The 67,338-nt window shown below is 57.6% G+C and overlaps 3 protein-coding genes and 1 long non-coding RNA gene across 9 annotated transcripts; 2 read left to right on the top strand and 2 right to left on the bottom strand.

Moving 5' to 3' along the window:
* Positions 1-1,882: 1,882 nt before the first annotated feature.
* ATP1A2 (ATPase Na+/K+ transporting subunit alpha 2) lies at positions 1,883-28,752 on the bottom strand. The gene is made up of 23 exons (XM_036442706.2): positions 28,604-28,752; positions 22,257-22,361; positions 21,972-22,031; positions 20,166-20,369; positions 19,579-19,692; positions 19,213-19,347; positions 18,078-18,195; positions 15,925-16,193; positions 14,869-15,067; positions 14,648-14,757; positions 14,354-14,488; positions 13,249-13,438; positions 12,925-13,100; positions 9,493-9,629; positions 8,843-8,993; positions 8,585-8,753; positions 8,263-8,417; positions 7,966-8,089; positions 7,641-7,786; positions 7,330-7,460; positions 5,467-5,568; positions 4,700-4,791; positions 1,883-3,824 (listed from the first exon to the last, which is right to left on the bottom strand). Exons 1-23 carry the CDS (start codon positions 28,613-28,615, stop codon positions 3,796-3,798), a joined length of 3,063 nt encoding a protein of 1,020 aa, XP_036298599.1. The 5' UTR covers positions 28,616-28,752; the 3' UTR covers positions 1,883-3,795.
* A 17,756-nt stretch (positions 28,753-46,508) lies between these two features.
* Positions 46,509-53,913, top strand: IGSF8 (immunoglobulin superfamily member 8). 5 transcript variants are annotated; one of them, XM_045582982.1, is made up of 8 exons: positions 46,509-46,526; positions 46,752-46,931; positions 50,223-50,600; positions 51,239-51,700; positions 52,024-52,431; positions 52,637-53,050; positions 53,356-53,496; positions 53,668-53,913. In XM_045582982.1, exons 2-7 carry the CDS (start codon positions 46,880-46,882, stop codon positions 53,469-53,471), a joined length of 1,830 nt encoding a protein of 609 aa, XP_045438938.1. In that variant the 5' UTR covers positions 46,509-46,526; positions 46,752-46,879; the 3' UTR covers positions 53,472-53,496; positions 53,668-53,913. The 5 variants fall into 5 exon arrangements, 4 of the variants coding, with proteins under 4 accessions (XP_045438938.1, XP_045438939.1, XP_045438937.1 ...); XR_006741909.1 differs by lacking the exon at positions 46,509-46,526 and having other exon boundaries at positions 46,724-46,931; positions 53,356-53,526; XM_045582983.1 differs by lacking the exon at positions 46,509-46,526 and having other exon boundaries at positions 46,724-46,931; positions 53,356-53,484.
* Positions 53,722-66,794, bottom strand: KCNJ9 (potassium inwardly rectifying channel subfamily J member 9). Of its 2 annotated transcripts, XM_036442723.2 has the most exons (4): positions 66,609-66,790; positions 62,092-63,052; positions 58,282-58,700; positions 53,722-53,807 (listed from the first exon to the last, which is right to left on the bottom strand). In XM_036442723.2, the coding sequence occupies exons 2-3, from the start codon at positions 62,939-62,941 to the stop codon at positions 58,357-58,359; spliced, it is 1,194 nt and encodes a 397-aa protein (XP_036298616.1). In that variant the 5' UTR covers positions 62,942-63,052; positions 66,609-66,790; the 3' UTR covers positions 53,722-53,807; positions 58,282-58,356. The 2 variants fall into 2 exon arrangements, with proteins under 2 accessions (XP_036298616.1, XP_036298617.1); XM_036442724.2 differs by lacking the exon at positions 53,722-53,807 and having other exon boundaries at positions 58,558-58,700; positions 62,123-63,052; positions 66,609-66,794.
* On the top strand, positions 57,435-58,073 carry LOC123652532. Its single transcript, XR_006741910.1, has 2 exons — positions 57,435-57,580; positions 57,757-58,073. It is a non-coding gene; the product is annotated as an uncharacterized LOC123652532 (long non-coding RNA).
* Positions 66,795-67,338: the final 544 nt, after the last annotated feature.

The following is a 67,338-nucleotide window of genomic DNA, read 5'->3' as shown; positions in this document are numbered from 1 at the left end:
TCTACCTGTCTCAATGTGTTTTCCTCTTTATTTCTCTACTTATAGGACCTCCATTCAGCCAGCTTTCAGGCAGCTCAGAATGATGGTTGTTCTGTGTTGGAAGCTGCCCATTGCCTTCCCTAGCAGAAAGAGCTGGACAAGGAGTCCAGAAGGCCGGTCAACCTTGAGGCTCTGGCAAGGGTCAGACCATACACCCACTGTCGAGTTGAGACAAAGGGAGCTGAAACAACTTCCACCTTTTAGTCTCAGGTAAATCGTTGCTGCTGGGCTATCATGGAGCTATTACTGGAATTGCCTGCCTAAGGGCTACGGGTGTGTCCCAAACCTGAATAAAAGGGATAGCAAGGCCAGAGCAGAGCGTGGAGTCCTTCCTTGTGCTTTCACCTGGCCCCCAATTTCTAAATTAGTATTTATTGTCTCTTTCATTTGTGTGCAGCCTCCTCCAGAGCCCGAACCCTGAACCTGAACCCTGAACCATGAGGGATGTGGGACACTCACAGTTCTGAATTTTAGTTGTAATTCGGATGTGAATCAGTTGTGGGAGATGGTATAGGCGTTTACCTACACCACCTTCTTGGTTTGGTCCTCTATCTCTATATCTACCTAAATTCTATTTGTGAATAAAAATAAAGAGAAGGGGGTAGGAGGTGAAACTCATCAGGAAGATGGGCCACACCTAGATCCCCTCCGCAGGCTGCCAGCCCCAGGCTGGGCGGGGCGAGTGTCTTTCCCAAAGGCTCACCCTCCAGCACGACTAGGAGCCTGTGGAGCCCCGAGGCCTTTGAGTGTCTGGCTTTTAACTGAGCCTCTCCCCGAAACTACTAGCCATTCTTTTTTTTTCTTTTTTCTTTTTTTCTTTTTAATATAATTTATTGATTTCTTACAGAGAGGAAGGGAGAGATATAAAGGGCTAGAAACGTCGATGAGAGAGAAACATCGATCAGCTGCCTCTTGCACACCACCTACTGGGGATGTGCCTGCAATCAAGGTACATGCCCTTGACCGGAATCGAACCTGGGACCTTTCAGTCCGCAGGCCGATGCTCTACCACTGAGCCAAACCGGTTTCAGCTACTAGCCATTCTTTTAACCCCCTGAAGCCCTCTCCCATGCATTGGACCAAATGAAACAATAAAAAATTTTTGCAGAAAAAAAAATGTTCTTACTGAAACCAAAGAGAAACATTGATGGAATCAGCTACCTCCTGCATGCCCCCTACTAGGGGATCAGGCTGCAACCTGGGCCTATGCCCTGATCCTGAATAGAACCAGTGACTTTTTGGTGCCTGGGCTGACCCTCAACCAACTGAGCCACACTGGCCAGGGTCATGAAGGTTCCTGAAGTCTGCTGCATTGTGAGCCTCAAGGATTGCATCCCCTTTTCCCTCCATCCCCCAAAGACAGCACCCAGAACAGGGCCCTGCACACAGTGTGCTGTAGCTGGTATACGATAGACTGTCAATGGGTGCTGACACTCAGGGCCCCTCAGCCTACCATCTCCTTCCCCCACCTCCTCAGACTGAGAGCGCCCTGATTTTGAGCTGAAACAAAAAGCAGAGTGGCTCTAGGTATTTGGGCCCCAGTAGACTCCGAGGCCCTTTCCTGTTCTGGACAACCCTTTGTGATTTTTTTTGGGGGGGGGCGGGGAGGGAGGGGGAGGTTCAGCAACGAGGAAGGAGGTTCTGCTAAATTTTCTTCTATATCATTTTGCAACATAACTTCTTCCCCTCTAGCTTTCTCCACTGATATCTGCTCCTTCCAATCCCTGTATCCTGCCCTCCATTTCTTTGTCTACAAGCCAAGTCCTGCTTCAGCACACTTTTCAATACCACAATTTGGGAGAGAGGAAAGTATTAAGTATTATAGAATTATTGAAGGGATTTCTTTTTTTCATAAAGAAATGCATCTTTATTATTTTCAAGTACATATGTAGTGCCTCAAACTAATGTCTTATAAAAGGTCACCAAGTAAAGGTCTTGCAGATGTTTCTTTAACAAATATATGAGAATTAATGATAATTAGCCCATACACTCACGACTTCTAAATGGCGATTCCTAGAGTGCTTGAGAAGGATTGTTTTAGGTCATCTAAATATGCCACCCTTAGCGATATTGTTTATGCTCTTCACTTACTAAACAATTGCCTTGTGTATTAATTGTACAAAGAGAAACTTTTGTCCACAGTCAATAAATCTCAAATAAGTCAGGCCCAAATGTGTGTGGTTTCCCACTTAGCTATCCAAGCCCAGGGCAATGACGCTTATTTCAAGGCACTTCCGGTGAAGTAGAACTCCGCTGAAATGACGTAACAGACCTCGGGAGGTGGCTTATGGGCTTGGCCTAGAGTCGGCTTTTGATGCTTCCGTCCTCTCTGCCTCAGGCCTTCCGTTTTCCTTAGGTGCCTGACACTTGCTGTGTCCATCTAGGTGTCTCTGCAGGACATGCCCAGCGCTTTCTAAGCCGGCCTTACAGAATGGGCAGAGCTACCTGCAGAAACGCTAGGAGGAGAGGGGGGAAGGGAAGGAACAGAATATCCATAGGAACAGGAAACCAACTGTGGGCACAAGGGGAACGTGGCACAAGGAACATCAGATGAAGGGCATTTGCTGGGGAGGAACAGCCCCTCTGACCGGGAGGCCAGAGGCAGGTCCCTCGTGCGTTCCCTCTGGCCCAGAGGGCTGACCGTGTTGGTGACCTAAGCTGATTCTGCATGTCTCTTGAAGACAGGAAGGCTCTGGGAACCCCTCCCCTCCAGCTCCAGCTGCTGGCCAGGGAGTTCATGGCTTGGCAGTGCCTAGCAATAAGACAGGTTCTTCAGCATGGGCGGGAGGGGAGAGGGGTGGAAGGGGCAGGGAATGAATGGGCAGCCACCCCACTCAGAACAGCGTGGAACTTTCGAGGCATTCAAAGGCAGGTGTCATCAGGTGTGTGTGATTGAGAGCTGGAGCATCGGTGATGTGATGCCTGGGCCTCATGGACCGAACAGACCACCAAGCAAGGTCAGTGGGCCTCTGGGTATGGGATCTCAGAGAAACTCCCGATTGCCTTCGGGTCCTGCCTCTGCTGCTACTCTGATGTTACTGAACTTGTTCTGCGGGCAGGGCTCTAAAAGGTTGGACACAGAGCTGGATCCCAGGCATTTACCTGGAGATGCCAGATGTCAAGTGCACTGATCTCTTCCCTTTCCCCTCGCCATCCGCCCCCACACCCTGACCTCGCACTGTCTGCGGCTGCCCCGTCTCCGCCAGAGGTTCTTAACTAGCCAGGACTGGGAGCCAGGCTGGCTTCCCAACCAACTTCCCTTTCTGGCCTCGACAGGGGGGACCATTTGTGATTTCTGGGTCAGACGAGGAAGCAGGGGACAGAGTTGGGCAGGAAGCAAAAGAGGGGTGAAGGGGGGACATGGGATACAGCTGGTCATCTGAGACTGTTTCCTTCCTCCTGGTTAGACGTGTTCCTGCCTTTGGAAGTTGGTCTGTTTTAGGGAGAGGTGGGGGCAGAGGGATAGGGAATGGGGAGGCTGGAGCAACCTTCAGTTTCTCATAAAAACAGACAACACGGTGGAGGGGGATGGACAAAGGTCTGGGGAGAGTGTCTAACCTGACTGTTCAGAGTTAGGTCTCTGGGGCAATCATCCCAAGCTTTTTTACCCAGCCCCTCCATTCCCCATTTAGCCTATTAAACTGCCTCATTCTTTCTCCCCAACTCTTCCCCTAAGACCACCTCTCCCCGTCACCATCCCTGCAACTCCTCCAGGGCTCCCCATCTTTTCCATCCTGATTCTTCTTTCCAGCGTGCTCAGTAGTATGTCTCCTTCTCCACCCAGCCTGTTGGAGAGATTTGGGAGTGGGGGTTGCAAGGTGAGCATACAAAGAGGAGAGGGGCCAGGTGGCTAGCAGCCTGGTGCAGGGGCTGAGGTAAGGGACTGTGGACAGGTGAAAAGGGAGGGGAGAAAACCCAGGGAGCTGGGGCCTTCAATGCTTGCACTTGGCCCAGTAGAGGGAGGGCATAGAGTAGCTGGGGATAAAAATGCAAATTTACTGCAGTGGCTGTTCAGGTAACACAGAAGTTTCCAGAGGGGCAGCCGCCCAGTGTTGCTGAGCAGAGATGGGGACATAGGGTGGGTAGCTCTTGTAATTTTTTTTTTAGAAGTTAGAAATTTTTATTTTATGTGAGGGCTCCCCAGTTTTAAATATTGGGCAGTTAAAAAAGCAGACTCCTGCGCAAGACAGGGCCGGCCAGACCCAGCATCATCCATGGACTGTATTTGGCTTTAGGCCATCCGTTTCACCCTCCAGTGAGGGAACAACATGCTTGTTGGGGGAAAACACACGTGGCTGAGGCTTGGGAGTCAGGAGATCTTGGTTCTGGTGTCAGCTGGTCAACTGTGCTTCATGACCCTGAACACGTAACTCCTCTCCCTGTGTCTGTGACATGTGGAGGGGGACAGGGCCTTTCTAATTCTGACTTTCTGTGACTCTGGGTGGAAGGTGCGAGGCCTCGGAGACCCACTGCATGTTAGGAGGGACCAGACTCTGAGGGAAAGAGGGTGCGGAGAACAGAGTCAACCATCAGGGCTCCGGGACTTGGGACTCCAGCTTCTGTGCGCTCTGCGGCTGGAATGGCGTTTGGGTGGGGATGCCTGGGGGGACAGCCAGGGTGGCATCTCCTGGGGGGGGGGGTGAGGTGCGGAGGTGCTTACCACCGGGGTATCGCCTCAGGATGAGCTTCCGGACCTCATCGTAGATGAAGATGAGGAGGCTGTAGGGGACGGCGCAGAACCACCAGGTGACCCTGCGAGTGGCAGAGGACAGGGTTAGGAACCTCGGAGGCTGGTACAGCAAGGAGGGCTGGAATGGGCTGGAACGTGGATCCTAGGAGGTGCCCTTTTAGTGTTTACTTGTTTGTTTGTTTGTGAGAGAGGAAGGGGGAGAGGGAGAGAGAGATTTGTGGTTCCACTTATTTATGCATTCACTGGCTGGCTCTTGTATGTGTCCTGACCTGGGATCGAACCTGCAACCTTGGCGCATAGGGCCAGCTGAATACCCAGCCAGGCTAGAAGCTGCCTTTTTAAAGAAATACTCAGTTGAGCCAAAACCGGTTTGGCTCAGTGGATAGAGTGTCGGCGTGCGGACTGAAGAATCCCAGGTTTGATTCCAGTCAAGGGCACACAAGCAACAGCCTCCATACTCCTCATAATAGCCGCAATCATTAATCTAATGTATACTGGCCACTGGTCCATTATAAAATTAATTAACCCCACAGCGTCAATTATAATAACCATAGCCCTAGCAATAAAACTAGGCCTATCTCCTTTCCACTTCTGAATATATCTTGGTTGTCCTTGTCAGGAGGCAGCTGGTCAATGTTTCTTTCTAATCAATGTTTCTAGTTTTTAATTCCTCTCCCTTCCTCTCTGTAAAAATAAAATAAAATATATATAAATTAAAAAAAAAAAGAAATACTCACTTGAGCGGGTACATACGGAGGGCCACACCCATGCCTGGGCAGTAGGATAGAAAGGCAGCCAGCGCTGTCTCTTCCAGGAGCCCAAAAATCAAAATCTTGTTCCTGGAAAGGCAAAGGGGGATTAGGTAGCATCTGGAGGGAGGGCAGGAAGGGAGGGAGGGAGGGACCAGGGCCCCCTGGTGGTGGAGGGGAGAGAGGCAAGAGGAAATGGGGGGGAAAGGTCATCAGTGCCTCTTCCTGTGCCCTCTGCAGGCACCCCAGGCGGTGTGTAACCCCAGAATGATCTTTCGTTGTTATGCTTAGTGATGTTACCCCTCATTGTTGTGTCTAGCGCATGTTTTCGTTTATTAGATAAATCGTTTTTATGTGTCGGGTGAGGTGTTCTGTCCTGGAGACGCTGCGGGCAACCCGAGCTTCCCCCTGGAGGCCTGGGCCCTGCCCTCAGGCAGCTTACACTCTCGTTCTTGCCCCCGGGGAGTGGTCTGTGAACGTGCCAACTCCCCAGCAAGATGCCAGGCAAGCTGCTTCTGCTCAGGGCCCCCTAAGTCTCCTGCACCCACAGGGTCCCTGCAGCCCCTGGGAGCTGTGGGTTGTAGATATTCAACCAAGAAGGGAACATTCTCAGGGGGGAGGCTCGCTGGAGAGATGGTGCTTAAGGCAGGTTTACTGTGTCCGAGCTGCAAAGCAACGTGAGAAGAGGCTGAGGGCAGTTGCTGGAGCCAGTCAGGTGGCATCTAGTCTATGGCTGCCGCTCACCGGCTCTTGGTGGTAAGCGACGCTTCCTGACTTCTCTGAGCCTCGTGCTCCTTCTGTGTAAGATGGAGATGCTGCCTTTTATCTTAGGGCTGCTGGCAAAGGCATGGAAAGCTCTCGAACATGGACGGTGCTCAGTCCTCTGTTTGCCCTGCCTGCCCTCACTGTGTGCACGTCCTCTCTTTCTGGCTTAAGCCAGTGGTTCCCTCACTAAGGACCCCTCATTTCCTTATTTTTCTTCCAGAAAGGCCACATTTTATAAATTGATTGTTGTCTCGCAAGCTGCATTTGTTAATAATTAGTGATTGTATTTTCCCTGTTTAAAATTCATTAGATGTCCCAGCTTCCACCACACAGAACCACGCTAATGCGACGGCTATATTCAGGCCTAGGCCTCTGCCGAGCCTGGACCTTCTCACAGGCAGTGCTGGATTTCCGTGGAGCTTTGGGACAATGGAAATCGGACCTCTGAGGGCCCGGGGGCGGGGGCAAGAGGGGCCGAGGGCTGAGGCTGCCTGTGCCAGGGGGCCTGTTGGTATAGTACGCCCAGCACCCAGCCTGGCTTTTGTCTCATTTCCATTTGCCCCTCGGTTGGTCTGGGTTTAGCCAGTGGCCTTCACCTTCCCCGTCCCCCACACACTCACTGCTCAGTAAGTCCCAGCCCAGAGCTGCCGTGTCATGGACTCCCTGCTCCTGTCTCCTCACGGCATGGTCGCCACATACCCCGATTCCTGAGTCCCTAGGTCCCTAATCATGTGCCTTACACGAAACCACCAATCAGCATGTGCTGAGTGTCCTAAGCCCCGTCCCTTCTCTTTCCTCCCCTTAAAGCTGCCTGCACCCCCACCCTTCTCTTTCCCCTCTGGAGGCAGCTGGCAGCGGTCCTCTCCTCCAATAAAGTCCACGTCCTGGTCCTGGTCTCCGCACCCTCTGTCTCATCTTTCAGTCATATCGCTCCTCTCGTCTCCTCGGTTAAAAACGTGAGCGTGGCTATGCAGCTGGGTGACTCAAGCCTTTGTCCCCAGCTGAGAGGGACCTCACGGAGGTGGTGCCCATGGGCCAGGGGTGGGGGAGAGGGACGCCGGGGGGGGGGGTACAGGGGGCGCTCACTTCATGCCCTGCTGGAAGACGGAGTTCCTGCGGGTCTTGCAGATGATAAGGTCGGCCCACTGCACCACCACGATGCTGGCGAAGAAGGCCGTGTGGCAGGTGAACTCCACCACCTTCCGCTGCTCGTAGGTCTGGGAGGGGCGGGCAGGGAGCCGCAGCGTGAGAAGGACTGGCAGGACCGGGGGCAGCATCCTTCGGGGCCAGTTAGACCCTGGGCACCCAGTCCCCACCGAGCCCTCCGCCCCCCGTCAGCCGCACCGGCCACCTCTGCCAGCTTCAGACCCTCCTCTCGTGCACACGGCCCCGCTCACCCACTCCTGCCCGTAGCTGTCCTCCAGGTCGTTTGTGGACCGGTCGTCCCAGTCCAGGCGGATCCCCAGCAGCCGGGTCGGCAGGAAGCCGTTCTCAGCCAGGATCACGAAGTAGGTGAAGAAGCCGCCCAGGGCCTGGATCATCCCTGTGGGTCACAGGCAGGGCCAGGGTCAGGGCAGGAAGCCGGAGGGGGCCAGCAGGTGTCTGTCCCTGACCCTGGGGAAAGCACCGTCCCCCCCCTCGCCCCCTCCCCCCCGTCCTGGCCTCCCAAAGCTGGGGCGGGCAGTCTCGGGGGTCCCTCCTGATCCCCGGGCCCCAGCGCACCGATCTGCCCGTAGGCCATGCTGATGAGCCTCTCGTTCACCAGCTTGTCCGTCTGCGGGTTCCGCGGCTGCCGCTTCATGATGTCACTCTCGGCGGCCTCGTAGGCCAGGGAGATGGCGGGGACCTGTGTGGGACGGAGGGTCGGGGGGACAGAGGGCGTCGGAGGGAGCCTGAGGGCTTGCCTCCTCTTCGGCCAGCAGGGCCTGGCCAGCCGCCCCTGGTCCTCCTCCTCCCATCTGCCGCCCCCGGTGCCCATGCGGCCGCCTGGCCCGCCCCCGCCTCCGGCCCTGGCCTCACCATGTCCGTGCCCAGGTCGATGCAGAGGATGGTGACGGTGCCCAGCGGCAGGGGGATGTTGACGATAATGAAGAACAGGAAGGGTGTGATCTCGGGGATGTTGCTGGTCAGGGTGTAGGCAATGGACTTCTTCAGGTTGTCGAAGATGAGGCGGCCTGAGGGGGTGGCGAGAGCAAGGGGACGCTCAGAGGGGCCCTCCCCGCCCCTCGCCCCTCGCCCCTCGCCCCTCGCCCCGCAGTGTGGCCGCCCTGGAAGCCGGAGCTGGCTCCGCGGTCGCCTAAAAGGCCCGGGAAGCAGGGGCGCAGGCGGCCGTGGTGCTCACCCTCCTCCACGCCCGTGACGATGGAGGCGAAGTTGTCGTCCAGCAGGATCATGTCGGCCGCCTGCTTGGACACGTCGGAGCCCGAGATGCCCATGGCGATGCCAATGTCCGCCTTCTTCAGCGCCGGGGAGTCGTTCACGCCGTCGCCCGTCACCGCCACGATAGCACCCTGGGGGAGGGGGGCACAGCCACGCTGGAGGGGCTGCGCCCACCCGCCCGCCGCGCCCGCCCGCCCTCCGGGGCGCCCCGGGCGCTCACCTGCCGCTGGCAGCCCTCCACGATGATGAGCTTCTGCTGCGGCGACGTGCGCGCGAACACGATCTCCGTGTGGTTCCTGAGGATCTCGTCCAGCTGCTCCGACGTCATGTCCTTCAGGTCCCCGCCGTGCACCACGCACGCCTTGGCCTCTCTGGAGGGAGGACAGAGTGCGGGCCCCCGTCACCCAGTCGCCTCTCCCCGCTGCCTGCCCGGGCTCCGGTCTCTCCCAGGCCCGCATCCCTGCTGGTGGCCTCTCTCTTCTCCCTCTCTCTCTCTCTCTCTCTCTCTCTCTCTCTCTCTCTCTCTCTCTCTCTCAGAGGAAGTGATGCGAGATCCTCGCCATGCACATAATCACAGTCCAGTTTCTTGGGCTTGCACTCACTCCCACAAGACGTATTTCCTTGCCAGAGCCACCCTGCGGTGTAGACAGCATCTTACTTTTGTAGTCGGGAAAATGGAGGCTCCGGAAGGTGAGGGGACATGTCCAAGGTCACACACATAAACCGTGACACAGCTCGGACACTCTCAGGACTGAGGAGCCGGAGGACAGGCGGCAAGGTCCCAGAGGTGCGATCCCGAGTCCCTGGCAGGGCTCCGGCACCCGTGCGAGGAGTGGGGTGCTGGGGCAGGGCGCCCTGCAGAGGCCTCACCTGGGGTTGACCTGGCTGACGGGGATGTTGAGCCGGGCGGCGATGTCCTCCACCGTTTCGTTGCCCTCCGAGATGATGCCCACACCTTTGGCAATGGCCTTGGCTGTGATGGGGTGGTCCCCGGTCACCATGATCACCTGGCGGGGAGGAGAGAGGAGAAGAGAGAAAGAAGAACGGCACAGCAGCATTAAGCCTGGGCCCACCACCCTGCCAGCTTATTCCTTTCCCAAAGACAGGAAAAGGCAGATGGGGGCTCATAGATCCCAGCTAAAACAATGGGCGTGGAAGCGTGTGTGTATATGTGTGATTGTGTGTGATTGTGTGTGCGAGTGTGTGTATGTGTGAGTGTGTGTATGTGTGTGTGTATGTATGAGTGTGTGTATGTGTGTGTAAGTGTGTGTGTGTATGTGTGTGTGTGTGTGAGTGTGTGTGTGAGTGAGTGTGTGTGTATGTGTGTATGTGTGTGTGAGAGAGAGAGTGAGTGTGTGTGTCTGTGTGTGAGTGTGTTTGTGTGAGTGTGTGTGTGAGAGAGAAAGTGTGTGTGAGTGTCTGTGTGTGAGAGAGAGAGAGTGAGTCTGTGTAGGTGTCTGTGTGTGAGTGTGTGTGTGTGTGTGAGTGTGTGTATGTCAGAAGGCTACCTGAGTGGAAGTGCTAGCTTGCCCCACTATGGGACCTTAGACAAGGGCCTTCACTGAGTCTCAGCACACGGAGAAGATGAGTTCTGCCTTTCATGTAGGTCATGCAGAGTATGTGACACTGGTGGATGTCCAGCACATGTTAGCTGTGTCTTAGCGCCCTCTCCCTCTGTCACTGGTTCCTATTCCTGTACGTGCCCCTAAATGTGGGTGTGGCCCAGGGCTTCCTTCTTCTCTTCTTTCTTGACCCGTGCTCTTTTCCTGGGCAATGGGAAGCGGTCCAATTTGTAATTACCCAGAGTTTCATTGTATCAACTTTCTGGTCCTGGCCCTCTTTCTTGAGCTCTAAAAAACATTCCAACTTTCTCTGGACCATCTCTCCCTGGGTGTTTTATAGATTCTTTGAATGGAAGGTCAAATTGAGGTCACTATCTCTATTTCCACCACCACCACCACCACCACCAGCACTACCACCACCACCAGCACTACCAGCACCACCACGACCACCACCGTGCCTGCTGCTCCACTCCCGGCTTTAGACACTATCCCTCTTCCATGCAGGCCCTATCTCCCATATCTTCCTCTCCTCCCATATCCAGTTTCGTCACCAAGTTCTCACAAGGTTCCTTGAATGTAACGACTCCCTTTGTCTCTGGCCTTGTTTGGATCACCATCCCTTGCCTGAAATATTGCAGTTTCTTCTTGCCTGTCTCCCTGACTTCAGATCTTCTCCAAATCGAGGCCTTCCTCCATCTAGAAGCTAGAGTGTCCTGTGACACATGTGGCCCCCAGATAAAAGCCCAAGTCTGGCATAAAGTCCTCCCAACTGGCCCTGGCCCGTCTCAGTCTCAATTCCCAGTGCTCCTCTGCCACCTCTCCCTGCAACCCACGCAAACGCCCGGTACAGTCTCACCGCAGAGTACACGCTGTTCCCTGCTCTTGACCTGCCTTCCTCTCCGTCGAGGCCTTACAAAATATTTGTCAACCTTCAAGGCCCAGATCAGATATCATGCCCTCTATAAAACATTGTCCAATTTCCCAAGGCGGAATTAACTGCTCCCTGCCGTGGCTGCCCGCGGAGGGACTTCCCCAGGCCTCTGTGATGGCTCTGATCATGGCAAGAGGGAGACGAAGGAGCAGGGCAGCGGAGAAGCAGGCCATGCTTGATATAGCCAACCCCCTTCTTACCTGCAGATTTATTTGGGGAAAGCTGCGTCCCCATGCTAAGTCTCAGCTGGATTTATTTTGAAATGGGGAAAGTGAAGCCTACCTCAGAGACAGAGTGAGTGGTAGAGGATTCAGAAGCCATGCACAGACAGATATATACAGACTAGTCCTCTGGTGTGATGGCTGAGAAGCAGCAGACTGCCTCGGTTCAAATCCTGGCCCTACCACTTGTGGACTGTGTGTTCCTGGGCATGCTACGTGTGCCATGGGCCCTCTGTGTGAAAAAGGGAAAACATTAGTGTCTACTCATAGGGTTGTTATGAAGATCAAATGAGATGTTACAGGTTTAGTGCCTGGTTCATACAAGTCTTACAAAAACAATTGGCTGCTTTTGTTAGAGTATCTGACCGATAGTCAGTGCTCAACTACCCTAACTATTGTGATTGTCCTGTGATTAACCAATTGTAAAGGCATTCGTTCTCCCGGAGAGACCATGACCTCTGGCACTCAGGCTGAGTCTTATTCATTTCAGAATCTCGTGCCTAGCGCAGCACTTGACCCTCGGGAGACAGGACAAGTAGAACTTACGTGGTGATAGGGGAGATGCTGAGAAAAAGAGGAGGAAGCAGTGGCACCTTCCCTGGCGAGTCACTAGGTTAAGGGGGGGTTAAAGTGTGCATCTGTCTTTCTGTGTGTTTGCTTGTTGTTAATCCTCACCAGAGGATATTTTTTCCATTGCTTTCCAGAGAGTGGAAAGGAGGGAGGGAAGTAAGCGGGGAGGGGGGGGGGAGAGAAACATTGATATGGGAGAGTTACATTGACTGGTTGCCTCTCACTTGCGCCCTGACTGGGGGCAGGGAGGGAACCTGCAGGCCAGGTATGTGCCCTTGACCGGGAATCAAACTTGTAGACCCTTCGTTGCACGGGCCGACACGCCAACTGAACCACACCAGCCGGGGCTAAATGCTGTCTTTGTGAGTTTGTGTTTTTTGTTTTGTTTTGTTTTTTAAAGTGAGGTATCTTTGAAACCGGAAAGTAAGCTCCAAGATGGAAGGGATTTATGTTGGGTTATTTGTTGATCACTTGAACAGTGCCCGGTACATAGTTGGTAAATGAAAAATATTTGTTAAATACAGCACCACGGAAGGAATGGCCATTGAGAAGCCATTACAACTGGACCAGGAAACATGGGAGAGGGTGGTAAGGGGAATGGGTGCTGGAGCCTGTCTGCAGGGTTGTGGGGGGGGGGCGGTCAGGGAGTGGATGCAGACTGGAGCCTGCCAACCCCATCCCAAATGGCTAGGGACAGTGGGCAGTAGTTGGGAGGGGCACCACACCATGTGCCCAAGATAGGGGTGCCTATCAGCTTGCCATCAGAACAGAATGAGCCATGCCAGGGAGGGAGAGGTTCGGCGTGGGAGGCTGGGCACTCAGAGCTCAGGGGACAGGAAGGTGAGCTCTCCGAGGCAGGGGCCGGCCTTTCCTTGCAGGTGACAGCTGCTCCTCTCAATCAGTGAGGACAAGCTCGTCAGGGGTTTGGGTGTCCCCAGGCCAATAGCCCCTGCTGTCTCTTGACCTTCGGAGTGGGGAGGAGGAGGAAGGGGGGAAAAGGAAGAAGTGGGGCCTGTACCTTGATGCCTGCACTCCGGCACTTGCCCACAGCGTCGGGCACAGCAGCCCGGGGAGGGTCGATCATGGACATGAGCCCCACGAAGCAGAGCTTCTCCGTGGGAAAGTTCAGTTCCTCGGTGTCGAATTTGAAGCCACGGGGATACTTTCCGGAGGGCAGATTCAGTTGACAGAACCCTGAAGGGGAAAGCGGGGGGCAGAAGGGAGGATTGAGAGCAGCCAGGTGGCTGCCTGAACACCCCAAAGCTCCTCATCCCAGGAAAGCCACTGAGGCGTGGGCATCCTGCTCAGCCCTGCTCCCTGCTCTCTGCTCCGGGCCCCTCACCCAGCACACGCTCGCCGAGCCCTCCCAGCTCCATGTAGGCGTTCTGGAAGGCGTCCTGCATCTCCTTGTCCAGTGGGATCTCCTTGCCCTGCACCAGGATGGAGGAGCACCGGTCCAGGATGCGCTCCGGGGCCCCCTTCATCACCAGCACGTGGCTCTGGGGGCTGTCTTCTCGCTCGTGGATGGACAGCTGGAGAGAGGATGGGCAGGGACAGAGGGGGCCATGATTGTCTTATTAGCCCCAATGCCCAGGGCAGAGGCTGGTAAGAAGCCCTCCGTTAATAAAACCACCTCTGACTCATCCACCCTTGTGGGCACAGGGACACACCTTTTGTGTGTGGAGAGATGTTTGAAGCAAAAGTCCCAACCCTGTAACCTGAGAGTCCTCTTCCTAGGACACCCATTGACTCAGCAAATGTCTATTAAGATCACTTAAGACAGGCCTTGTGCCTGGGCTAGATCTGTGGTCCGCAAACTGGGGCTCTGGAGCCACATGAGGCTCTTTGGCCCCTTGAGTATGGCTCTTCCACAAAATATCATGGCCTGGGCGAGTCTATTTTGAAGAAGTGGCATTAGCAGAAGTTTAAGTTTAAATAATTTGGCTCTCAAGAAAAATTTCAATCGTTGTACTGTTGATATTTGGCTCAGTTGACTGATGAGTTTGCCGACCACTGGGCTAGATGGCTGTGTTGTCAGCATTCCCCACCACTACACTGGCCTCGGGGGGGCTTCACCCACACGGGACGCAGCTGAGACTGTGTCAGGGGCATTTCCCAGGGGCCTGCAGGGGGAGGGATGTGCTAAGGGAACTTCAGAAGTACGTTTCCACCGAGCGTGATGGAAGGGTTGAGAGCCTGGGGCCAGAGGATGGGGAGCACTTGGGAGAAGAGTTGAGAGGGTGGGGGGAATGAAGGAACGAAGGTCAGGAGCTGAGGGGTGATGGTGACCAGACAGGAGGTCACCCGAGTCGCCCTGGGGAATCGGGCAGGGGTGAGAGGACCTGACACCCGGATGCCTCCCCTTCTCACGTTGATGACTCCCCCTTGGCTTTGTGCGCCCCTCACCCTGTCCCTCCCGTTCCCCTGTCCCCGTTCCCTGACCAGACCTGGTACTTGTTGGTGGAGTTGAAAGGAATCTCCGCCACCTTGGGGTTCCTGTCCCTCATCTTCCTCACGGAGCCGCAGGACAGCTCGATGCACTTGAGCAGAGCGGACTCAGAGGCGTCTCCAGCTGTGTCCCGCTGCCAGGAGAGAAGTCAGTGTCCCAGTGGGGCCAGAGGAGGATGGAGGACCGGGAGGAGAGGCCACGAAGCCTTGGAGGCCACCACAGGGCATGGGGGAAGCTGGGCATCAACACAGAGCACAGGGCACAGGCTGTGGAGACGGCCCTGACCCTCTACCTTAGACACAGAGATGTTCTCCTGCCCGCCCTTGAAGACGGCACGGTTGCAGAGGCCAGCAATCCGAGACAGGGCCGTCCACGTGGCCGATCGCTTGTCAAACGTGGCCCCTGGGAGAACGTGAGGGAGAACCAGGAGCTCTTACCCCTCTCCACCCACTCCCCCACCCCGTGTCCTGGACGCCTGCCAGACCCCTACCCCCCTCTGGCCTGCCCAATCACCAGACTGGTCTTCGGTGGTGTCGGCCTCATGAATCTGGTTGTCGAACCACATGTGGGCGACTGTCATGCGGTTCTGGGTGAGGGTGCCCGTCTTGTCAGAGCAGATGGTGGAGGTGGAGCCCAGCGTCTCCACCGCCTCCAGGTTCTTCACCAGGCAGTTCTTCCTCGCCATGCGCTTGGCTGTCAGCGTCAGGCACACCTGATAGAAGGAGAGGAGGATACAAAGACGGCCACGCCTGAGCCCGCAATGTCTATGGTTCCCCCCAGAGCATGGGCTCGAGCCCTCACTCCTTGATCCCACTCCACAGACATGAGGGGGACCGAGATGTGAGCAGCTGAACCAAGACCATGGGTGTGTAATTAAGGGAAATGTCTTGTACGGATTGAAGACATTTGTCTACAGCTCCAGAGAGGGCCAGAGCAGAGCTGGGCGAAGGGGTGAGAGTCACCCACACAGAACGGGCAGTGGAAACTGGGATCACGGAAGCGTGTAAGGAGAAGAGCACAGAGCTGAGGCCGGAGACTCAGTTTGGGGGAGAAGGAGAGGACCCTGCTGGGGACAGAGGAGAGGAGAACCAGGGTAGTGACACGTCACAGTCCTCAGTGAAGGAGAGGATCCCGGCAGGTGGACAGAAGGGTTCCTCTCGGCAGCAGAGCTGAGCATGGAGCTGAGGAAAGGCCTCTGGCTTCGCCAGGTGGTCGCTGGTGACCTTTGAGGGAACGTTTACAGTGGGATGCTGGCCAGGACAAGGTCTGGACCATGGGGGCAGATGAGCAGCATGTGGGTGGTGAGAAGAGGTGACGATGACAAGCTGTGGGAGAGAGACTGCTTGCCAAAGCATAGCCACTCAGAGATTTTTCAGACCCAACCTCTGAGCCGGACATTCCATGACCTTTTTCAGACTCACCCCCTGAGCCAGGTATGAAATGAGAATCTGATACGTGATTTGAAGGGCTGGCAGTGAAAACATTGCTGAGGAGCCATAAGCCTCCATCACAGTTGAGGAAAAGGGTAGCAAGACCCACCCCCGGCGGCACCTCCGCCCGGCCACTCACCGTGACGGTGGCCAGCAGCCCCTCAGGCACGTTGGCCACGATGATGCCAATGAGGAAGATGACGGCCTCCAGCCAGCTGTAGCCCAGGATGAGGGACAGCACAAAGAAGGAGATGCCCAGAAACACAGCCACCCCCGTGATCAGCTGGATGAAGTGTTCAATCTCCATGGCAATAGGGGTCCGCCCAACCTCCAGGCCGGAGGCCAGGGTGGCTATGCGGCCCATCACCGTCCGGTCACCGGTGGCAATCACGATGCCTCTGGCAGTGCCTGCAACACAGGAAGAGACGCCAGGCTGGGTGCCTTGGGTCCCAGGATCTGTGTCCTGTCCTGCTTCTTGAGGAAGGAAATCCATCCCCGGGGAAATGGACCTAAGACTCTGCTCCCGGAGTGTCAGTAGATTGTACCTCCCGGGGCTTGCTCTTCTTTTTTTTTTTTTTTTTTTTTTAAATATATATATTTATTGATTTCAGAGAGGAAGGGAGGAGAGAGAGATAGAAACATCAATGATGAGAGAGACTCATTGCTTGGCTGCCTCTTGCATACCCCCTACTGGGGATCTAGCCCACAACCCAGGCAGGTGCCCTTGGCTGGAATCAAACCTGGGACCTTTCAGTCCGCAGGCTGACGCTCTATCCACTGAGCCAAGCAGGCTAGGGCAATGGGCTCTCTCTTCTTGGCCACATTGCCAACCCCCAGCTCTCTTACACTTGGGCCTATGGAAAGACTTGCAAATAAACTCAAAGTTCAAACGAAGGAGATTCAATAAGTGAAACAAAAATACTGCCTGCAGTACTTCAATAAAATCAATAAAATCAATCTCCTATATATTACCCACAAAGTACAGCACTTAAGATGAATTTTCCATGGAGTCTTAAGATTTTCTTTCTCAACGTTAGACATAAATCCCATAAAGAAGCTAGGCCATTACTGACCCTCAGGTAGACATTTAAGAGGTCTACAGGGGAGGAGAGGTGGGGTGTGGTAGTGGGAAGAGCATGCATGTTGGAGTCAGCCAAATCTGAGCTTGCATCCTTGTTTAAGTTCCTAGCTAGGGATTATTTTATCAATTAAATCAGCTTGTGCTGTAATACCCAGACCAGGGCCTAGCACATAGTAGGCTCTTATCAAATGTTAGTTCCATTCATTTCCTATAATTTCTTCAAGGCCAAGTTTGGAGGAAGCGATGGAAATATTTTACTAAGGATGTTTGACATTTGTGGAAAATGTAGAGCAAACTTCAGAATCTCAATACATGAAAAAGTTAGGAAACTTAATGAGTGGTGACTTTTGTTATAATACCAAGTTGCTGAAAGAGGGGAGTAGCCCAGAAAATGCATCCACTGAAGAGAAATGACAGATACAAAGAGAGGCGAGGAAGCTCTCCTGTGGCTCACGTTCTGAAGCCTGTGGCATAGTCGGGCCTCTTCCTCCCACCAGCTCTTGCCCTCTCCGCCCTCTCCGAGTCAGCCCTGACTTGTTGGCCTTTGGTCATCTCTAGAACCCAGAACAGGGATGGGGCAGCCTGGGCATGACAATGTTTCTTGGTGAAGCGCAGCCCTAGCTACAGCCTGAGGGAGAGCCCAAGCATCCACTTGGCTTGGAAGCCTTCCTGCCCCTCCCCCAGCCTGGGGCTCTGGTCAAAGCAAGAGCCAGGATGGAGGCAGCAAGTCCCCAACCCAGGAGCAACAGAAGCCTTCAGTCAAGTCAATGACAGTCAGGAGTCAAGGCTGGCCTGGGACGTGTGTGCATGTGAGTGTGTCATGTGTGTGCATGTGTGTATGATGTGTGAATGTCAGAGTGTGTAAATGAATGTGAGTGTGTGTGGTAGGGGTGGGGGGACTTGGCCAAGGCCTAAAGGTTTTGGGATCCACTCAGTGATAGGGGGACAGAGCAGAGCTCTTTCTGCGGGAGGTAACTTTTCCATGGAGTTGTGCCATCGCAGCCAATACCCTGCTCTCTGCGGGGGGGAGGGAGAATTATTTCTGTAATCTTCAGGGATCCCCATCCCCAAGTCCTCAGGTCCCTCCTCTATAGCAGGGTTTTTGATGAATAAGTGCAACCACAGCCCCCAATCCTGCTGGGGGTTCAGGATTCAGACTCCTCCCTCCGTGGGGGCTGGGATAGCCCCCCCCCCCCGGGCTGGCCTCTCACCTTCCACACAGTTGGTGGAGAAGAAACAGATATTGCGGGTCTCCAGGGGGTTCTCATGGGTGAACTCGGGGGAGCGGGTCTGGGGCTCTGACTCCCCGGTGAGGGATGAGTTGTCCACCTGCGGAGGAAGCGGGGAGGGTGCAGTCGTCAGCTTGGCAGCCGCACCTGTGCGCACACAGCTGTCTTCCGGCTCCAACTGCATGCTATCTCCGTGACGCGGGGAACAAAACTACACTTGTCCTCATCACATATTTATAGCGCCGCTCAGCTATTGTCCCTGCGCTGCTTTGGAATCCTAGCTCTTGCGGAATTCGAATGTGACCTTGGTCTTAAGTCACCATCCATTGGTCTGTAAAATGGGGGGGTGTAATCAGAATCTATGCCATGCACAACTACAGGGGGTGCCATCGGCACTGTAGTCTGTGAAAATGGCACTGCCTAGTGTGGCCACATGCAACAGCCCTGCACGATTAGGCCAGTCTCACAGAGCTGAATTCCATGGCATATGTGAATGTATATAAAACATCTGACATTTCTTGGATCACATGATCTCACACATCTAGAGGAAATAATGAACAACATAAACTGATGAACAAAAACAGACCTGAAGACAGGGAAGCAGCAATCAGACTCTCAAACCTCAGAGGGAAGGTAGGGGAGGTTGGAGGTAAGGGGGAGAGATTAACCAAATGACTTGTGTGCATGCATATAAGCCTAACCAGTGGCCATGGACAACAGTGGGTGGGGGTATACTTGGGGAGGGGTTTGGGATGGGAACGGGGGGGGGGGGGGTGAGGACAATTATGTGATACCATAATCAGGTGAGGACAATTATGTGATACCATAATCAATAAATAAAAATTAAAAACAAAACAAAAAAATTATCTGACAATAATGGGGGCTCAATACAAGGTGGCTGTAAAGTTGATATCAAAGACATACCTAGGCACAGAGCAGTCATCACACACAGCTACGCGGAGACAGGCCTAAGCACTACCGGGTGCAGCTGGGAGGTGTGGGGTAGGTGCTGGCCTTTGGATCCGGCTCTTCCCGTCTTCCAACCTCTACCTGGGCCCCTCTCAGCTCTCTACAGCCTTCTCCTCAGACCCAGCCATGCTCTGGCATGCCTCCTCACCTTACAGCCATGGGAAGAGATGATCCGGAGGTCAGCAGGGACACGGTCTCCACCCTTCACCTCCACCAGGTCGCCCACCACCACTTCCTCCGCGTTGATCTGCATCTTCTCACCCTCCCGCACGACGAGGGCTTGCTGTGGGGAGGCCAAGGTCACTACTTCTCTCTCCTGCTGCTTTCCCCCCTCTCCTTCAACCCCACTGAGGAGGGGGAGGAGCCCTTAGCAGCAAAACTAGGTCCTGGGGGAGAGACCTAGAGAGACTCTGTCCAAGCCTCCATCTCAGAACACAAGGTTGAGAAGGGATGGGCTGGACCCGCCCAGAAACCTCCTGTCCCAGCCCAGAGCCCAGGCTGGCCATCCATCTACCTGCGGAACCATGTTCTTGAAGGAGTCCATGATCTTGGAGCTCTTGGCCTCTTGGTAGTAGGAGAAGCAGCCGGTGACGATGACCACAGCGGCCAGCACCACGCCCAGATACAGCTGGCAGGGAGACAGGGTTTGAGAGACCTGCCCGTCTCTCAACTCTGAGGCGGCAACTGCCACATGGGACAAGCCACCTCTGTCTGACTGGAAGTGAAAATGGTGGAGGAGAAGCCCTTCTCTCTGACTCCCCCCCCTCAGTCTTCCAGTCCCCAGCCCCTGAGGCTGGAAGGCGTGGTGAGAGCCTTAGGGCGTGCCCAGGGCTGGGTCTTCTCTAGGGTGTGAAGACTGAGGGATGGCAGAGAGGCCCCCTTAAGTGTAAAGGAACAGCGAGGGGCCTTCTTGTTCTTGAGTGGTTGTGTGTCTGTGGATGTTGGGATGAGTACAGGGGTGTATATAGAAGCCTCACCCATTTCCAGCCTACAGAGCACTGTGATGTGAGGGCCTTGTCCCCTGCTCCCCAGCTAGACTGGAGACTCGGGGTTGGAGGGCAGAGTCAGGGGCTGGCCTGGGGGTCAGGCACTGCAGCTCACATTGTCGTTGGATGGCTCATCTTCCATGGCAGCCTGGATGCCGTAGGCCAGGAAGCAGAGGATGGCCCCGATCCACAGCAGGATGGAGAAGCCCCCGAAAAGCTGGCGGCAGAACTTGACCCACTCGGGGGTGGTCGGGGGCGGGGTGAGGGCGTTGGGCCCATCCCGGGCCAGAATGTCCTGGGCCCGCTGGTTGGTGAGGCCCTGAGGGAGGCAAGGAAAAGGGCGGGAATTTGCCTCCAGAGCCAATCTGGCCCCTCACCACTTCCCTCCAGCTCATTGGCAGGGAGTAACGCCCCAGGAGGAGGAAATCCCACCTGGTTGGAAGGGCGGAGGAGCCAGGAGAGGCCCCGGGAAGGAGGTGGGGTTTGCAGTGGGTGTCAGAGGCCCTGAGGGTGAGGAGGAGTTTAGTGCAGCCCCTTCTCTGGTCATCACTGGATCTAGACACATTCAGGGCCACAGTAACCTCCTCTGGAGGCAGTCTGGCGAGGCCCACTGGAAAGTCTTCTTTATCGGTTCCTACCCTCCCACCCCCATCTCTCTTCCTCCAGACTCCCCACATCACCAAGGAACATTTGTGTTTATTGCTCCGAGGATTTAAGAAGAGTCCTACACCTTGACCATCACCGTCGCTCAGCTTCAGCAATCACCCATCACTTTCCCCAGACAGCCCGGCCTGGCCTGCTCCCCTCGGACGCCCTTCTCTGCGCCCATGATTCCAGAGCTGCGCCACCACGTGGAAATCTAGGCATTTCTCTTGGCCACTAGACTTTGAGAACCTTGAAGGCAGAGGACACTTTTTACTTATCTTTCTATCTATCCCCATTTACTTAATAAATGTGTATGAATGCCGGGCTCTATTATCAGCTCTGCCCAGGAGACCCACAGAGTCCTTGTTTTGCGGATCTTATGATCTAGGAAGGTGACACGCGATAGATTTTACTGCCCGAGAGTGGAAGTGTGACTAAGGGAAATAAGGTACAGCAATGGGGGCCATAGACTTTCCAGAAGGGCAATCCTGGAGGGCCTGCAGGAGGAGGCCACACGACCATATTTTTCATTAGTAATGTTTTTCTTTTTCAAAGCCATGGGCGTGGCAATCTGACTGGGCTGCTTGCTATGGAGGAGACCTTGGGAAGCTGTGCTCCTCCTCTGAGTCTCCTCACTCTAAGAAAGAGGTCCACAGCACCTGTCTCTCCAGGTTGCAAGGATTAGAAACATGTATGTAAAACGTGCGTGCATAGCAGGGTCCCAACATGCCACGGTGAATAGTAATAGGTCACTCCACAATTTCATGTATGCCAGTGCCCTGAGAGATTGCGCATCACGGAAGCTGCTGGAGGGAGAGAGAGCCCCGCCCGGAGGCCTTCGGGGCCTGGGTCCCCAGGATCCTGGCGTTAAAGGGTGAGTAGTACATAGGAAAAGGGCTCAAGACTAGGAAGCAGCCGAAACTGGTTTGGCTCAGTGGATAGAGCATCGGCCTGTAGACTGAAGGGTTCCAGGTTCAATTCTGGTCAAGGGCATGTACCTTGATTGCGGGCACATCCCCAGTAGGGAGTGTGCAGGAGGCAGCTGATGGATGTTTCTCTCTCATCGATGTTTCTAACTCTCTATCCCAGTCTCTTCCTCTCTGTAAAAAAAAAAAAAATCAATAAAATATATTAAAAAAAAAAAAAAAGACTAGGAAGCAGGGCAGCTGGGTTCTTGTTAGTCACCGGGCCTCAGTTTCTCCATCTATGAAACGGGCTGGATGACAGGTGGACGGTCCCTGGCACTTGATGGTGTCCTCCCAGCTTCTGCACACACCTTGGACAGGTCCACTTGGTACTTGCGGCCCAGCTCATCCAGGGACAGCTTGTGGTCATCCTGGGGGTGGAAGCAGAATTGCTGTGAGGAGGGAGGCTGAGTGTGGCGTTTAGAACGTTCGTGAGGTCAATGAGAGGAGCACGGGGTGGGGGTGGGGAGGAGGGAGGATGGGGGCAGAGGAAAGATGGGGGTGAAGGAAGATGGGGGGCATGAGCTTCTCTGAGTGCAGCGGGCTGCAGGGCCGCTCTCCTAACATGGGTCCCCACGCCGGGCGGTGGGGCTCACCATGGCCACCTCCTTCTTCAGCTCGTCCAGCTCCCTCTCCTTCTGCTTCTTCTTGCCGCCTCCATTCTCTGCGGCGGTGGCTGCGGGCGAGGACTCGCGTCCGGCCTGCGGGAGGAGGGAGAGCCCAGAGCATCAGGAGGACAGGCGGAGCCTCTATTCCCCCCTGGCAGCAGGGAGCCAGGCCTGAGGAGCAGGGGCGGTGGGTGCAAAGCAGGATGCCCAAGTGGTGGAAACTGGGTGAGGGCGGGGGGGAAACCCTTCGTTTGCAAACTATTGACAGAGACCCGGGGCTCTGTGTTTGAGTTTCAGGGGAGACTGGGGGACTCCTCCGGAGCGCACTCTTAGCTGACGGTGGTTGGACTTCGGAGGAAAAGTCTAAAACTGGACTTCGCTGCCGAAACCGGTGTGGCTCAGCGGATAGAGCGTCGGCCTGCGGACTGAAAGGTCCCAGGTTCGATTCCGGTCAAGGGCATGTACCTTGGTGGCGGGCACATCCCCAGTAGGGGAGTGTGCAGGAGGCAGCTGATGGATGTTTCTCTCTCATCGATGTTTCTAACTCTCTATCCCTCTCTCTTCCTCTTTGTAAAAACTCAATGAAATATATATTAAAATAATAAATAAATAAATAAATAAATAAATAAATAAATAAATAAATAAAACTGAACTTCTCGTGGCTCCTAGGCCCAGGCATTCCCGGGTGAAGTCGAAGAAACGTTTTACAGGCGCCTCATGAGGCCACCGCGTTCCCTTTCCTCTCGGGCACCTGAGTCTCCACCAGGCGCGTCTGTCTCCGGAGGATGGGGAGGGAGGGACTACGCGAGGGGGGGCAGCACCCCTCTCGGGGGAGCCGTGGTGCTCCCTGCCTCTGTGCGAGCTGAGGTGTCTGGGACACTTTTCTAAGCTGGGGTATGGTTAGTTTTTTCCCGTAGGAAACGGTGCCTGGCTGGCACTTATGGCCAAGGTGGTTGCCTTTTTAGGAAGTGCGGTGCGTTTTTAAAGTCACCTTTCCTTTTAGAGAAGTTTTAGGTTCACAGCAAAACTGAGCAGATAGTACAGAGCGTTTCCCATATATCCCTGTCTCCCCCCATCCCTGTCCCCACTGTGGTCTCCCCCATCCCTGTCTCCCCCCATCCCTGTCCCCACTGTGGTCTCCCCCATCCCTGTCTCCCCCCATCCCTGTCCCCACTGTGGTCTCCCCCATCCCTGTCTCCCCCCATCCCTGTCCCCACTGTGGTCTCCCCCATCCCTGTCTCCCCCCATCCCTGTCCCCTCTGTGGTCTCCCCCATCCCTGTCTCCCCCCATCCCTGTCCCCACTGTGGTCTCCCCCATCCCTGTCTCCCCCCATCCCTGTCCCCACTGTGGTCTCCCCCATCCCTGTCTCCCCCCCATCCCTGTCCCCACTGTGGTCCCCCCCATCCCTGTCTCCCCCCATCCCTGTCCCCACTGTGGTCTCCCCCATCCCTGTCTCCCCCCATCCCTGTCCCCACTGTGGTCTCCCCCATCCCTGTCTCCCCCCATCCCTGTCCCCACTGTGGTCTCCCCCATCCCTGTCTCCCCCCTCCCTGTCCCCACTGCGGTCCCCCCCCATCCCTGTCTCCCCCCATCCCTGTCCCCACTGTGGTCCCCCCCATCCCTGTCTCCCCCCATTCCTGTCCCCACTGTGGTCTCCCCCATCCCTGTCTCCCCCCATCCCTGTCCCCACTGTGGTCTCCCCCATCCCTGTCTCCCCCCATCCCTGTCCCCACTGTGGTCTCCCCCATCCCTGTCTCCCCCCATCCCTGTCCCCACTGCGGTCCCCCCCCCATCCCTGTCTCCCCCCATCCCTGTCCCCACTGTGGTCCCCCCCATCCCTGTCTCCCCCCATCCCTGTCCCCACTGTGGTCCCCCCCATCCCTGTCTCCCCCCATCCCTGTCCTCAGTGTGGTCTCCCCATCCCTGTCTCCAGTATGGCCTCCCCCATCCCTGTCCCCAGTGTGGTCCCCCATCCCTGTCTCCAGTATGGCCTCCCCCATCCCTGTCCCCAGTGTGGTCTCCCCATCCCTGTCTCCAGTATGGCCTCCCCCATCCCTGTCCCCACTGTGGTCTCCCCCCATCCCTGTCTCCCCCCATCCCTGTCCCCACTGCGGTCTCCCCCATCCTGTCCCCACTGTGGTCCCCCCATCCTGTCCCCCCATCCCTGTCCCCACTGCGGTCTCCCCATCCCTGTCCCCAGTGTGGTCTCCCCATCCTGTCCCCAGTGTGGTCTCCCCCACCCCTGTCCCCCGATCCCTGTCCCCCCTTCCCTGTCCCCCCATCCCTGTCCCCAGTGTGGTCCCCCCATCCCTGTCCCCAGTGTGGTCCCCCCATCCTGTCCCCAGTGTGGTCCCCCCATCCCTGTCCCCAGTGTGGTCCCCCCATCCCTGTCCCCACCAGAGTGGCTCACTGTCAGTCTGTGGGTCCCTGAGGGCTCACGTCGCCGGTGCACATTCTAGAAAAGTGTAACGGTCTGGACAAACATGCAGTGACGTGTGTCCACCTCATGGCACCACACAGAGTGGTTTCTCGGCCTCAGAATCCTTTGGTGGCCGGGAGAGAGCCGTGGTGTCCGTCAGTCAGGACAGTGCCAGGAATGCCAGTTGCCCTGATCGGGGACTGGGAATCTGCCCTGGACAGGGAGGCGTCTGACCAGGAGCAGCAGGGTGAGAGGATGTAGGCAGCGAGAGTGGACAGCCTGGTCCCATAGGCGCTAGAGTTTGCATCATCTCCATGTGAAATGTCAATGAGATGGAAGGGGGGGGGGGGGAGAGGGGGAAGGTGGGGGGGAGGGCGCTGCCTGGAGGGCTGCCTCCCTCCCCCAGGTGACTCAGGGGAGTCCATTGGATGAAATGAGATGCTTTGGATTCACAGACTCTGTCCTTGGTGGGAAGGGCTGCGAAGTGGATGGGAGGGAATGGCCAGGCTGGATGGACTCCCTTTGGCTCAGGGAGGCCCCTGGAGCTCCAGGGGCAGGAGGGAGGAGGGAGGAGGGAGCAGGGTGTGTGTGCACAGAGCGGGGTGCCCCTGGGGCTGAGGAGCAGAGCCTGGGTTCCTGCACATTCAGATGTAAACTAAAGTCCAGAAGCTCTGAGTCCGATGGATGGTTTTTAAATAATTGCCAGCCCACGGGCCAGCTGCGTCGTCGAGCATGCCGGGCGGTGGCGGGAGCGGGCCCACGCAGCACCCCTTCCCTCAGCGCTGCCCCGTCCTCCTGGCTCAGAGCTCGGGACACCAGCCCTTCCCCCTCCCCCTGCCCTGGCAAGGATCTCAGCCTCGGTTGCCAGGAGCCTGTGGAGATTTGGGGCCAGCGGGCTGCCTGGGCAAGAAAGAGAGAGAGGAAGCAAGGACCCCCCTCTCTTCCCCGCCCCCCCCCCCCACCTCTCCAGCCTGTTCTTCCCTCCCCCACCCACAGCCCCAGTCTGGGCCTTGAATGCTCACGGAGAACAGAGAGTTCTTTCTGAGGAAGCCAGAGGCTGGGCGGGCGGAGGGGGAAGCTGGACGTCAGCCACTGCTCCCCCCGCCCCAGCAGCTGGAGGGGTGGGCTCCCTCCCACCACACTGTCCCTTCCTCCGGCTCCCACGCTGCCCTTCCCGGCCATGGGTTCTGGGTGGCAGGCCTTGCTCTGGAGGGAGGTGCAGGGCAAAGGGACAGGGACGAGGGGGACCCCGGTGCGAGGGTGTGGGCAAGGGGTGCTTTTTCTCCTTTTTTGTCCTCAGGAGTCTACTGGCGGTGGAACTCCAAGCTCCAGCCCCAAGTCCCCCCACTTCACCCATCCCCAGTCCGAGCAGAACTGGATCGGCTCCCTGACTTGCCACTCAGGGTAGCAGGGGAGGGACCATCCATGCTGGTGCGGGGCGGGCAGGGGGTGGGGGGCGTGGAGGGGAGGGGAGCACAGTCCCCAAGCAGCTAGGGTCCCTGAAAAAGTCAAGGTCAAATGACTTTGCAAGCAGGGCCTCTTGTGCTGGGTCCCCCCTGTTTTAAGGCGAAGCCACGGAGAGGCCCTGGGTGGGGAGTGGGGGGTGGGGGGGTCGCCTGCCTCTCCTCAGAGGTCCTGCACCCCAGCTGGGACCCCCTTTCCCTTGGGGACCAGGAGATGCCAAGATGCAGCTAAGATCCCAAGGCAGCCTGTCTTCCCTCGGTTGTCACCGCATTCTCCATGGAGCCCCTGCAGAGACAGCTCCTCACAGACCCCCCCCCCCCCAACACACACACACATGCCCTGGCATCGGTGCCCACGCAGGCTGGGAGGTCTGCATGCTCTCAGATTTGCCGCTGAGACCCAAACACAGGTGCTCATCCGTGAATGTGTTTCAACGCCACCCACAGAGAGCAGGCACGCGTGCGCATGTGCGCTCAAACACACACACACACACACACACACACACACACACACACACACAGGCACGTTCTATTTATGGTTCCCACCCTAGCTCGGGAACCCTGGTGTCCAAGCTTAGACTTTTTCCAGCTGCTAAGCTCAGTGCAATAACAAGTCCTTGCCTGACCCCTCCGGGGCCCAGAGACAGCCCCGGTCCCACAGGCCCCTCTGCCCACAGCACCCCCTCGGTGCCCTGTGCCCTTTCCCTCCGAGCCCGGCATTGCACAAAAGGGAAGCCGGTGCCTGCGAAAGGATTTCATTTCCAAGGAGCCCAGGCCCGGTGCCTGGCCCCGCCCCCCAGCCGTGGCTGTTAACCTTCCCCTTGGCATGCCCAGGGCGGACGGGCAGGAGACCGGGCAGGAGACGGGGCAGGCAGCTCTCACCAGCCTGGGAAAGTCCTCCAAGCCCGGGCCCAGCCAGTGCTGCCAGGAGCTGGGGAGGGTGCTGGCCCGGGGCCTGGGGCCATCACCTCCCTCCCCTCCCCCTTCCCCTCCCAGCTGTCCGGAGCTCAGGCGCCTGAGCCGCCTGGTGACTCAGGAGCAGATGCCCCTCTTCAACCTCGAATGGGACCTGCAGGCTCCCAGGGAAATGAAGGTTTGCAGCCGGGAGCCGGGAGCCGGGAGGCGGGAGGACCGACAGTGCCAGATACCCCTTTGCCTTTGCAGGGAGGCCGGGAATGTGGTGAGAGGGGGGAAGGGGGCTGTGCCAAAAATGGGCAGAGATGCCATGTGGACGTCCTAGAGGGAGAGCTGGGGCGCTGGGGCTCCTCACGGGTGGGGTGCAGAAGAGCCACGCTCCTGGGCATGTGAGCAATGTCTGTGCGTGTGAGCAGTGTCTCTGTGTGAGCAGTGTCTGTGTGTGTGAGCAGTGTGTGTGTGTGAGCAATGTGTGTGTGTGAGCAGTGTCTGTGTGTGTGAGCAGTGTCTCTGTGTGAGCAGTGTCTGTGTGTGTGAGCAGTGTGTGTGTATGAGCAATGTGTGTGTGTGAGCAGTGTCTGTGTGTGTGAGCAGTGTGTGTGTGTGTGTGTGTGAGCAGTGTCTGTGTGTGTGTGAGCAGTGTCTGTGTGTGTGTGAGCAGTGTCTGTGCGGGTGAACAGTGTCTGTGCAGGTGAGCAGTGTCTGTGCGGGTGAGTAGTGTATGTGTGTGTGAGCAGGAGTCTGTGTGTGTGAGCAGGAGTCTGTGTGTGTGAGCAGGAGTCTGTGCGTGTGAGCAGTGTCTGTGTGTGTGAGCAGGAGTCTGTGCGTATGAGCAGTGTCTGTGTGTGTGAGCAGGGGTCTGTGAGTGTGAGCAGTGTGTGTGTGTGTGTGTGTGTGAGCAGTGTGAGCAGTGGTCTGTGTGTGTGAGCAGTGTCTGTGCGTGTGAGCAGTGTCAGTGTGTGTCTGTGAGCAGTGTCTGTGCGTGTGAGCAGTGTTCTGTGTATGTATGAGCAGTGGTCTCTCTGTGTGTGAGCAGTGGTCTCTGTGTGTGTGTGAGCAGTGTCTGTGTGTGTGAGCAGTGGTCTGTGTGTATGAGCAATTGTCTGTCTGTGCGTATGAGCAATTGTCTGTCTGTGCATGTGAGCAATGGTCTGTGTGTGTGTGAGCAGTGTCTGTGTGTGTGTGAGCAGTGTCTGTGTGTGTGTGAGCAGTGTCTGTGTGTGTGAGCTGTGTCTGTATGTGTGTGAGCAGTGTCTGTGTGTGTGAGCAGTGTCTGTGTGTGTGAGCAGTGTCTGTGCGTGTGAGTGGTGGTCTGTGTGTGTGAGTGGTGGTCTGTGTGTGTGAGCAGTGTCTGTGTGTGTGTGAGCAGTGGCCTGTGCCTGCCTTTTCACTGTGAGTCCCAAGTTCAAGCCACCCACCGGCCAGCTCCTCTCTGCCCCTCCCTCCACGTCCCTTCCCGCCTCACTTTCCCTCTGGTCTCAGCGTCCAGAGAGCCCGTCTCTCCCCCAGAGCCACCGGGCTCTCCGGGAACACTCACCCCACGGCCCATCTTGGGGCAGAGCGGCGGGGAGCGGCCGGAGAGGGTAGCAGGACACTTCACAGGCTACTCCGCAGGCGGGGGACGGCCAGGGACCCAGCAGCCAGACCGATGACCAGCACCGGGGTAGCTTTAAATAGTCCCTCTCCCCCTCGGCCCCGCCCGCCCTCCTCTGGAAAGAAACATTTGTTGAAACTGGATCCCGGAGGACTCCTCCCCTCCCGCCCCTAAAGCAACTGGCAGTGGCTGTCAGGAGGTCCTACTGCGCGCTCCCCTCCGAGGAGCCCGGGTGGAGGTGGGAGTGGGGGGTGGAGGGGGGAGTGGGGGTGTGAATGCACCCCTGGGCCTGGCAGAGGGGAGCAGTCCCCCAGCATCCTCGAACCCCAAGGCACAGGGCGCACCTTCCTTGCGATAAGGAAACTCAGGCACCAGGAGATTAAACACTGTAAACGGACAGAACCAGAAGCCAGGGCCCCTGAGCCTCCCTCCAGCTTCCCAGAGAAGCCCGGGGGACCCTGCAGTCAGAGGAAGTAAATGGCCTCGAACCCAAGCCGGGCCCTGCCCTTGTAAGCGAAGCGCCTGGGAAGGACCCGTGAGAACCAAAGGGGGCTCCGGTCCGAAGTCCGGAGAAGGCGGGAAGGGGTGGGAAGGGGTGTCTGTAACCAGCTAGCATGGCGGAGAGGAGGCGACCCAGGTGGGACCGGTTGATCGCAGGGTCTTGCTGCTGCTTATTCGGTCGGGGAGACGAAGAATGAGGGACAAAGGGAGGCGGGGAGAACAGAAGGGCAGAAGGAAGACCCGACCCCTGCCTCCTCCTTAAGTCGTCAGGGGAAGGATTGTCCCCAGGGCCCTGATTTCTGTGGCTACACAGAGCGGGTGAAGGGAGGCCCGCGGGCTGGGGGCAAGTCTGAGCATCCTGAGCCCCTTGGAGGCCGGGAGGCCAGGAGGGCAGGGCTGGGGCCTCTGGTCTGGAGGCCTCAGGTGCCACTGGCGGGGCTGGTCTGTCCGTCCCTGGCCCCTGGGAAGCTCCGTGCGGAGTGATTACCACCTGTCCTCCCGCAGGTCCATCGGAGGGCACAGGGCTCAGGGCTGAATTCCCCCCAGAACGGCCCCTCTCACTAGGGTGGGAAGGTCACACCCGCTTTCACCTCCTCAGTCACTTCCCGGCTGACAAGTGGGCAGCCATCTTGGCTCTCTGGGCCCCTCAGCCGATCTTGAACGTGGACCTGGGAGGGATGGGGCGGAAACAGGAACCCGGCCCAGGTCAGGGCCCCTGTGCGGGAGGAGCGGATGGAGCTGCAGGTGCAGCGAGGAGCTTGTGGTTAGAACCAGGGAGGCTGCCTCCATGTCCCTGGGGGCCACTGGGCAGCCCCGTCCCCGCTCAGGGTGGACAGAGGGTGACTTGGGAGTTAGAAGCGCCTGTTCTTTAGCGCCTGGGCTGGGGTTCTGGGCTGCCTTCTGCCTCTGCAAGCACCAGGGGTGAGAGGTGAGAAATCGGCCCCAGAGCCTGAAGGTGTGTGTGCAGGCGTCAGCGCTGGGCTCTCTTGGTCTCGGCTCCCCCTCCCTCAGCCTGCCGGTTCCTCCCTGAGCTGCCAGCCCTTCCAGCCCTGGCTCCGGGCCCCGTGGTGAGGCCCAGCGCCGGAAGGGACTGTGCCCTTCCTGTGCCCATACAGCCTGGCAGGCTCCCTGCCTGTCTGCACCGGGGCCAGCCACAGCCCCAAGGGCACCGCGGCCCCCACATTGGGGCCGGACGACAGATGGCGGGACCCGGGGCCGCTTCCTCCCCCACGGGCCCCGGAGCACCCTCCCTGCCCAGGTGAGGGGGGCAGCCCGGGGGGACCGCCTGGGCCCTGGCCGTGGACCAGACTCCAGGGCACGAATGGGTGCTGATGCCCGGTCCTCTGGTCTGGGAGCCTGGGCTGGGCTCCTGCTCCTTGGAACACGGTCACCGGTGCCAGTGTGGACGAGGCCCTTGCAGTGAGGAATGAAGACTTGGAAGTAGGAGGAGGTGGGGGAGTCAGGGGCCCGGTCTGGGGCGTGGGTTTGAAAGGCACAGGGCAGAGAGGGGGTCGGCAAAGGGCGGGATGGGGTTCCTAAACCCAGTGGGATGTTGGCTTGGGGAAATCTGGGAGGGAGGGGTGTGTGTGTGTGTGTGTGTGTGTGTGTGTGTGTGTGTGAGGGGGAGGGTGTTTGAAAGAGAGGCAGAGTAGTATGGGCACAGGTCTGTATGTGTACCCAGGTGTGTGCTAGCTAATGATGGAGCGGGCATCGCTGTATGGGATGGGCGTGGGGGAGAGACCTGGGAACGCACCACATGGTAATCCCACTGAGCCTTCTTTATTCTTTAAATCCTCATCCAAGGATATTTTTCCAGTGCTTTTTAGGGAGAGTGGAAGTGAGAGGGAAAGACAGGGAGAAACATCCACGCGAGAGAAACACAGCCCTTGGTTGCCTCCGGCACGAGCCCAGACCGGTGTGGCCGGGGAGGAGCCTGCAACCGAGGGGCATGCCCTTGTCCGGAATCAAACCCAGGGCGCTTCGGTCCGCAGGCCGGCGCTCTGTCCACTGAGCCACACCGGCCAGGGCGCAAAATGGCCATTGCAGAGGAGCCGCTCCTGGGACAGGAGAGGCCACAGTCCTGTGAACACCAGCGGTGTGTGTAGCGGGTGCGTGCCCGCGGCCGGCCAGGGGCGGTGGAGGACAGGGCCCCCGTGGGTGTACGTGAGAGGCCATGGGAGAATGCGCCTGAGACGAGGGGGGGCGCGGCCCAGCTGCAGATGGCTCTCAAGGTCTCCAAGAAACAGCCGCGTTTCCTAAGAGACTGGCCTCCTGGGGCCTCGGGCCCAGACTTGAAGGTTGTTTCAAGATCATAAAAGGGAGAGGGGGAGGGAGGGAGGGAGGGCAGGAGCCCTGGGAGCCTCTATCACCCCCACTGTCCCTCCTCCGCCCCTCACCCCACTTCTTTGCTTCCGTCCTGATTTGGGCCAAGCTCCCCAGCCCTGCTCGCTCCCTCCCTCCTCCCTGTCGCCAGCCCTCCCTGGCAGCCTCCCCTGCCCTCCCCTGCCCTCCCCTCCCCTCCCCATCCCTCCCTTTCCCTCTCCTCCCCTCCCCTCCCCTCTCCTCCCCTCCCCTCCCCTCCCCATCCCTCCCCTCCTTTCCCTTCCTATCCCTCCCCTCCTTTCCCTTCCCATCTCTCCACCTCCCCTTTCTCTCCTTCTTCAGGGCCCCTGGTCTTGTCACAGTGGCCAGGCTCCTGGGCCCTCTGGGGGTGTGTTGGACATTTTTTCTTCCGGGGGGAGGCTGTCTTGGGGTGATAGCACAAGGGTGCTGGGCAGGCCTGGGTGGCCATGACAAGTGTCCAACAGGGTGCCTCTGACACCCCCTGCTCTCCGGCCCTCTCTGCCCACATCGGGAGATTGCAGTGGCCTTGTGGTAGGAAGGCTGGGCTCAGGGCCGCAGGGCGGCTGTTCAAATTCCGTGGCTTCCTCAGTTTCCCCACTGGACCCCAGGGACGGCGAGAGGGGCGGGGGAGTTCTCCCCCTGGACTCGGCTCCTCTGCTTTCTTTCTGGTCCTCCTTTCCAAGCCACTCAAAATGGATTCTAGAACCCTCTGCCTCTGCCTCTTCTCGCTTCTGTCTGCTTCACTCTTCCCCCCAGATTGTCCTCATAATTTCTTATTGTTCACGCTACTTCAGAAAGGATTAGAAAACGGAGAAAAGAGAAGAATTTCCCTCAGCTGCTCTGCTCTGCTCCAATCCTACTTCTTATTGAAAACATTTTTAAAGGTGAATTTTTAAAATTGATGAGAGAGAGAGAGAGAGAGAGAAACATTGATGTGAGAGAGATCAGTTGCCTCCTGCACATGCCCTGACTAGGGATCAAACCCGCAACCTGAGTGTGTGCCCAGACAGGAAATCAAAAGGCCACCTTCTGGTGTGTGGGATGGGATGATGCTTCAAGTAACTGAGCCCCACTGATCGGGGCTTTTTAAATTTTTTAGGTGTTGATTTTGAGAGAGAGAGAGAGAGAAAGAGAGAGAGAGAGAGAGAGAAATTATCCTACTTACGTATGCGTTCATTGGTTGATTTTTGTATGTGGTCTGACGGGGGATTGAACCCACAACCTTGGTGTCTCAGGATGACACTCCAACCAACTGAGCTACTCGGCCAGGCCCAGTCCTACTTCTGTCCCCCTGTGGCTCTCCGGGCGGGTGAGCTCCATGTTCACGTCCCACCTGGACATGCAGGGGGAAGTCTCAGGGGGAAGAAAAAGATGTGCGGGGCCCATCTTAACCCTCCCCCTGACATGAGGGCCCGGGGCTATTCTGGCCTCTGCCTTCCCACCCACACCCCCTGTGGCCCCCGCCGGGCCCTGACATGAAGGCCACATGCCTGTACGTGGGCCCTGGTGGGCCATTCACCAGCTCTGCGGCCCGGGAGGCACCCTCATGCTGGCCTTCGGTCTCTACATGAATCATGAGAGCAGAGTTAGAAAATCTCGGGGGCCCCTTGGCAACTCTGATGATCTCCAAGTCCCAGCTACGTCCTCGCCAGCGCAGGTCTCAGCCAAAGCCACAGTCGTCTTTATTCAAGAACCGCCTGTTGCCAAAACCAGTTTGACTCAGTGGATAGAGCGTTGGCCTGCGGACTGAGGGGTCCCAGGTTCGATTCCAGTCAAGGGCATGTACGTTGGTTGCGGGCACATTCCTAGTGAGGGGTGTGCAGGAGGCAGCTGATCAATGTTTCTAACTACCGTATTTTCTGGCATATAAGACGACCCCCCTAATTTTAACATTAAAACATAGGTTTAGGCCTATATTCGCTGTATAAGACTACCCCCCCACTTCCGAGGCAACACCAGTTCTTATTTTATAGACTGCCTCTCTGACTCTGGCCAATCTGAGCAGGCTTTTTTCCGTTTTCAAAAGTTGTTTTATATGCCAGAAAATACGGTATCTCTCCCCCTTTCTCTCTGTAAAAAAATCAATAAAATATATATTTGAAGAAGGAGAAGGAGAAGAAGGAGAAGAAGAAGGAGAAGGAGGAGAAGGAGAAGGAGAAGGAGAAGGAGAAGGAGAAGGAGAAGGAGAAGGAGAAGGAGAAGGAGAAGGAGAAGGAGAAGGAGAAGGAGAAGGAGAACCACTTGGTGGAGACCTGGGCTCAGAGGCCGCCCAAGCAGGCAGGCCCTCCTATTGTATGTATGGGTATAACCACAGAAACGAGTCCGACCCCTGTACCTCTCGGTACAGAAGCCAGGAGGGGCTCAGATCCAGGCAGAGGCCACCTGCTTTCTCCCCGAAGCCCTGCGATGGAGGCCGGGGCTGGGCCGGGGCTGAGGAACCTGCGGTTTTGTGGCTGCGTTTGATCAGCAAATCCCAGATGGGTCTGTTGGCAGAGATCCTTTGGGCCGGAAAAGAATGTCGGGGTAATGGGGAGGCGTGTTCCTGGGCCCTGCTGAGTGGGGGCAGGGGTCATAGCTGGGCCCTCCAGGGCTCCAATTTGCCTTTGATCCCATCTGGGCAGGGAGGCAGCACTGCAGCCCCCTGAGGCGGGTTTGCTTTGGCCGGAGATCTGACCCAGCCTCTGGCCCAGAGCACCCGCCTCCCCGCTCCCCTGTCAAGAGATGGCCTGGCGTAGCCCCCAAGCTGCCTCCTCCTTCCTCTCCTTGTTTCCCTTACCGGCCCCCTGCACTTGACCCCGCACATTGCTCTGCTTGCCTGTTCCCTGTGGTGTGCCAGGTGCCGCAGCCTGGCTCCCACAGACCCAGCTCTCTCTGGGGCTCCAGAGAGCTCAGTCCCCTCTGTGCCTCAGTTTCTCTGTAAGCCTAGGATCTCTTGCCTCTCGTGCTGCCTTTGGGGTGCTCTCAGCACTGCCCCTTGGAAACGCGCGGGCACTGGCAGGCCCAGGCAGCAGCACACGCTCACGGCCAGGCCGAGGCAGCATTCAGGCCTCCTCCCAGCTTTTGTTGAACACCTACTGTGTGCCAGTGCGAGGTCCTAGGGACACAATCAAGGCAGGCACGTTTCTTCCGTCAGAATCTCATGGCGTTTGGTATCCAATCCCTCTACCCCACCCGCTGACCTGGTCTCCTCAAGGCTTCTCCAGCCTGCAGGGACTCTCTCTTTCCTCAGTCACCTCCCCTCCACCCCCAGCCACTGCTTTTTAAAAATAGGTTTTTATTTATTTATTTTTAAAATATAGTTTATTGATTTTTTTACAGAGAGGAAGGGAGAGGGACAGAGAGCTAGAAACATTGACGAGAGAGAAACATCGACCAGCTGCCTCCTGTACACCCCCACCGGGGATGTGCCCGCAACCAATGTACATGCCTCCAACTGAAATCGAACCCGGGACCCTTCAGTCCACAGACCGACGCTCTATCCACTGAGCCAAGCCAGTTTCGGTAAAAATAGGTTTTAAAAAAGAAGAGTTTATTGATTCTTAGAGAGAGGGGAAGGTAAGGGAGAGGGAGAGAAAGAGAGCAACATTGATGTGAGAGGATCACCTCAGTCGGCTGCCTCCTGCACGCCGCCGGCTGAGATCCGGCCTGCAGCCCGGGCCTGGGCAGCTGACCAGGAATCAAACTGGCAACCTGTTGGAGCACAGGAGGACACCCAACCAACTGAGCCATCTGGGCAGGGATCCCCACTTCTTTATCTCCATTCCCGCTGAGTGACGCGGTGGGCCTGGCTCTGCCTCCGTCTGGGCGATTCTCCCACCCGAAAGACAAGGGAGCAAGAGGCGGGCGGTGAGGTACTGGAAATAGCCAGGGGCTGGACGGCAGAGGGCGGAGGCCTGCCATATAGGACCTGCCGTGGCACTAACGAGCCGCGTGAGCTTGAATGGGTCACTTACCTCTCATCAGTGAAGTGAAGGAATTGGGTGGGTAGGGTTCTCAATGCCAGCTTTATATTAATGCTCATGCTTGAGGTCACCCACAGGGATCACATTTTAATTGTTCTGAGGTGGGATCTAGACATCAGTATCTTTTCAAAGCTCCCTGCAGCCCGGCTGGTGTGGCTCAGTGGTTGAGCATCAACCTTTGAACCAGGAGGTCATGGTTTGAATCCCGGTCAGGGCACACGCCTGGTTTGGGGCTCAATCTCCAGGAGGGAGTATGCAGGAAGCAGCCGGTTAATGATTCTCTCTCATCATCGATTTCTCTCTCTCTCTCCCTCTCTCTCTCTCTCTCTGAAATCAATAAAATAAATATATAAAAATAAAAAAATAAAAGCTCCCCTGATGATTCGACGTGGAGGCAAGGTTGAGAACCCTGCGTGGACTGTCTGTCTAATCTCTAGCCCCTCAGAGCTCCCAGGTGCTGGGCGTCATGCTGAGGACGTCAGCTCTCTCCACACGTTTCCTAGTTTGGTCCTCAAAACAGGTCTATGTCACAGACAGGGAAACGGAGACACAGGGGTCCCGCGCTGCTTCCCCAAGGAGGGGCTGCAGGCTACACAGCTGGGAACCAGGACCAGTTTTCTACTGGTCCGTGCAAAGCTGTGCTGCCTGGTCCTGGATCCCAGCCCCGAAGTGTCAGATGCGGCTGGGAACACAGAAGCTTCCTTTCATGCTCGTGAGTCCTCATTGGTCACCTGCCTCACACCCTCAGTTCTAGGTTTGTTCTGTCCAGTCCTTTTCCCCAGGGACATCAGCTCAGGAGCTGGCTCCCACAGCGCCGATGCCCGACCCGGAGCGGGCAGTCTGCTCACCTGGATGCCTCTCTTTCCAGCTGTTGGGCCAGCACCTCACCCCGTCGCTCCCCCAGGTCTCTCTCAGGAGGATGGCTGGTCCTTCCGAGGCAGGTGGCCATGAAGTCAGGGTAGGAAATCTAGCCTACCACTCACTGGACAGAGTTTTGCTCTAAGCTTTGATTTTCTTTTCTTTTTTTTATCCTCACCTGAGGATATTTTCCTGTTGATCTTTAGAGGGAGTGGAAGAGAGAGGGAAAGACAGAGAGAAATACTGACATGAGAGAAACAAATCGATTGCTTGCCTCCTGCAGGAGCCCTGACCAGGGCCCGGGCTGGGGAGGAGCCTGCAACCAAGCTATGTGCCCTTGGACAGGAACCGAACCCGGGACCCTTTGGTCTGAAGGCTGACGCTCTATCCACTGAGCCAAACCGGCTGGGGCAGAGCTTTGCTTTTCTTAACGGCTCTGACTCGTAGGGTTGTTTTGAGAACGCCAGGCATGTTAGCTATTTTTCCTGCCCTTGGTTTTCAGTGGACTGGCCTTGGGGCAGCTGTCTTTCAGCTGACTCTGACCTCCAGCGCCCTGCCCCCCCCTATCCTCACACCCCCCTCCCTCCAGCCTAGCACAGGTGGTTTCCGGGGGTGGGAAGGTACGAGCTCTGACACAGGAGAAGCTGTTAGCCGGGGATGGAAGTGAGCAGTGCGGGACACACTCCAGAGGGGGAAACAGTGTCGCCATGGAGGCCACCGGGAGAGAGTCCCGCCTCCCTCCTCCCTCGCTCTCTTGCTCACTTGCCTGCTCAAGTGCTTGGCAAATGTCTGTGGAGCTTCTACTGGGCCAGGCCCTGTGCTGGGCGTGAGGGCCGAGCCCTACAGAGCTGCAAGTGGCCTTGAGCCGCTGGCCCAACGCGGGAGGCACAGATGGGATAAACAAGGCCGGGGGGAGGACTGCACAGGTGGGAGCGCCATCAAAGGGCCGAGGACGGAGGCTGGGCCCTTGGCTCCCAGCTGCAGCGGACGAGGCCCACTCTCTCCCACGGCGAGTTCCCTCACCCCCGGCGTCCCATCTGCGTCTTTGTTGTTGTAGTCTTTATTTCTGGCTTTGTTTTCCCTTCCCTTTCCCATCAGAGGGCCTCTGGAAAAATTCCACCCTTGTTTCAGTTGGACCAGGAAAAGGGGGGGATTGTCCACTCCTTCAGCCAGGACGGCCACGGGGGGCCCAGGGCCTGGAGCGCCCAGGTGTGGGGCTGTGGGGCTGGCCGGAGGGGGGCCTGGGGTGACCCCGGGCCGGCAAGGGGGACCAGCAGGACCTGCGCGGGCTGAAAGGGCTGTGTGCCCCTCTACTCTCTCCCCAGGTTCTCCCCAAGCTTCCTTGTCCTCTGATCTGACTGAAGGGCAGAGTGAAGACCCCCTTCCACCTCAGGAAACCCCGTAGCCAGTTTCTCTTTCCCTGCCCAGGGGCACTGCCAGGCTGGGACCCCGGAGTTGGAAGTGAGCGTGTGTGAAGTCCCCCCTGGTCCCTGTCTGCCCCATTGCACCAGACACACAACTCTCACTGCTCCGCCTTTCCCTGGGCCTCCAGCACTGTCCTCATCCACCCCACAGATCTGTGTGGACTCCCGCCGTGTGCTAGGAGGTGGAGATACACGGGCGGGAAAAGACAGTAATTTCAAGAGGTTGCATATGCACTGGGATTTGTGTGTGAGTGTGTGTGTGTGTGTGTGTGTGTGTGTGAGAGAGAGAGAGAGAGAGAGAGAGAGAGATCACTTATTTGCATATATGAGTAAGCGTATGCAGGCCAGGGAAGCTGGAGGAAGAAGAACGTTAGGAGCTTACGTCAGGGAGTTAAACAGCTGGTACTTGCACGTGCGAGCTGCCACCTCCTCGTCAGGTGACCTGGTAAGTGAAGTCATTTCTCTGGGCCTCCCTCTCCCAGCTGCAAAGTGGGTGACAACCCAGCTCCCCGGGGGCTGTGGGGGGCCGTGCGTGGGGGCTCGGAGATCTCAGGGCAGAGCAGGGTTCAGTGTGAGTGCGTGTGCCGCTTCCTCCGCACCGCGCTGGGAGCTGGGTGTGGTTAGAATTGTAAATGGCCTGCTCTCTGCACCTGTCTCTTGCTCAATCTCTGACTGGGAGGCAGCCACCTGGTGCTAACCGCCTCCAGCCCGCAAACCTCTGTCTAGCCAGACCCCGGCCATCTCTGTCCTCGGTGCGTGCCTGCCCCACCCCAGGCTCCCTAGCGGTGGAAAACACGGTTTCACACGGTGGGAGTTGCCTCGGCCCAGACCACCCCCAGCACCTCTGCGCCATCAGCTCCCTGTCAGCCGCTGGAGCTGGAGGAGGGGGATGGGGTGGGGCCCAGAGGCCCAGGCCTGAGACTGAGGAACAGGGGCCTTGTCAGTGGAGTGGCTCCAGTTCACAGGGACCCTCCACGGCATTCCGGGGGGAGCGGAAGCTGCCACTGAACCTGGACATAGAAACGGCAGGGCCTCCTGGGAGTCAGGGCCAGGTTGTGCCAAGGCCAGCAATGGCATGGCGACTCCTCTGTTCTTCCATGTGCCACACCCTGGGCATGGGGTCTGAGACCTTGGGAAGGAGTGTGGGCTTGGCCAGGGCTAAGGGAGCGTGCACGCACACACACACACACACACACACACACACACACACAGTCCACCATGAGGGCATGGATGCCTAGCGAGGCCCAGTGTGCATGTATGTGGGGGAGATGGCTCTGTAGTCCTCGGAGTGTCTGTGTGTCTTGGTGTGCAGCTGTCTGGCTGCTTCGCTGTGTGAGGTGGTTGTCAGGGCAAAGGCGGGTTTTTGTTCTAGCTCTGTCTCGGCTTGAGCCTCACAACAAGTCAGCAGAGAGAATGCCTCCCTTTGGGAGGGTGGGAAAGATAGCTCATCGTGGCAGCATGGGGCCAGGCTTTCTACACACAAACAAATCACGGGACATTCTGTGTGGGATCCTTAGCTCCCACCGCGCTGGCTTTAAGAGAGAGAGAGCTGAGTACTGTGTGTGTGTTCGTGGCATTTCTATTTGTCTGATGTCGGTGTGTGTGCGTGTATGTGTGCGTGTGCCTGTTTCTTTGATGTGCTTGCCACTCTGTAAGGCGTGTTCTGTCAACAGTGGGGCGTGTGCCTGTGTGTGCGGGGCCAGGTCAGCCCTTAGGGAGCCGTGTAACATGGCTGGGGCACAGGCTCCTCCACACCCTGGCCACGCCAGGCCCACATTCCAGAACTTCTGTGCACCGCAGCTTTCTCCCGCGAATAAGAATAGCACTGACCTCAGCAGGCTCTGGTGAGGATTAAATGAGATCATGTTATGTGCCTGGCACGGGTCAGACTACCTTAACGGGCCTTCTCTGAATGTGCCTCTCGGAGGGCCATGTCTCCCAGTGGTGACATCTCAGCCAGACAATAAACTCCCTTAGAGCAGGGCGTGGGGCTTTTTAAAAGGAATATTTTGTTTGTTTGTTTGTTTGTTTGTTTGTTGTCATTAATCTTCACCCGAGGACATTTTTCCATTCATTTTTAGAAAAAGTGGAAGGGACTGGGAGAGACACAGAGAGAGAAGCATTGATTTGAGAGAGACACATTGGTTGGTTGCCTCCCACACATGCCCAGACCAGGAGCCTGCAACCAAGGTACATACCTTTGACCGGAATTGAACCTGGGACCCTTTAGTCTGAGGGCCAATGCTCTATCCACTGAGCCAAACCAGCTAGGGCAGGGCAAGGGTCTTAATTATCCTATATAATCCTATATAATAAAGAGGTAATATGCAAATTGACCCTCACACCCTCACATCACAAGATGGCCGCCCCCACATTGTCACAAGATGTCCACCCCTGTGTTGTCATAAGATGGCTGGCAAGGGAGAACAGTTGGGGGTGATTAGAGCAGTTAGGTATCAATCATGCTGGCAGGGGAGTGGTTAGGTGTCAATCAGGCTGGCAGGCAGAGTGGTTAGGGGCAATCAGGCAGCCAGGCAGGCAAGTGGTTAGGAGCCAGCAGTCCCAGATTGTGAGAGGGATATCTGAGGGGTCCCAGATTGGAGAGAGTGCAGGCTGGGCTGAGGGACACACCCCTCACCCCCCGCCCAGTGCATTAATTTTGTGCACCGGGCCTCTAGTCTTTAATAATACCCAGGACACTTTAGTGCCACCTGGGTGTCCTCTACATATGCCATCTTATGGGGAAATGATTACATGTTCATGGGAACACAGGCTGAGCCTGTGCCTCAGGGCAAGTCTGCCGTCCTGTTTTGTCTGCTCACCTCTCCGCCTCTTCCTCCCCCCCCCCCCCCCGCCCCAGCACACACACACACACACACACACACACAGGCATCAGCAAGATGCTGGGTGAGCCTGTGTGGGTTTTTTATGGGCCAGACGGGCAGGGTACAGGAGGGCTCTGCAGTCTACACTACACACTCCTCCCTGGCTGGTGTGGGTGTCCCGTGTGGGTGTGTTTGTGCCTTGCTCGGTGTAGGCGACATCTTTCTGTTACGAAACTCGTTCGTGTTATCCCGAGGGCTTGTGTCTGTCAGTGTGTGTGACAAGCCTCCTGCCTGAGGCTTGCTCTCCTCCCCCAGTTTTCCAAGTTACATAAGCAGCCAAGGGGCCAGCCAGGCCTGGGCCACGGGCTCCCCCTGCTGGCGGCCTCTGGAACTCACCGTCTGGGAGGAGCAACTGGAAAAAGCTGCGTTCCCCCCTGGGTTTCACCCGGACTGAAGACACCAGTCTTGCCCTCCATACCTACTCTCCCTCTCTCCTTGAGTGTCCCCTCCTTGAGGGTTGGTTATTGCTTAGTGTGGGATTTCTCCTGGTGGTACGATTGTGCAGGGGCCATGCTGAACGTGTTTACCACGCATCTCCCAGCTGTAGTTGGTAAATGAGGGAGCTTATAGGGTAGAGAAAATGCAGTGTGGAGATGTGGGTCTTTGGTGGCATATCCATCCGAGCTCCTCATACTGTAGCAGTAGGGAATTGTAACCTGCCCTGCCGTTTTTGTTTTTTTAAATACATTTTATTGATTTTATTTTATTCTTTTACAGAGAGGAAGAGAGAGGGAGAGTTAGAAACATCGATGAGAGAGAATCATTGATCAGCTGCCCCTTGCACACTCCCTACTGGGGATGTGCCTGCAACCAAGGTACATGCCCTTGACCAGAATCGAATCTGGGACCTTTTAGTCCACAGGCTGACGCTCTATCTATTGAGCCAAACTGGTTTCGGCCCCACCTTTCTTTTGACATTGTTTCTGTAAATGCTGACTTGGACTAATATGTCGCTTGTAGATAGATAAACAGCATCCTGGATAATAAAAGGCTAATAAAGCTAAATTGTCCCCTCGACTGGGAGTTGGCCCGTGGCCCCTCCCCATGGCCAGCCCCGCCCCCAATCGGCCAACCCACCTGATCAGGCCGGGCCATCTGGATCCCACCCTTGCAAGAATTTGTGCATCGGGCCTCTAGTGTTTGTATTAGAATCTAGGAACTAACTCCAGCAGATACAGACTCTGGCCTCCAGTCACCCCACTTCCGGGAGAGTTGCTGACCTTCACATGTAGAACCAGGTTGAGGAAGAACCAGGATGACACACACACCCATGACCAGTTTCAAGATCTTTATCAGGATGGACTGTGCTGAGAACTCTTCAAGATCTTTATCGGGATGGACTCTCCTTGAGCTCATTGTTACTTTGCCTCTTCCTCCTTACCAGCACCCCTGCCTTCACTGAGGGGGGGAGATGGGCTTTGTGACAAGTGGCCCCCGTTTCCTCAGGTGACCAGCACTTGGATGAAACCACGTTCCCTTTCACCGGTATTTGTCTCACGAGTTCGTTTTTGCGTGGTGGCAGGCAGCAGAACTTGGGCGTCGGTTACAATACCTTGGTCACTTTAAAAGCTGTGCGGCCTTTGCTTCTGATCTGTTAAATGATATAAACTGGTGAATATGCTATAAAGACCAGAAGGAATATCTGTGATGAAAAAAAGAGCCATGTGCTAAACCTGACAAGCTCAGGGGAGGCCAGCATGGCAGGCCCTACGAACTCAGGGACCAAGAGTGACCACATAAGGTCAAGGACAATAGGGGTTGGGGGCATGAGTGGGGAGGGGTGGAGGATTGGAATGGGGGGGTTGAGGACAAATATGTGATACCTTAATCAATAAAGAAATTAAAAAAAAAAAAGAGTGACCACATAGGATGGTCTGGGCATAACAATCCCTAGCTAAACTCGGGTCAAGGTGGGTAGTGCCTTCCTAGGCCTGTAGCTTCCTTGACAAAGACCAACTTTGAACCTAACTGAGGCTATTGTCTTCTTGCATCTATGATAACATACCTTTGGAATGTCTGGGTAACGTGTATCAGGACACAACCAATGCACCAGGGCGCAAAGCCACAGAGTCCTCATTGTTGTTATCGTGCTAATTGCTGACTGTTAACTATCCTGTCCCCACCTATGTACAATAAGTATGTGTCTATCATTTTACTTCTTTATCCAATCCCTGAGTTTTCCCCACTTTACTTTCTCCCACCTCTCTAATCTATCACCAACGGATTTTGTGTAACTCACTCGAGTCTCCTTTAATGGTAATTTATAAAACTAGGTAAAAACCCGCCATCCTCCGGGGCATTAGCTCAAAACATAGAGATTCTGCTTCCCAGCAATAGTCCACAGTTTGGCTCAAATAAACTCATAAAAATTCTCTACAATTTCTTCAAAAAACATTGGCGACATTTCTTACATTGACATATCCAAAAGGGCCTATGGTGAATGGCCTCCGGTGAATGGAATCTATGATGAGTGTTATGGAACAGAGTCCATCTACCTGGTGCTAGCAAGGCCAAACACAGAACACCGAGAACGGCAGTGGGCAAATATTGGCTAAGTGTTTTTACTGTGAATGGTGCTGAGAGAGCAGGGCAGGGCTAACTCCTGATCCTCCATTTTGTATGTCATTGTATAACTGGACCCTAGCCCTCACCCAACCAATCGGGGTCAGCCAAAGCAGTGACATCACCACCCCTCCCCCAGATCCCTATAAAACCCTTTGATCTGTTGAAGCTTGCTCTCTTCTGCCACACCTCTGTCTGTGTAAGTGGGACAGAGCTCGGGCTAGCCCTGAATAAATGGCTCTTTTGCTTTTGCATCAGACTCGGCTCCTTGGTGGTTTTTGGGGATCACAAAATCTGGGCATAACAATGCCACCCAGGAGAACTGGAGGCTAACACTCACAAGCCCAAACTGCCTGGTGGTGTGTAGGTTACAGATGCTATAGGGCCAGTGGTCGGCAAACTCATTAGTCACCAGAGCCAAATATCAACAGGACAACGACTGACATTTCTTTTGAGAGCCGAAAACCGACTTCTGCGCATGGGCCACGATGTTTCGATCACACTGTACGTGCATACCCGCACGTGGTATCTTGTGGAAGAGCCACACTCAAGGGGCCAAAGAGCCGCATGTGGCTCTCGAGCCGCAGTTTGCCGACCACTGACATAGGGCAAAATCACAAGACACCATGGGTTAGGGGTTCAGTGTAGTGCTGGGAGCTTGATCAGAGGCTAGATAAGGATAATAAATAATTTGGGGGGGGGGGGTTTCAGAACAGTCCTGAGGGCGGAAGTCCCTTTGTCTGGTTTCGTGGGAAAGTAGCCGAGGAGTCATCCCTTTAGGGCTCAGAGGCCAAAACTCACCTTCTAGTCCAGATGGTATCTTCAGCCTGCGGAGGCCCAGACCTTGTGATCATCTGTCAGTTCTGGGATACTATCTCCCGCTGCCTGGGGGTGGGGTGGGTGGGGTTGCTGATTATTGGGGCGGGGTGAGGGCCGCCTAGCTCTCTCCCAGGGATCTGAGAGAGCCAGGCGAATAGAGATTATAGATGAATAGATGTGTGATGAATAGATAGATGAATTCTAGAGCTAGGATTTTAAGTAAGGTGACCAGACCTTAGATAGATACCGTGTTTCCCCGAAAATAAGACATCCTCCGAATATAAGACCTACTTACAGGTTTCCTTCTGAGTGAAACATAAGGCATCCCCCTGAAAATAAGGCCCCCCCCTAGGCTAAACATGAGAGATTTGGTCCACTGATTCTGAAAGAAATGGAGTCACAAGAAATTCACCAGGAAATTCAGGAATTGGATTGTTAGGATGATGTTCCAGAAGATGATGACATGATTGTCATTGAATAAATGAGTAAATTCTTGATACTGTAGGATTCACAGTTTGTCTGGTTTGTGTTGACAACTACCATACTACCACACCGTATACAGGTAATAAATTTCCTTTATTTTCATTTAACAATAAATGTGTACCATATTCTTCTTCATGGAAAAATAAGACATCCCCTGAAAATAAGACCTAGCGCATCTTTGGGAGCAAAAATTAATATAAGACACTGTCTTATTTTTGAGGAAACAGGGTAGATGAATTCTAGAGCTAGGATTTAAAGTAAAGTGACCAGACGTCCCGCTTTTGAAGGGACAGTCCCGATTTTTAACAATTTGTCCCGCGTCCCGTGGTGTTTTAAGAAGCTAAATTTAATCAAAGTCATAAGGACCCTGGGTTTCAGGAGGAGGAGGAGGGCTGGCAACATCTCTCAAGCATGAGCAAGGCATTCAAGCCACTTCACTCCGGAATAAAGGAAGTGGTTTGCCTCCCAGCACTTCCTGTATCTTTTCGTTTTCACAGAGCTCAGCTGGGCCTGTGCCTGGATTTCTGTGAAATGGTTCTGGGGAGACCAGGCTGTGCATGTGTCCGAGTGGGAGAAAATGGGGACCCTGCACCCTGCTCCTGTCCAGGAAGCATTGGGAGAGGAGGGCTGGACCTCTGAGACACCTCCCCCCCCCCCCCGGGGGTTTCCAGCATCCTGCCTCAGTTTCTCTGATTTGTCTCTGAATGTGGCATCAGCTGGGCACCTCCTGAGCCAGGCACTGTACTAGGCTTGGGACTAGGAAGTCCAGGAAGGTCTGGTCTGGCCAATGACACTTCCCCTCTTGGGGTTTGTTTCCTCCTTCACAGGGGGTGGGGGAGTGTGGGGCAGCTAGGGGGTTAGAGTGAAGATGCTAGATGAGCTGGGGTCACCTCCCACAGCCTTGACTTTGCAGGTCTGGCTTTTCTTCTCCCATTCTGTCCCCACCCTCCCTGCCCCTCCCCACCTTTCCTAGGAAAGGGTCTTCTTCCATTCTCCCACCGACAGGGCAGGCCCGGCCCTTCCCAGCGCAGAGTGAAACCCATCTCCTCATTGGAAACCAAGACTCCTTCACCCAAACCCCAGGCTCACCCTTCCCTTAAGTCTAGATTAAACCTCTTAGCAAGCAGTTTTTTAAAAAATTATTTTATTGATTTTTTACAGAGGAAGGGAGATAATTAGAAACATCGATGAGAGAGAAACATCGATCAGCTGCCTCCTGCACACCCCCTACTGGGTAACATGCCCTTGACCCCATGGAACCTGGGACCTTTCAGTCTGCAGGCGAATGCTCTATCCAGCGAGCCAAGGCTTCGCAAGCAATTTAAATCATAATTCAAAAACACCTTGTTATGGGCCAAGCACCTTATATAGGTTATTCCAATTAATAGTCACAAACACACTTTGGAGGGGAGGGGAATGCCAATTTGCCAACAAGAAAAACTGGGATAAAAGGAGGCTAAGCAACTAGACCAGGGTCACCAGGAAGTGAAGGCGCCCGCCCTTCCCCCCTCCCCATGCCATCCCGGGGCTGGCAAACTGGTCTACAGCGCCCTTCGGCCCGGATCCCTTTGCTTCCGGATCCCCCCCACTCTCCCAGTTCCGCCCTGTCCGCTCAGCCGGGTTTACGGCCAGGCCTGGCCTAGCGGCCCAGAGCAAACAACCGGATCCGAGCGCGTGGCCAGTCACCCCACCCACCCCGGGGCGCCTGCACCCCGCTCGCCAGGCAAGGCTGGCAGGTGCGGGCCGGAGGCCTCTGGGTTTGTTGCAGGGACGATGGGGTTCGGCGGAGCTCGGGTCGCCAGCGCGCGCCCGCACGGCTGGGGCTGGGGGCGGGGGCGGGGCTGGGCCCGGTGGCCGAGGGGGCTGGGGGCGGGACAAAGGCCGCGGTGGGCGTGGCCTGGGCTCAGACCGGAGTGGGCGGGGCCAGAGCCGGGGTCAAGGCGGCGCTGAGGTCGGGGTTCAGGACCCTGTCCCTCGCGGAGCCCCGAACGGAGCCCAGGTCCCAGATCTGGGGTCCGGGCGCAGCCAGGTCCGGAGGGGACGAAGCGGGGCCTGCGGGTGGGGGTGGAGGGGCGGGAGAGGAGAGCGAGGCCGGGAGGCGGGAGCCTGGGGCCGGGCCGGGGGCGGGCCGGGGCCGGGCTGGGCGGGAACGGCTTCCCGAGCCTCCGAGGAGGAGGAGGGGCCGGCGGGGAGAGGGGTGCGGGGGGAGGAGGAAGGAGGGAGGAGGGGACTTAGCGGCGCCCTCTCCGCGCAGTCTGCTCCGAGCACCTCGCTCCGCGGCTCCGCTCTGCGCCCCCAGCCCGGCGGGCATGCGCCCCCTGAGCTCCTGGCCGCCCAGAGCTCACGCCGCCCCCCGGAACCCCCGAGAGCCGGCCGCGCAGGATGGGCGCCCCGGGCTCCACGCCGCTGCCCCCGCTGCTGCTGCTGATGCTGGGTAAGCCCGGCCCCTGCCCCGGCCCCAGCCCCGCTCGCTCGGCAGGTGCCTGCCCCTGGCGCCCTGCCCCGCAGCCTCCCCAGTATTTTGGAGCCCCTTGCATCCCGCTTCTTCGTCAGGGGCGCCCCCAGACCGCCCGGGATACTCAGATCCTAAATGCTGGGCCGCCTCCTCCTCCTCTCCGCCCCCCATTCCGCTCGGGCCCAGCCCGGGTGCCCGCTGTGCGTGGGCAGTGCCTGCCGGTCTGTCTTCGTAATTGCCCCTGCGTGGCTGCAGGCCCAAGGCCGCCCTGCCCTGATCTTTGAAGTGAGTCTTCCCTAATTGCCCTCGGAGGTTGGGCGGAGCTCCCTCCCCTCCAGCCTGGGCAGGGCCCCTCTTCGCCCCCCTGCCCCTCCCGGAGGACAGGCTCTGTGGCCTCCCGCTGTGGTCACACGCAGGGAGCCCCAGCTTCCTGCCCCAGGAGGAGCCAGGCTCCATGGAGACCGGTGCAGGGACCTACAGGCACCCTGTGTCTGTCTGGGGGGTGTCTGTGGCGGGGTGCCGGGGTGTTTTGGACATGAACTGAGGGCTCCCTGTAGGGCAGTGGTTCCCCACCTTCCTGATGCCGCGACCCTTGAATACAACTCCTCATGGTGTGGTGACCCCCAGCCATAAGATTATTTTCGTTGCTATGTCATAACTGTGATTTTGCTACTGTTAATGAATCGTAACGTAAATATCTGTGTTTTCCGATGGTCTCAGGCGACCCCTGGGAAAGGGTCGGTCGACCCCCACAGGTTGAGAACCGCTGCCGTAGATGATCCCTGGAGGAGTATGGCATCAGGACAGGGAGACTGTCTGTCTGTGTGGAGACTTCAGGGGACTGAAGCCCCTGAAATAAGAGAGCAGTGTGGGGGATGACGGTGAGGGTGGAGGTGAGGGTGAGGGTGAGGGTGGGGGTGAGGGTGAGAGTGAGGGTGAAGGTGGCGGTGGCGAGAGTCTTGCCGCCAGGATTCGGAGCTGCCACGGTCCAGGCGCAGGCTGATGGCACCGCTGGTCCACAGAGGCACCGCGCAGCCTCGCTCTCCTGCCTGGCTCCTGGGCCCGCGGGAATAGGACGAGCCCTGGGTGGGAGGCAGGAGCTGTCACCGGGCCCGTTGCCTAGCGCTTGGCCCATTTTCCCCAGTGGGCAGAGTGGAGCGGGAGGCGCTGGGGAGGTGCGTTGGGATGCACAGAGAGGAAGGAGCCTGCCAGGCTCTTGCAGGCTCTGGAAGACGAGGGAAATGGAGTGGCTTGCCCAGAGAACACATCTAGTGAGTGCTGGGTCTGAGATTGGAACCTGGGTCTGTCTGACTGCCAAACAAGTCTCTACTCTCTCCCCTCTCTGCTAGCACAGAGAAGGAACCCTGGCTGGGGAGAGACCTGCCTGGGGGCTGGCTCCCTAGGGCTGGGGGTGTTTCCCACGGGGATCTCCAGCATCAGCGGTGTGGAGCCAGGAAGGTGGGAGGGGCCCTTCTGAGCAGAGTCTGCCTGGAGGCCATGGGGGGTGGAGGCTGGGACTGGTGGACGCCAGGGAAGGTGTCAGCCCCCTCCTCTTTGCCTGTACCCCGATGTGAAGCACCCCAGGCCGGGCCCTCCTGAGTCGCACTGTCAGAGCCGAAACTGCTAGCTCTCCCTCGTGTGGAAACTGAGGCCTGGGAGATGAGGGGACAAGCCCAGGCCATAGAGCTGGGGCCAGGAATGGGCTGAGTTCCAGTCTGCTCCCCAGGCTTAGCGCGACCACAGCTCTCCTGGTGGCCGGGCCGCGGGAGGGGAAGTGCCTGTGCTGTGCGGGTGGGGGGAGTGCTTTGGGAGGAGCCTGAGGACGGAGTTTGACGGGGACTCAGCCCCTGCCCTGCAGACAGGCCAGCGGCCGTGGGGATGCCCCTGGGAGGGGCCGTCTGGCTGGTGAGGTCTGGTGAGGCCGCCCCTTTGGCCTCGCCTGCCTGGAGCTCCCCATCCTCCTCTCTGGCTTCGTTCCTCTGCGGGGACAGGTGGACCCCATCCAGGGACCGTGGGTCTCCGCCAAGACTCCTGCCCTGCCTTTCTCCTGGGTCTGCCCCAGCCTCCTTACCTGCTGGCGTCCCGCGATCTTACCTTTGGGGCTGGGACGGAAGGAAAGGAGGAGCAAGCTGAGCCCTCCAACCCCAGGAGTATCTGCTGGGGCCGGGGGGTAGGGGTAGGGTGGCTCAGTTGGTTCGAGTGTGGTCCCGATAAGCCAAGGGTATGGGTTCTGTCCCTGCTCAGGGCACAGACAGGAATCAACCAAACGAGTGCAGTAATAGGCCGGAAAGCAGATCGCTGTTTCTCTCTCTGTGTGTGTCTCTACCTCTCCCCCTTCCTTTCTCTCTAAAATCAATGAATAAAAATAAAAAGAACGTTTTGGCCTCTCCCAGGAGAGAAAAGTGGGAAGGGGCAGCTGGGATTTCCTGTCTCTCTGTGGAAAGGGAGCCATATATATGATAAATGAATGCATATCGTATGCAAATGCAAGCTTTTGTTGGGGAGATGGGGTGGCGGAGGCACTGTGCATCAGCTGGACCAGCCTCTGAGATTGGCAGGCGCTGGGGTGGGGGCGGGGAACTCCTGTCCCCAGAGGCAGGGCAGAAGCTGGCCCTTGCCCCATCACTCTCAGCTGCAGCCCTGGTGGGGGAGGTGGGGGAGCAGTGAGCTCATGGCACAGCTGGGGGGGGAGGGCGGGGAGCGGGCATTGTGTGGTGAGAGACGGCTGGGTCTGTGCCCTGACGGGCTTGGGCCACTGGCTCCATTGTCCGGCGCCCCCTGGCCCAGGTGACAGAGCTGAGCCAACCAGCTTCTCTCAGACTAAGCGGGGGCATGTGGTCTCAGCACCTCTTGGCTAGGGGCTCTGCTGACCGGGCCGAAGCAGGAGCCCCAGACGGGAGAGTGAGGGGGGGGTGGGGGGTCCAGGTGGGGCTGGAATCAGGAAGTGTTAAGACGGTGTGGGAGGTGGGGGGCAGATGTTCTCCATTCTGCCTCCCAGAAACGGGCATTCCTGGGTTCTGAGACAGGCCTGGCCGTGTCATCAGTTCCTTGCGACCCAGGTGTCTTCTTTCCCCGTCCTCAGCATTCTTTCCCCGTCCTCAGCATTCTTTCCCTGTCCTCGCACACGGCCCACACGGCTTACCCCTTTCCCCACGTGCCCCTTCCTTCCGGGGGCCGGGCAGGGAATGGTGCTGGCAGTGGGGGCAGGAGGGAGGGGAGGAGGTGCCTGGGGATCCAGGCATTCCCAACTTCCCTCCTTCTTCCCCGCAGGAGTCGGGTGCTGCGCCCGGCAGGTGCTGGTCCCCCAGGGGCCGCTGTACCGCGTGGCTGGCACGGCCGTCTCCATCTCCTGCAACGTCACCGACTACGAGGGCCCCTCCCAGCAGGACTTTGAGTGGTTCCTGTACAGGCCCGAGAACCCCGATGCTTCCGTGGGCATCGTCAGCACCCGGGACCCCGGCTTCTCCTACGCGGTCTTCAGGCCCCGGGTGGCGGCCGGCGAGGTGCGGGTGCAGCGGGTGCGGGGCGACGCCGCGGTGCTCACCATCGCGCGCCTGCAGGCCCAGGACGCCGGCGTGTACGAGTGCTACACCCCGTCCACCGACGCCCGCTTCCTGGGCAGCTACAGCGGCAAGGTGGAGCTGAGAGGTACTGGGCCCTGGGGAGGTGGGGGGCGGGGAGGGGCATAAAGTCAGGGCCCGGGAGGAGCTTATCGAATCTTCCCTTAGGCTGTGCAGCCGAGGAGCCTGAGGGCCAAAGAGGTCAGGTGACTCGCACAGAATCACCCAACCTGCCGGGTGGGCGGGCCGGCGGCCGCCCTCCCAGCCCACTGCTCTCCCGCCATTGCGCTGCCTCCTGGGTCTGGGGAAGCATCTGGAGTGTCTGACACCCTCCCCGTTCCCTGTCCGTCTGAATCTGCTCCGGTCCAGGGGCCTCTAGATCCCCGATCTGGAGGAGGTGGGGTAGGAGGAGTGAGGCCACGTGACAGTCCCGCGCTATAAGACTCTTTGTCTTGGGAGAGGGAAGACAGAGCCACTTTTCTGAGTGTTTCAAGCAGGGGTCAGCCCCACACAGAAGGGTGAGCTGGTTCTGACCCTCAGCGGGTGTTTATTGAGCGCCTGCTGTGTGCCCGGCACTGTACTTGGCACCGCTGAGCTACAGAGGAAACGTGACACCGGGAAACGGATCCCCGCCCTCCGGGGGCTCGCGGTCCAGACGGGCTGCAGGTGGGAACAGTGCCGCGGGCTGCCGGCCCGGCCCTCCCTCACACCAGCTGTGCTCTCCAGTTCTTCCAGATGTGCTGCAGGTGTCCGCCGCCTCCCTCGGGCCCCGGGGCCGGCAGATGCCCCCCTCCCCCTCCCGCCTGACGGTGCACGAGGGCCAGGAGCTGGCCCTGGGCTGCCTGGCGCGGACCAGCACGCAGCAGCACACGCACCTGGCCGTGTCCTTTGGCCGCGCGCTGCCCGAGGCCCCCGTGGGGCGGGCGACGCTGCAGGAGGTGGTGGGGCTCCGGCCGGACCTGGCTGTGGAGGCCGGCGCCCCCTACGCCCAGCGGCTGGCGGCCGGGGAGCTGCGGCTGGCCAAGGAGGGCGCCGAGCGGTACCGCATGGTGCTGGGGGGAGCCCAGGCCGAGGACGCCGGCACCTACCACTGCACCGCCGCCGAGTGGATCCAGGACCCCGACGGCAGCTGGGCCCAGATCGCGGAGAAGAGGGCCGTGCTGGCCCACGTGGACGTGCAGACGCTGTGTGAGTGAGGGGCCGGCTCCACGGGCCCTGGGACCCTCGCCGGCCCTCGCCTGGCCAGGGAGCCCACCTTCCCCGGAGTGAGCAGTGCTGCGGGCATCGCCGCCTCCGTGCCCGGGATGGCTCTCCCATGCTCGGCGCTGGGGCGGAGCCGGGAGGGCTGTGGCTGAGGGGCGGGCCAGGCCCCGGGGCGGGGAGACGGCACACTCCGGGAGGGTCAGATGGGCGGCCTCCGAGTGGCTGCCGTCCCGGGAACGGCAGTTGGGGCGTCCGGTGCCCCGCGCCCCCTCCTGCCCCCGTGACGCCTCTCCCCCGCGCTGTTTCAGCCAGCCAGCTGGCGGTGGCCGTGGGGCCCGGGGAGCGCCGCATCGGCCCCGGGGAGCCCTTGGAACTGCTGTGCAACGTGTCCGGGGCGCTGCCCACACCGGGCCACCACGCCACCTACTCCGTGGGCTGGGAGATGGCCCCCGCAGGGGCGCCCGGGCCTGGCCGCCTGGTAGCCCAGTTGGACACGGAGGGTGTGGGCAGTCTGGGCTCCGGCTACGAGGGCCGGCACATCGCCATGGAGAAGGTGGCGTCCAGAACCTACCGGCTACGCATGGAGGCCGCCCAGCCCGGCGACTCGGGCACCTACCGCTGCCTCGCCAAGGCCTACGTGCGAGGGTCCGGGGTCCGGCTGCGCGAAGCGGCCAGCGCCCGCTCCCGGCCCCTCCCCGTGCACGTGCGGGAGGAAGGTGAGGGGCGAGCCGGGCGTGCAGATCCCTTTCCCTCCCGTTCCCATCCATGCCTCTCCCTTCCTCACTGCCTCCCTGCCTTCGTCTCACACTCCTCTTCTGAGGTCGGGGTGGAGGGGGGGGCGGGGCCCTTGAATTTCCCGGGGTGTTGCTTGGACAGCAGTCCTGCCCCCTGACCCTCTGATGCCGTGGTCCCTGTGTGCAGGCGTGGTGCTGGAGGCGGTGGCGTGGCTGGCGGGAGGCGCCGTGTACCGCGGGGAGACGGCCTCGCTGCTCTGCAACATCTCGGTGCGGGGCGGCCCCGCGGGGCTGCGGCTGGCCACCAGCTGGTGGGTGGAGCGGCCCGAGGGCCCCGGGCTGAGCTCCGCGCCCGCCCAGCTGGTGGGCGGCACGGGGCAGGACGGCGTGGCGAAGCTGGGGGTCAGGCCCGGGGGAGGCCCCGTCAGCGTGGAGCTGGTGGGGCCCCGGAGCCACCGGCTGAGGCTGCACAGCCTGGGGCCCGAGGACGAAGGCATATACCACTGCACGCCCAGCGCCTGGGTGCAGCACGCCGACTACAGCTGGTACCAGGTGGGCAGCGCCCGGTCGGGGCCTGTCACAGTCTACCCCTACCTGCATGGTGAGTGCCCCCCACCCCACCCTCCCGCCTCACCACCTTCCTCCAGCCCCAGGCGCTTCTTCCCTGCTTCCCGCCTGACCCTCCTACTGCTCTCCCGCCTCCTCCCCGCACCAATTCCCCCAGCGCCCATCTGCCCAGGCCCCGTGGTGGAGGTGGATGAGTGCATAGAGGGCAGGGAGTGGGCTGGGGGCGCTGTCTGTCTGGGGAGGAGGTGCAGACAGCTTGGTGAAGAAGGTGCTGGGACTTCAGGGAGACAGAGCGTGGGGGCAGCGGCCCCCCAGGCTGAGCCGTTCTCTCTCCCCCAGCCCGGGACACCCTGCTCATGCCCCTGCTGGTGGGGGCAGCCGTGGCCCTCGTCACCGGCGCCGCCATCCTGAGCACCATCACCTGCTGCTTCATGAAGAGGCTGCGGAAACGATGAGCCCTGCCCCCCGGCCCAGGTGAGGGAAAGCACCCGCCTTGCCTTCTCATGCCCTATAAGCTGCTTGCTCCTCGCCTCCCCTCCCTCCTCCCCAAGGAGCCAGCTCACAGTTCTCCGCAGGACTCTGTACTCCGGGGGTGAGGATGGAGGGAGTCCCCCAGCGCCCCCCTTAGCTCACTCCACCCTGTCTCTGCAGGTGTCACAGGTGTTGAGTGTCTTCCAGCCCAGCTCCAAGCCCACCTCTGGTCACCCGGACACCCTCTCTCTCTGGCTGCTCTTCCTTTAATTTATTTGACCTGCCCCCACTCTCAGGGGGGGCCTGGCCTCCATTTCCTCCTGATCCCTCCCGCTGGCTCCGTGTTCCATCTCTCACACCATCCTCCAGGGAGGCCTTCCCATCCCGCTCGTTTTTCTAAGATGTGAATAAACTCGTTTTATAAAATCCAGGTGTGGCGAGTCTTCCCTGCATCGCGCCCTTAGAGGCTGGGGTGGCAGGGGGCTGCTGGGGGCCGACAACCTGTTCTGGGTGACCCAGGCCTCTTCCCACCACAGACACCATCTGGCCTCCGTGGGCTGTGTTGCCCACCCAGGAAAGTCACCTGGGTCCCATCTGCTGCCAATTCCTATTGGGGCTCCTGCTCAGGATGCAAGATGAAAAAGTCCCCTCTCCCAGCTTCTCCTGGGTTGTAGGGCACAGGCTTCCAGGGGCCAGTGCCCGGCTGGGCTCCCGGCAGCGCCTGCACTTTCCTCCTGCCGCTCCCGCTGGTCCCGCTGGACCCGCTGCTCCTGGACCTGACTCCTCCCTCCCACGGGCCCTGGGGCCTCAGCGGATTTCCTGGGATCTCCATCATTCTGTCTGCCAGCAGCAGAACCGAAGCCCCAGACCCAGCTGGCGCCGCTCAGGGGTTGAGCATCAACCTATGAACCAGGAGGTTGGTTGATCCCCGGTCAGGGCACATGCCCTGGTTTCGGGCTCCATCCCCAGTGTGGGGTGTGCAGGAGGCAGCCGGTCAATGATTCTCTCATCACTGTTTCTATCTCTCCCTCTCCCTCTCAGAAGCCATAAAGAAGCCCCAGAACACAGCACTGCTCGGGCGGCGGGTACACAGCAGCCAGGGGAGGCCTGTGCATCCATAGCCCCTGCATGTACCCCCCCACCCCCCACCCCCAGAGCCTCAGGCACCCCCAGGCCTTGCCTCACCCTCTGCCTAAGGGCTCTTCAATCTTAGCATCCTTACTACACTGCACCGCAAGAGGCAGTCTACAATTTTTTTTTTATCATTACATATGTATATAACTTTTTCTCAGTCTCTCACTTCAGTTATTTAAGCATTTATTGAGCATGACTGGTTTGCTAAGTGCTGCTTTTACAGATGGGGAAACTGAGGCTCAGAGAGTGAGGTGACTTCCCCAGAGTCCTAGAGCTAATCAGTGCCAGTGTCAGGTGGTGGTACCAGGTCTCCTGACTCCTTGCACTGTACCCAGTGGTGCCAAGGGGCGAGGGCAGGTATGGCGGGGTCTCAGTGTCATCCACCCACCCCAGTGTCTGCCCATTCAATCGCAATGGATTAACTACTGTGTGTGTGTGTGTGTGTGTGTGTGTACACAGCCCACCCACCCCCTCCTGTACAGACTCCAGCTTTTTCATCTTGCATCCCAACATTTGTTCAGTTGGCGCTAGGGTTCCAGGATCTCACTTTGATGGACGCTGACTCCAGTGGCCCTGTGACCTGCAACATCCTTTCTGAGTAAGACCTGAACTGGTGTGGACACCCGGGACCCACATTTCTGCTTCCAGGAGGCACAGGACCTCGGCTTCCCAGCCTGGACTGGAGCAGACTGGTGTTTCCCCCAGACTTTCCTTCAAGGACAGGAGAGGGGTGTGGCCAGTGTCGGAGAGCATGCCTGCTGGGCACACACTGTTCTCTCAGGAGGCCAGCCTCGGTCCTGGGAGCTCCTTCTCCACTTGCCATTGCTCTCCCCTCGCTATCCTGGGGGGCTGCCCTTGGAGATGGGATGATGCAGGAAGGGGGTGGATGTGGCATGGGAATGGCCCTGCAGGGCTCCCTTCCCAGCTGGGCAGAGGCAGGCCACAGACACAGCCAGACATTGGATGCCTCACTTCTCTGACATTTTCTCCTTTACATGATATAGAAGGATGTATCTGGTGTGTTCGTTGTAGCATCGTTGCTGCAAGCATTTTTGCCCAAAACATTTTCAATGCGTAACTAAGTGGCCAGTTTTGCTGTGAGAAGGACAAAATAACTGTTTGACAGTTTGGGGTATTTTTGTATTTGTTGGTTTGTTTTCATTTTTCCATTGACAAACCAATCACCATCAGCAGACGTAATATATTTAAGGTAGTAGTTATTCTGGTTTCATTTCTCCATTCATAAAGTTCTTGCAGTACTCCCATTTTCAAATTACATATAAACCTTAGCTAGTTTTCATTGTGATCTACTCGGATGAGTAGATGAATGCTGGTCTTATAATAGTTAGCATTTCAACCCTAGCTGGTTTGGCTCAGTGGAGAGAGCGTTGGCCTACAAGACTGAAAGGTCTCCTGTTAATTCTAGTCAAGGGCACATGCCTGAGTTGTGAGTTCAATCCCCAGTAGGGGCCATGCAGGAGGCAGTTGATCAATGATTCTCTCTCATCATTGATGTTTCTCTCTCTCCTTCCCTCTTTCTCTCTGAAATCCATGAAAGTATATTTTTTTAAAAAAATAGTTAGCATTTCTTCCAGATGACGACAATTGCCCCCAAAGTTGGTTTCTTACTTTGAAAGACACCACCTTGTGGGGAGAAAGAGAAGCCAAGGTCCCTCTTTGAAGGCGCAGAGTGGGACCCACAATTCCCACAGAACTAAGACGAGTCGTTACACACAACCTCAACGTGAGATCGAGAAATCGGTGACCTGTGCAGCACTGTCATGGGCTGCACTTTTAAAATGCACTCAGATGCCTTGTATGTTGCAATCAAGTCTTTTATTTTTCCATCACCACATTTCCTCTATGCCCTTTCATCTCCTTTTTAATGGCATAAGTGCCTTACAGCCAATCAGTTAGGTGGCGAAAATGTTTGCAGCCAAAGTGCTTGCAGCAAAGATGCTACTGCCAAAGTAAGGACACCGCCTGGGGGTTCCCTCCTTGGCCACTTCCTGCTGCAGCTCCCACCTCCTCCCCAGGAATCCCCTCAGGGCTGATACGGCCTCCTCCTTTCTGAACTGCCTACTCATCTTCCCAAACATCGCTCTACTTGTCACTCCCTATTTCCACTGACGGGGGCCTCCTGGGCCCAGTTAAACTCATCAGCCTGGGTTTCAGGGTCCCCCTTCCCCACACACTTATAGCTCAGTCTCCACTCCCAGCTTCCCCTCAGCTTGTCTGCCCCATCTCCAGGTCTTCACCAGCCCTCACACTGGTCCCCATTCCAGCCGTGTCAGCGGGACCTGGGACCTTGCTAGGCAGGAACATGTGTGGTCTCCACCTCAGACGGACTGAGTCAGAAGCTCCTGGAATGGGGCCACAGTTGGTGTCCATAAGCCCTCAGGTGACTCTGATGCACACTAAGTGTTACAGCTGATGCTTAGACATCCTCCGGGGCTTGCTCAACCTTAGCTTCCAGTTTACCAAACCCTTCCGCCCCTGCCCAGAGAGACTGCCCAGGATCTCAGTTTGACACAGCTGCCATGGGAACAGTTCTCTGTGTTTCCCAGGTGCGCCATATTCCGCGATAGGAAATGGGTCTCTGACTGTCCATCGCCATGTGCCCAGTTCAGGGTTCAATACCCAAAGGACACCCAACAAATGGTATGAATGACTCCTTCTCGCTAATTCTGCTTTCCCGAGGGCCCCCGTGTCCCAGCTCTAGTGAACTCCCCTCAATCTCTCCCTGGCCCTCTTCCTCCTCAGAACCCCTCTTTGCTCTCCTACTTCAATACATCCCCTGAGGTGTATATGGAATTTCACCCCTTTCCCAGGGCCCCAGCTCTGGTAGCTCCCTGCTTGCTTCCCCGTGCAACAGACAGTCATTCTCACCTGCTGAGTCCCTCCTACAGCCCCGCATCCCCCCAGGCAGCCTGCCACAGGGGGAGGGGGGAGACAGCTTGTTTGCCCATCTCCAGGTCTTCACCAGCCCTCACACTGGTCCCCATTCCAGCAGTGTCAGCGGGACCTGGGACCTTGCTAGGCAGAAACATGTTTGGTCTCCACCTCAGACGGATTGCGTCAGAAGCTCCGGGAATGGGGCCACAGTCATGAGTGTGAGTGTCCTCACACTCAGAGGGAGGACAGCCTCCTCACCTCTGCCCACCTCCATCCAGCTTTCTCTCCGGGGGCAGCGGGCTGCTGGATCCGGTGAGACAGGTGTGCCAAGCACAGGGAAGCAGGCCGAGGAGGTGAGTGGGGGCTAAAATCCAGCCCACATTCTGTGCCCCGGGCCACTCACCCTGGTTTGGGGTACTGTCTGTCTGGAGGAATTTTTTAGAATTTGTACAAAGATGCTCAGTGGGATAGCAGCAGCCCTGAGGGTACCACCTGTCTGCCGGTCCTTTTACCTACCAACTAGCTGTCTCTCTGTTCGTTTCCATCTTCCCATCCAATCCACACAAGTCCATCCTTCTGTTCATCCATCCATCCATCCATCCATCCATCCAGGAGCAGATGTGAAGGCCAAACACGACAGGCCGGTGAGTTCACTCACCCCTGCCCTCTGTTCTCTTGCTATCAGGATGCCTCCTTCCACACTGGATCCTGGACTCGAGATTCTGAGGGGCCCCTCCAGCATTCGCATGTTCCCAGGCTCCTCACCGGACTCCTCCACCCCCCATAGCCAGCTCCTTCGGTGCCTGTGTCTGATCCTGCCTCAGGGGTCTGCAAAACTGGTCACACCTTAGACTCGCTCTCTGGGGTTGGCAGGCAGCCTTTCTTCCCCTTGTCAGCCCCAGCCTCCCCCTCTGCCTCCTCACCTGCCCCCTCCCTCGCCCCCTCTTCCTCCACTCGCTCATCCAGCCGGCTGGGTATAGACCAGTAGAGATGGGCATCGAGGCGGGCCTCTGCCTCGGCCAGCTCCCGGGCACTGCAGGAGGGTGTGGGCACCTCAAAAGTCTCGTGGAAGCTGGCATAGTCCACCTCGTAGAAGCCGTCCTCCAGGGTCAGCACGGATGTGAAGCGGTGGCCCCACAGCACCTCGTCCACCAGGTAGGAGCTCCGAGCTTGGCATGTCATTCCTGGGGGGAAGGGCCTGGGTCAGGGGGATCCCAGCCCCGGGCTTCTCTCTCCTGCCTGTCACTCCTTTACCTTATTCCCAGCACCTTGCCTCATATCCCTCTCTCCCCCCTTTAGGTCCAGTCCACTTTTCACCCTCTCCCAATTCCTGAACTTGCTCAGTTCTCTCATCTCCCGTACATTTGTACAACCCTCTTCATTGCCAACCCGCTCTCTCCCTCCTTCTCCACTGGAGATGCCAACCAGAGAAGCTTGACCTTAACCTGGACCTTGGGGGTCATGTTAGTCTCCTGGTCGGCAAACTGTGGCTCACGAGCCACATGTGTCTCTTTGGCCCCTTGAGTATGGCTCTTCCACAAAATACCATGGCCTGGGTGAATCTATTTTGAAGAAGTGGCATTAGAAGAAGTTTACGTTTTAAAAATCTGGCTCTCAAAAGAAATTTCAATTGTTGTACTGTTGCTATTTGGCTCTGTTGATTAATGAGTTTGCCGACCACTGCGTCTAGTCCAACGTCCCTCTCCATATAGGGCTTCCCACTGGAGCATTCCCAATTGTGGGCCTCTGGCTTGTACTCAGTTACCCACCAGAACTGAGAGCTCACCACCTCACAAGGTGCCCGCTTCTTTGTGGTGGATGTAACAGTTGAGCTAAAATCTGCCTCCCCGGATTGTCACCCTTTGGTTTCATTTCTCTGCCCAATGACAACCCTTCAAGTGTCTGAAAGAGGTTCCGTCTCATCTTCTCTGATTCAGGCTGACATCCCTGTCACCATTGCTTATGTGGCCTGGATTTCTGAAATTTTACTTTCTTGTCTGTAAACCAGAAGGGCCAAGGAGAACTCTGACAAGGAGTCCAACTGAGGCCTGATCCTTGCGTAAGAGAGGGCTTAGCACTACTCTCTTCTGCCACGATGCTCTAGCCCAGTGGTCGGCACACCTCGGCTCCTGAGCCACGTACGGCTCGCGAGCCGCAGTTTGCCGCTCTGTTGACTAACGAGTTTGCCGACCGCGGCTCTAGCCAATAGGGCCCACGATTGCATCAGTGCGTTGGAAGCTGCAGCACGTTGCTCTGACATTAAGCCTGTGGCCAACGCAAACCCCCGGTTCTTTTTCACCAGAGCGCTTCCATGCTGTGCTTACATAAGTGATTTTTTTTTTTAAAGTCTAAATGTAGATTTTTATATTTACTCCTTTTAAATGTCATCTTGTTGGATGTTGGCTCATTATTCTTGTTTTTCAAAAGCGTTTTGATCCTGACTCTCACACTCAAACCAATACCATCCTTTCTCGTTTTGTCGCTCTAGAAGTCGCACAAGCTCCATCCCTGTCTTCTCCCCTCTTCCCCCCACCTTTGCCCCCCTCCTGGCCCTGGGCCTGTGTCCTGTCCTCCCTCCTGGGTGGGCACAGCCTAGGGCAAGTGGTTCTCCTCCCCAGGGTCTCTCCAATCCACCTCAGAACAAGGGGGACAGAGTGAACACCAGCTAACCAGAGCCTGGCTCTCACCAGGGCAGGCTCCACATGGAGGCCCTTCAGGGTCACTGCACCTTCCTTCCCTTGATGAAGGCTGGGAGAGGAAGCATCTGGTGAGGGAGGAGAAGAGGCCAAAGGGCCCTGGGGACAGAGGGCTGAGAGGCAGAGAGGGAGGGGCGGGGCACCCAGGGAGAAGAGGGATGGGCAGGAACATCCTTGGAAGGGAAGGGGCTGCCTCAGGTACTGGCAAAACAGAGCTGAGGGATAGAGAGAAAAGGGGGAGGGGGGAGTGGGGAGTGAGAGAGCTAGGTGGTTAAGAAGAAAAGGGGGACTGATACCGGTTTGGCTCAGTGGATAGAGCACCGGTCTGCGGACTGAAGGGTCTCAGGTTCGATTCTGGTCAAGGGCATGTGCATTGGTTGTGGGCACATCCCCGGTGGGGGGTGTGCAGGAGGCAGCTATCCCTCTCTCTTCCTCTCTGTTAAAAATCAATAAAATATATTTTGAAGAAGAAGAAGAAGAAGAAGAAGAAGAAGAAGAAGAAGAAGAAGAAGAAGGAGGAGGAGGGAGGAGAGAGGAGGAGGAGGAGGAGGGAGGAGGAGGAGGAGGAGGAGGAGAAAGGAGGATGGTGGAGGAGGACACGGAGAATAGGAGTAGGAGTAGAAGGAAGGAGGAGATGAGAAGGAGGAGGAGGATGGAGGAGGGACAAGGATTAGTAGGAGGAGAATAAGAGTGGAGAAGTCTTATCCAACTGGTTAACACGTCTTTCATAGTTTTGTTCGCGGACCATTTTGTACGGTCCCGGAAGATGCTTGCGGTCTAGTCTTTGTGGGAGAAGCCAGCAGAGCGCAAAAGCTCTGACGACAGTGGCGGGAACCACCTGGGCCTTTGGTCATCTGCCTGCAGTTCTCTAAGCCTCCTATCCCGGAAACCTCAAGTTCCCAAGGACCTCACCGGCTGCCCGCGCTGACCTTGGCCTCCCTGCTTCCAGGGCCCCCGCTGTGCAGGCCTGAGCTAAGGCACTGACCTAACGGGGGCGTAGCCGGTCCTCCTGGGAAGCCACCAGAAACGCTAAGAGCATCTATTTCCTTTGTCGGCGGAAGCTGAGAACCTTTTGATGGATGGGGAAACGGAGGCAGACGTGAGACCAGGTATCAACCACCTGTTAAAGGCCAGCCTCGGCCCGCCTCACTCAGGCCATGGAAAAACCCTCACCACCCAATGCCAGGGGCCTGGGCGAGACTTCCAGAACGGCAAAGCCCGGGAACCCCAGCTCTTCCAGCCTGTACTACTTCACACAGAGCCCGAGTGCCTCCCTCCGGGCGGGGCCACTTCATCGCCAACGGCTGCAGACAACCTGCCTAACCTCTGGTTGGGCAATCTCCTCTGAAGCACTAGCACCACCGCACGTTGCCTTGGAGAGGTGCGCGTTAAGATTAAATAAACTCGAGGTGTCAGGCGTGGACACCGCAGGACAGAGAAGCCTTGGCTGTGGCGGCGACCTTAGTCCTCTCCCCATTCCCAGCGACACACCTCTCCGCCCGGGCCCGGCCAGGGCCCCTTGGGGGATCTCTCCCAGCCTCCCCTGGCTTCTCGTTGGGGTCCCTCTGCTAACACGCCCTTTCCCACCGGGGACCCCTATTCTCACCCTATTCTCACCCTCCACCAGTCTCTCGGCTTAACCCCTCCTCACCCTCCTAGGCCAGTCCCGCCCCAAGGCCCCGCCCATCTCAGGCCCCACCCCTTTCGTGTCCCGCCCCGCCCTCTTAGGCCCCTCACCTCCAAGGCCCCGCCCTCCTAGACCCCTCCCCTCCCTCTTAGGCCCCGCCCCACTCAGGCCCCGCTCTCATATGCCCCGCCCCTCCCGGGCACCGCCCCTCCCCACCCTGCACCCCCCGCGCCCCGCCCCCTGCCCGCGCACCCGTGGCCTCCACCATGCCCTCCAGGATCACCACGATCTCGAAGTCGTCCCTCTCCAGGGCGCGGCGCGACGCGTCCCAGAAGGGGCTGGCGGCGTCGATCTCGTGGCTGATGACGAGCGGCGAGACGAGGAAGAGGCGGTCGTCGCCCGTGTCGAAGCCCACGCTCAGGTCGGTCTGATGCAGCGGGATGAACTCGCCCTCCTGCGTCTGGCGCGAGCGGATGAGCTTGGCGCGGATGGAGGCCTCCACGATGTGCGAGGAGCGCAGGTCGCCCACGCGGAACATGAGGCAGAGGCGGCCGTCGCGCAGGGCCACCACGGCGTGCGAGGAGAAGACGAGCGTGGCGGCGCGCTTGTTGGGCTGCGAGATCTTGACGAACATGCAGCCCACCATGAAGGCGTTCACCATGGAGCCCAGGATGGCCTGCAGCAGCAGCAGCACGATGCCCTCGGGGCACTGGTCGGTGATGACGCGGTGGCCGTAGCCGATGGTGGTCTCCGTCTCGATGGAGAAGAGGAAGGCGGCCACGAAGCCGTTGAGGTTGTGCACGCAGGGCGTCCAGGCGGCGTCGCCCAGGTGCTCCAGGTCGCCGCGGCCGTAGGCGATGAGCCACCAGATGGCGCCGAAGAAGAGCCAGGTGAGCGCGTAGGCCAGCACGAAGAAGAGCAGGCTGAGGCGCCAGCGCAGGTCCACCAGCGTGGTGAACAGGTCCGTCAGGTAGCGGTACGTCTCGCCCACGTGGCCCTGCTGCACGTTGCAGCGGCCGTCCTTCTCCACGTAGCGCTGGCGGCCGCGCCGGCGGGCCGGCTCCGCGGGGCCCGGCGAGAAGGCGGCGTTGTCCTGCGCCATGGCCCCGGGGGGTGCGGGGTCCGGCCCGGGGTCAGCGCCCCAGCGCGCGCGGGGGGCCGCACCGCCCCGGGCCGCCGCCGCCTCTCGAGAGCGTCGCTGCTCCTGCGGGCACTAAAGATGGACCGAATTAGCCGAATTAACCGGGCCACGGAGGGGCAGCGACAACCGGGCTGGGTGTCCTGAGCAAGGCGGGATGCGGTAAGACAAATCACGCAATACATGTCGACCTCCCTCCCTTCCTCCCTCCCTTCCTTCCTCCCTCCCTTCTCCCTCCCTTTCCTCCCTCCTCCCTTTCTCCTTCCTTTCCTTCTTCTCTCTTCCCTCCCTCCTCCCTCCCTCCCTACTCCCTTCCTTCCTTCCTTCCTCCCTTCCTCTCTCTTCCCTCATTTCCCTTCCTTCCCTCATTTCCCTCCCTCCCTCCCTCCCTCCCTCCCTCCCTCCCTCCCTTCCTCTCTCTTCTTCCTCCTTCCCTCATTTCCTCCTTCCCTCATTTCCCTCCTCCCTCCCTCCCTCCCTCCCTCCCTCCCTCCCTCCCTCCCTCCCTCCCTCCCTCCCTCCCTTCCAAAATATGTTTTTATTGACTTCAGAGATGAAGGGAGAGGGAGAGAGAGAGAGAAACATCAATGATGAGAGAGAACTGTTGATCAGCTGCCTCCTGCACACCTTGTATTGGAGATGGAGCCGGAAACCCAGGCATGTGCCCTGGTGGAGGGTGGGGGTAGGAAGGGACCATGACCTTCTGATTCATAGGTTGATACTCAACCACTGAGCCACGGCTGGCCTGGCCCTTCGTGCTTCTTGGCCTCAGTCTCCACATCAGTAGAATGGGGACAATCCATACAATCCTCCACTGCTCCCCCAGCTCACAGAATCATGAGGCACTATCCCAGTGTGAGGATTATTTTCAGGGGAAGGCGGTGCGGAGATCTCGGCCCTCCACCTCTGACCAGGGTGTGCAGCACTCGGGGCATCGCGGGGTGAAAGGCCAGGAGGGGGAGCAGAGGCCTGATATGTTAGACCGTGGCCGCCTTGGGGCAGGGATTAACCTTCCTCTTCAGGAGCAGTTTTTAACCCTTCTCATCCCAGGACCCACAGAAGCCGATTGCTAAAATTCTGCAGCACACTAGGATTTTTTTCTGATAGAAAATTAAGTATAGTTTTGATTCATTCACACTGCATGGCTGTTGTTGGGTTGGCTGTTGTCATTTTTTAATTGGACAATCTAAGGGAAAAGCGGTCAGTGCTCCTGAGTAAATAGTTGAAGGTTTCGTTTTAAGAATTCGGCATCACTGAAACAGGTTTGGCTCAGTGGATAGAGCCTCGGCCTGAGGACTGAAAGGTCCAGGGTTCGATTCTGGTCAAGGTCATGTACCTTGGTTGCGGGCACATCCCTGGTGGGGGGTGTGCAAGAGGCAACTGATCGATGTTTCTCTCTCATCGATGTTTCTACCTATCTCTTTCCCTTCCTCTCTGTAAAAAAATCAATAAAATATATTAAAAAAAGAAAAGAAAAAAAAGAATTCGGCATGCCCTGGCATCTGGGTTGAAAATCGCTGCTCTGGCCAAAACCGGTTTGGCTCAGTGGATAGAACGTCGGTCTTTGGACTGAAATGTACCGGGTTTGATTTCAGTCAAGGGCATGTACATTGGTTGCGGGCACATCCCCAGTAGGAGGTGTGCAGGAGGCAGCTGATTGATGTTTCTCTCTCATCAATGTTTCTAACTCTCTATCCCTCTCCCTTCCTCTCTAAAAAATCAATAAAATATATTTTAAAATATTTTTTTGAAAAAAAAAAGAAAGAAACTCGCTGCTCTGCTGCACCCCCTCCCTAGCTTCTGTCAGGCCAGTGCCCAAATCTCTGCCTCCACAATTAACCTGGCGGTCTGACCATACCCAGGCTCCTCTGAGGTTCCCCTCAAGACGACACAGAAAGACTTGCCAGTTCCTTCCTCCCTGGGCCTCCCTCACACTCTCCATCCCACCCACATCGGACCCTCTCAGCAAGCTGACGGGAGAATGGGGCTGGCAGAGAGCAGGAGACATCCCCGTGGGCAGGGGCTGGAAATCCCCACACAGGAAATCCCCCTGGAAACCTCCCTGACACTGACCACGCCCATTGCTGCTGTGGAATAAGCCCGTTTTCCGCGGGTTCTTTCCACAGTGGGGACACCCCGGATATGGGCCAAGGACCCAAGGACACGCTGTCCTCACACATGCTGGGGCACAGGGAGCACCAACCTCACCGGGAGTCAGGCTTGCATCCCTCTGCTCTCCTGTTCTGCATGAGATGTAACCAATCGGGGCCGGGGAACACTAAGCACCCACATTTCCCCCCATCCCCTTCCCTCCAGTTCTTTCCCACAGCACCTACCTCCCACTGACTGTCCTAACAACACCCCCGTTTCCTCCCCCCACCCCAGCTCCAAAGCTTGCATTCCACCTGACTTTGACTCAAATTCTTGCTCTGAAAGGAGCTCCCTGAGCTCAGTCTGCCCTAAGAGAGAGGTTGGGACTCTCCCCCAGGCACCCGGGGCCCGGGGAGATGAGAACCATAGGAGGACAGGCTCAGAATGAGGGTGGAGACTTTTCAATCGGCCTTGCTTCCTGGGATCATCCTGTGCCCACACTTCAGGGAAACCCGAGCTGCCCGGGGTGGGGTTCAGAGGGGAGGCACAGGTGGCCTGTATGCTTGACCAGGTCCCGAGGAGAAACCGCCTGGATACGTAACCCAGCTCCAGAATTTAAGGACTGGAGTGTGGTACTCTGCAGCTAGACCTCTGAAGGCCGTGTGTGTGTGTGTGTGTGTGTGTGTGCGCGCGTGCATGTGCATGTGTGTGTACATATGTGTGCACGTGTGTGGTGTGTGCATGTGTGTATTGTGTGGTGTGTGTTGGGACAGGAGGAGAAACCAACACAAGGTGTCCTGAGCATAGGGCACCCCCAGTTTCATTTTCCAGGAGGAGTCAGGGGACTGGGGTCTCGGGGCCCCAGTGCAATGGCAGATCAGAGTCTCCCCCTCCCCCAACAATGGGCTCCCCCTTCCCTCCCCCAGCCCAGGAAGCCCCAGCGGCTCACAGCCCCCAGCTCAGACAGACAAGTACGGAGTCCCGCTCATTCCGGCTTCAGGGGGGCTTCAGGTGTCCTCTCCGGTAATCGGACCCCCGCTGGCCACTGGGACCAACCTCTCCGCCCAGGGGAGGGGAAGGAACCCCAGGGCGATCACCCCAGAACTCTGCTCTCCTGTGCCCGGGGACCTAGGGGAGCCTTACTCTGACGGTGTCCCTCTCCCGTCCTGCCTTCCTGAGTGGGCTGCGTGCCTCTCGGTGGGGAAGAAACGGTGGAGACTTAGACCCACAGGCAATAATTTATCCCAGGATGGAAGACTTGGCTTCTCCACCTTCCCTCCAAAGCGTCTTGTTCCTCCAGCCTGCTCCCTTTCAGTGTTCGTGCATACCCTGACCCCTTTCCACATCTTCCTGAATCTCGCTTTCTACTCCCCCCCCCCCCACCCCGCCCCCAACCCTCGGAAAGTGCTCGCCAGCAAGGAGGCTTATTTTTTGGAAGGAGATCTGCTGAAAAAACTCCCTCAGGAACTGCTCTTCCCAAACCCCCACTTGTCACGGAAATAGGGGCCCAAGCCCCTCCCCCCCCCGCAACTCAACTCACAGTCAGTGGAGAGGAGAGCAGCGGGCAGCAAAGAACCCCAGAGGGAAGCGTCCATGCCCCCGACGCGGCCCCACACCCGTCCCCTCGGAGGGTGAGGGCCGGCGAGGACACCGCTGTTTCTCCTCAATGTAGCGGCCGCTCTGCCTAGGACTTGCTATCTGTGTCATACCCACTTCCCAGGCTCCCCTGCTCCTCTCCCGTTTCCACAGCAACCAGTCTGGCGACAGCTCCAGAGCATCCCCCTCCCCTCCCCAGTCCTGGGTACCACTAGCGGCTGAGGCACACGCCATCGTTATTTTTAGCCCAAGTCCCTCCTCTTGGACAGCTCAGAGCTTGCCTTCTCGCCCCCTCAGGAAAGAGAAAGAAAGAGAAGGGGGAAAGCTGGCGCGCCTGCTCTTTCCCGGGAAGATCCTCGCTCTGGGCAAACACAGGCCCTGGCGCGGTGGGGAGTGAGGTGTTTGGTCTCCTGGGGACGCACAAGGCTGGATGGGAGCCGGCAGCTCAGCGCTTCTCTCAGCGCAGGCCCGGCATCATAGTCTATTTCTGGAGAGGCCACCGCGATCCAGAGAGATCCAGCCAAGGAAGGGGGGCTGGGCCAGGGGTTCTAACCTTGGTTGCTAATTTGTGATGTGGCCCATAGGCGTCCTTTCCCTTCCCTTCCCCTCCCCGGGCCACAGGTGTTCCATCTCTCACAGGTGTGGGCCTTTCCGCCTGCTTCCCAGGTGTGCAA

This window comes from Pipistrellus kuhlii, unplaced genomic scaffold (genome assembly GCF_014108245.1).
Source record: "Pipistrellus kuhlii isolate mPipKuh1 unplaced genomic scaffold, mPipKuh1.p scaffold_m20_p_18, whole genome shotgun sequence".
NCBI classification, from domain to species: Eukaryota; Metazoa; Chordata; class Mammalia; order Chiroptera; family Vespertilionidae; genus Pipistrellus; species Pipistrellus kuhlii.
This window is presented reverse-complemented; position numbering and strand designations above follow the sequence as displayed.

Bases quoted from the DNA above. Each gene is read 5' to 3' on its own strand.
- ATP1A2 (XM_036442706.2), bottom strand. The intron at 20,370-21,971 runs GTGTGTGCAGAA...TGCCTCCCTCAG, and splicing joins ACCAAGTGGACCTGTCCAAG to GGCCTCACCAACCAGCGGGC. The intron at 8,090-8,262 runs GTGAGGCCAGGG...CGTCCCACACAG, and splicing joins TCGACCTGGGCACGGACATG to GTCCCCGCCATCTCCCTGGC.
- IGSF8 (XM_045582982.1), top strand. From the start codon at position 46,880: ATGGGCGCCCCGGGCTCCACGCCGCTGCCCCCGCTGCTGCTGCTGATG. The intron at 50,601-51,238 runs GTACTGGGCCCT...TGTGCTCTCCAG, and splicing joins CGGCAAGGTGGAGCTGAGAG to TTCTTCCAGATGTGCTGCAG. The intron at 52,432-52,636 runs GTGAGGGGCGAG...CCCTGTGTGCAG, and splicing joins CGTGCACGTGCGGGAGGAAG to GCGTGGTGCTGGAGGCGGTG.
- KCNJ9 (XM_036442723.2), bottom strand. From the start codon at position 62,941: ATGGCGCAGGACAACGCCGCCTTCTCGCCGGGCCCCGCGGAGCCGGCC. The intron at 58,701-62,091 runs GTGCGCGGGCAG...CCTTCCCCCCAG, and splicing joins GGGCATGGTGGAGGCCACGG to GAATGACATGCCAAGCTCGG.